Source organism: Oncorhynchus tshawytscha, linkage group LG07, assembly GCF_018296145.1.
Source record: "Oncorhynchus tshawytscha isolate Ot180627B linkage group LG07, Otsh_v2.0, whole genome shotgun sequence".
In the NCBI taxonomy this organism is placed as follows: Eukaryota; Metazoa; Chordata; class Actinopteri; order Salmoniformes; family Salmonidae; genus Oncorhynchus; species Oncorhynchus tshawytscha.
This window is the reverse complement of record NC_056435.1, coordinates 8009461-8081549: the sequence shown is the minus strand read 5'-3', so window position 1 is coordinate 8081549 and position 72089 is coordinate 8009461. Positions and strand designations below refer to the sequence as shown.

Genomic DNA, 72089 nt, shown 5'->3' with positions numbered 1-72089 from the left:
AGACCAGTGTCAGTATCTCTCTCTCCAGAAGAAACAGAGCTAGACCAGTGTCTATCTCTCTCTCCAGAAGAAACAGAGCTAGACCAGTGTGCTCTCTCTCTCTCCAGAAGAAACAGAGCTAGACCAGTGTCTCTCTCTCTCCAGAAGAAACAGAGCTAGACCAGTGTCTATCTCTCTCTCCAGAAGAAACAGAGCTAGACCAGTGTCTCTCTCTCTCCAGAAGAAACAGAGCTAGACCAGTGGCTCCCTCTCTCTCCAGAAGAAACAGAGCTAGACCAGTGTCTATCTCTCTCTCCAGAAGAAACAGAGCTAGACCAGTGTCTCTCTCTCTCTCCAGAAGAAACAAAGCTAGACCAGTGTCTCCCTCTCCTCTCCAGAAGAAACAAAGCTAGACCAGTGGCTCCCTCGCTCTCTCCAGAAGAAACAAAGCTAGACCAGTGGCTCCCTCTCTCTCCAGAAGAAACAAAGCTAGACCAGTGGCTCCCTCTCTCTCTCCAGAAGAAACAAAGCTAGACCAGTGGCTCCCTCTCTCTCACCAGAAGAAACAAAGCTAGACCAGTGTCTCTCTCTCTCTCTCCAGAAGAAACAGAGCTCGACCAGTGGCCTCCCGGGGGATGTACCCGCCATTCCACTTCACTCGGGAGAACCCTCAGCCAATGGAGAGCTGTCAGACAGGAGGTGCTAATTCACTTTGGTTGCATACCAAAAATCACCATGCCATTTGGAACTTACCTCTCTGCCTCTGTCAATGGCAGCTTTTCAAAGGCAGTGTTAACACACTTTCCCAAACTTCCTGCTTTCATTATTGCTGTCCTCTCAGTCACACAGTCCGACAGCAGGGTGAGCAAAGTTAGTTTAATAGAGAAGTGCTTTGTGTCAGGACGCACACTCTGGAATGGCTTGGGTGCCTTGGGAAAGACTTACTCCATTATAAGTACATGAGAACAATCATGAATTTAATAAATTATGTGTGTGTGACTGTGGTGTGAAGAAGTGTACTAGCAGTGGTGTAAAGTTCTTAAGTAAAAATACTTTAAAGTACTATTAAAGTAGGTTTTAGTGGGTATCTGTACTTAACTTTATTTATATTTTTGACTACTTTTACTTTTACTTCACTGCATCCCTAAAGAAAAGTATGTAATTTTCCCTGACACCCCAAAATACTTACATTTTGAATGCTTAGCAGGAAAGGAAATGGTCAAATCCACGCACTTATCAAGAAAAAAACATCACTTGTCATTCTTACTGCCTCTGGTCAGGCAGACTAACTAAACATCACATGCTTTGTTTGTAAATGATGTCCGGGTGTTGGAGTGTGCCCCTGGCTATCCGTAAATAAAAAAACAAGAAAATAGTGCCGTCTGGTTTGCTTAATATAAGGAATTTGAAATAATGTATACTTTTACACTTAAGTATATTTAAGCAATGAGATGTACTTTTGATACTTAAGTATATTTAAAACCAAATACTTTTAGACTTTTACTCAAGTAGTATTTTACTTGGTGACTTTTACTTGAGTCATTTTCTATGAAGGTATCTTTACTTTTACTCAAGTATGACAATTTGGCTCGTAGTTTCATATCCACACTGTATGTGCTGTCTTCTACCATTTCCATGTCTTCTAGCATTGCGGCCCCAAGTGGCAAGGAGAGGTAGTGCCACGAGTTACAGAGCGCAAGAGAGAGAGAGATAATAAACTTTGATTTATTATGTACTTAACTTGCTTTGGCAATGTTACATATGTTTCCCATGCCAATAAAGCCCTTACATTTAGAGAGAGAGAGCGAGAGAGCGAGAGAGAGAGAGAGAGAGAGAGAGATAATAAACTTTGATTTATTATGTACTTAACTTGCTTTGGCAATGTTACATATGTTTCCCATGCCAATAAAGCCCTTACATTTAGAGAGAGAGAGAGCGAGAGAGAGAGAAAGGGAGAGAGAAAGAGAGAGAGAGAGAGAGAGAGAGAGAGAGAGAAAGAAAGAGAGAGAGAGAAGAGAGAGAGAGAGAGAGAGAGAGAGAGAGAGAGAGAGAGAGAGAGAGAGAGAGAGAGAGAGAGAGAGAGAGAGAGAGAGAGAGAGAGAGAGAGAGATTGAAGGTCGGGAAGGAATATGTTTTGAGAGGGATCATGATGGCACTGGGAAACTTAAAGCTGGAATCAGTAATGGTAATACTGCTACGTCATTTTGACATATTACAACAACAAAGATATTACTTCAAACAGCGAACACTCCCCCCCCCCTTGGATATCATTGCACATAATTGCTTGCGCGATAGAACAGTATAGTAGCCTATGTATTGCGATAATTTTTTTTACCATTGATGCTATTCGGCTTCGTCTTATAAACGAAACACAAACAATAATACATGTGCAGGGCGAACAGTGTTTATATGCCCTTCACACCCTAGTTGAGGACTCCAGCCCATAGGACAGGCTTTGGCTAGATGGGATGCAGCTAGTGTCAGAAGTGACAGGTTAGGAGAATTTAGGGATTGAGTCAAAATGAAAAAAAATCTCCCTGACATGACTCAAACACGCAACTTTTGACATCACTTTGCCATTAGCTGCATCATTTCTAGACATGACCCAGAGGACAGTCGTTGAGGAGTGTTGCTAGTGTGGCATTTTCCATTGGTGGCCTGAAGATATTTTATTTCTGTGTCTCTCTCCTGCATTGCCCCAATTATGCAATCGGAACATCACCCAGGTCTATGCTCTGAGTCCAGACACACTTTGGCGAGTCACTGGATTGCTTTTGTCCTTTACCCTGCACAGATGACAGTGCTGAATCTGTGATTGTTACAATATGCGTGGGAATGTTCCATAGAGCTTTTGTTCCAAGTCCTCGCTTGGTTTGAATTGTCTGGTTGTGTGTTAGAGAGTGGCTGTCTGGCAGATAGGTCAAAGTGCAAAGGTCAAGGAGAGGTCAGAGATGCACATATCCATGGCAACCAGGAAGTGCATCACTGTGTGGCCAATAAGGCGCACCGATTGGCCCTCACCCTCTCTGGGCAGTTTGTCCAGGTGGCTGTTGCTTGGCATTTACATGCTCTTCAGAGAAAACTTCACAATAAAGAGGTCGTAAGTCAAACATAATTGTTTTCAGGTCATTTTGAAGTCAGTACAATTCTTCAACCAATGCGATTTTAGCTAGCTAGATAAGCTAGCAAATGTTGCCAATACAGTATTTTCCAATTGCTAACACACTAAAATGACATGCACAGCACAATTATTTAAACTGACACACAGAGAGCAAAACCTCTCCTCAAGTCTCCAAAAGTCTAAACACATTTTCTGCTTTACACACATTTTGCAATTCAAAATGGCACTTTTTAAATGCACTTCACACGGTTCTCTGCATAAGACACAATAATCTGACATAAAGTCACATGTTTGCCATTTCAAAACACAGCCATTCAAAATGACACTACATGAGCTAATTGGCCAATACATGTGCCACCTGGCCAAACACCAATGGTTAAATATTACCACTTCAATCAGGAAGTAAGCACTATGAAAAGACCACAGGTGAGCACCTTTTGTTTTACAACAACAAAGGAAGCCGTTGCAGAGAGAGGAAGAGGAAGAGGGAGGTTGAGAATAAGAGGGGGAGGAAGAGTGAGAGGTAGGGGTAGAGCTGGTAAAGGAGTTCATGGCCAAAGAAGACAACAACTTTCAAATGAAATCAGAGCAACCTTAGTTGATCATGTCATCAACCATGGGCTGACAATGCGAGAGGCTAGACAGAGAGTGCAGCCCAACTTGAGCCGTTTTACTGTCGCCTGTGTCATCCGGACATTTAGACTGGAGTACAGGTATGTAACCAACATTTCTTTCACACTATGTAGTACACCACATGTCATAGTGTATCAGTTGGGTGACACCTGTTTACTTCATGAATGGCTGATGTCATACACTAACTGCACACATTTCCTGTAGAATTTACTCTACTGTGGGGGAAATATCTTTAGGCTGCATTGCCCAAGCCCTATATTTGAGTTTTTTTGTTTTTCTAAAGGACTGAGAGACGCAACTATGGTGGAGGAAGGGGCCAAATGTTCACCGGGGTACAGGAAGCTAACATTGTAAACTTGGTTTTGGAAAATAATGAAATCAGATTACGAGAAATTCAAAGCCACATCATCCAAGACAACACCATATTCAACAACATTCAACGAGTCAGTCTGTCCACATTGGCTCGCATTCTCAAGCGAAACCAAATCAGAATGAAACAACTTTATAAGGTGCCGTTTGAGAGAAACTCTCAAAGAAACAAGGAGGTCAGACGAGCATATGTGGATGTAAGTACAATATTGACTGCAGTACACTACACGCAACATAGTTTCCCAGTATACTGGATAACACCATATTGACTGCTTTTGTTCTTTGTTTTCAGGGAGTACTGGAAATGGATGCTCATGCAATCCCACATGAGTTCATCTTTATAGATCAACCTAGCAAAGGTTGGGTTCAACCTAGCAAAGACCAGAAGAAGGGGGAGAAATGTCATTGGCCACAGAGCCATTAAAGATGTTCCTGGCCAACATGGTGGGAACATCACAATGTGCGCTGCCATCTCCAATACGCATGGTGTCCTCCACCGTCATGCCAACCTTGGACCATACAACACAGCCCATATTCTCACATTTCTGGACAGACTCCACAACATTCTCATACCACCAGAGCGTATGAATGATGCAGACCATCAAAGAACCCGGTACGTTGTAGTATGGGACAACGTGAGCTTTCATCGTGCAGCCCCAGTCCAAAACTGGTTTGCTGACCACCCACCATTTCTCGTGCAAAATTTTTGGGTTCAGTCCAATGTAAATATTTACCTTTATTTAACTAGGCAAGTCAGTTAAGAACAAAGTCTTATTTTCAATGACGGCCTAGGAACAGTGGGTCAACTGCCTGTTCAGGGGCAGAACGACAGATTTGTACCTTGTCAGCTCGGGGGTTTGAACTTGCAACCTTCCGGTTACTAGTCCAACGCTCTTAACCACTAGGCTACCCTGCCACTGTGCATATGTTGCACTGACTTGTTTGGTGAAAAAAAAAATGTTTCAACAGCATGTGTGTGTATCTGCAAATATTTCTGTGCATCTGAAGAATTTTCTACAATTTGAACTATTTTAGTATTACGGCAAAGCATACTAAAGATGAGAGTGCTTTTCATTATGTCCAACAGTGTGTAGTTGGTTAGACAAAAATCTGGTTATATGAATGAAGTGTGTGCCATTTCGTGCAAACGATTGATTTTGATAATGCTATATGTAGTTTTGGTTGCAGTGCTTCATTTTGCAGGATATATGAGGTATTTTGCAGTTTGGGGGTGTGGTTTTGTGAATTGTGTTGAGTATTTTGATAAAACCAGCCTAGTTTGCAAAATTGTGTTTTAGCAATTGGGAAAAACTGTTATAAAAGTGAGCTAGCTTGCTTAACATTGACAATATGGTCAAACTAGCTACATTATCCACATTGATAAATACGTTTGTGATTGTCCAAAACTGAGTTGTTGTCATCTTTAGGTTGAAAAGGTGAAAGGCCAGTGGCGAAACATCACCAACTCAGGTAACAACATTTTCTCAGAGTTTCACACTTGTAATTACGACTTGGAGGGTTGTTGAAGTGAAATTCCCCAGTCGGAACTCCAAACTCCCAATAACTCCGATTGCATGTGAATTCCCCGAAACAAAATGATCTATGCAAGACTCAGTTTTCAAAACGAACTATGCAATACATTTTGTTGTAGGCAGAACGCATCGGAGTAGGATTCTATTCCAACTCTACACAGACCGGTGAGCCATAACCAGCCAGAGCTGCAGTAGTCCTATATGCAAATAGACCATTACCATATATAGATCTGTGCCATTCACTTTGAACTGGACTGTGTTTACAGCATGAGCGGTTGTGAGTAGATGCTGTTGTTTTGAGATCAAAGTGAGAGCTACATGTAGCCACGTTTGCAGCCACTTTTCCCAGTTAGTGAGTTATTAGCCCAGTTATAGATCATTTGTAGTCAGTAATGGGGGAGTGATTGTTTCCTACAAGAGCACAAAACGTGTGCATTTCTAGCAATCTTTTAAAAGTGAGTCGGGTAAAGAGCTTTTTTTTGTCTTATAGGGGCAGTGTTACATTTTGAGACAGGCTTGAATAAGCTAAGTAGTCAACAGGCAGAGGGGCGCATCATTTTTCTGATTCTCTGTAATAATGGTATGGGAAAAATGATGCATTTTATTTTGTAAAGTGGTTTCTTGCATCAAACAACACAACAACATTTTAAGTCACCTCCTTGTCTGAAGGACAAGTGGAGAAACAGGTTAATGTCAAGCCCTGCATGTTTTTTTTCAATAGAATGTAGGCCTACATTGAACACCACACATTGTCTACTACCGTAACCTGAATGATAGAACAGCTATTTCCCATGTTAAAATGTTATGGGATGCATTTTCTCCATTGTTTTTGATGGTAGACCACTCTGGTAGGCCTACATTACAATCAAATAGCCACAGCAGCCTACTTGACCACTGTTAAAACTGTAACTTAAAGTGGATACAGCCTCAGTGTCCACGGTAAATGCTCAATTTTCACAAGGTTCAAGTTTGCACTCAGCAGACCTGAAATTTGCTCAGCACCGAAAGAATTTGGAGGGAACATTGGCTGCACTTCATGTGCGCAACTCAAAAATCAAGCGTTGCTTTTCAATGATCAATGAGGGAAGACAAATACACTCTAAAATGGCAGCGTAGCCTATACATTGTTAGATTATTTAATGGAGCAAGAATGTCTTTTATATAATAACGGAGCAATTTCTAAATTCAAACGTTCTACCTGCAACTAGCGATGGCAGTTTAGAAGACACTAATAAATGTCTTGTAAAACTTCCAAGTCGAGAATGAAGAAAGTTTTGCCATGTAAATGTTGGTTAAAAATCTGCTGCTTGCGGCTAAATAGCACCATGTTGTCAATGGCTAATGATGAGAGCCGTTTTATTCCATCAGCTAATGCACTTTACTAGTGCCGCCTCCGACAGACAGTTGCCGGCCCGCAGCTGGCAGGCGTTTGTGGTCCGTCTGCACTACAGCCCTTCAACTGCAGGCCACTGTTAATCAAGCGATCTCCCTCCTGATATTTGACTGGCATTTCCCTGGTCTGATCAGGGTTTGGTGTCTAATATTCTAACTCTTCAATCCATCCTGGTTTCATATAGCGAAATAAACAAAAAAAAGTCTCAAATCTAGCGAATATCTATCATGATTCTCATCACAAATCGAGTCAATATGAATCGTTTTAATTGTAAATAGAATAAACAGTTGAAATGATATACAACCTCTGAAGACAAAGTCGCTCACTTTACTACCTTTTCTTTTTTTAAATGGACCATTAGTGGTGTTTAGACCAGTATTGAGCTACGCCCCTTCCATTATTATCAGTCGAGTCAGATTGCGGCTGATGGTAAAATGATTGCTCTGTTTGGGTCAATAGACAACAGTACAGGTAAGATGCCAATTCCTGAACATATCCTATCCTAGACCCCATGAGCTTATGTCAGATAGTCCATCAACGTCTGTCTCATCGCCGTGTAAGTTCTAACTTACCCTTTCTCCTTCAGGTTTCCAGCAGTTCAATGTCTCTGAAGAGGGGCTTTCCCCTGAGCAGGAGCATTGTAAGCAGGAGTGGAGCCCCAGTCTGACGAGGCAAATGAGGATTCACTTAAGAAATCCTTTCATTGTCACTTTAGTGGCAGGTCTTTTAGCACGGAAGGTAATCACAGTAGTGATAAACTATATTTCTATATATCTGAATCATCTGGGGAGACGGAGGAGAGGAACCACCTTAATACCATGACAGGCAAATCTTTTACAACTGTCTTTCATTTGACACTGCGTATGAGACACTGACTAAGCTTGACTATCTGCTCTAAGGGTAGAAAATCCATGGATCTGAAACCACAAGGTACAAGGGAGTCACATATAAGAGAAACCATATCGCTGTCAATATTGTGGCAGACGTTTTCCTAAGACAATAAATCAGATTTTGCACGAGGAGAAATCATTTTGCTGTAATGATTGTGGTGAATGCTTCACTTAGATGGGAACACTGAGTTTTCATAGGATCATGATACACTCCTGAGAGAGTCTGCATCGCTGTGGGGAATGTGGCAAATGTTTTTTTCAAGTAGGATATCTTAACTATCACGTGTCCTTCGAGTTTGTTATCTGAATAGTCATAGCAAGATTCACACAGGGGAGAAATCATATCGCTGACAGGTCTGTGGCAAACGTTCTGCTCAGGTTAGTTCTCTGAAGTATCACAGTATGATTCACACAAGGGAAAAATGTTATGGCTGTCATTATTGTGGCTAATATTTGTGTCATAAAAGTAGTCTGACGAGGCATATGAAGATTCACATGAGATAAATCCTTTCATTGTCACTTTAGTGGCAGGTCTTTTAGCACGGGAGGTAATCACATTAGTGATCAACTGTATTTCTATATATCTTTCACTCCTTCCAATCTGAATCGTCTGGGGAGACAGAAGGGAGGAACCACATTAATACCATGACTGGCAAATCTTTCACACTGCCTTTCATTTGACACTGCGTATGAAACATTCACACAGGGGAGGAATCTTCCACGTTTTCTGTAGAAAATGCTTTAGTGCCAGAAGTGCATTGAATAGTCATCAGAGGACACACAGAGGAGGAACCATACAAGTCAAATGATTGCTTCAAAACAAAGCCAAAATCCTAAAGCCTACAGGCTCACCTGAGGACACACTTGACTGACCTTTACTTTGGGAGCTCTGAGGCCCGCTCTCCATTAAAGGCTATAATCAGGACATATTCTACATAACCTGTCATTTTCCATTCTGTGAAACAATCTTTACACTGAGATCAGAACTTGTATGGTTCATTGTGTAGCCCACCAGAAACATGACTGTGCCTTGTGTGTGAGAGGCACATTTTGTAACTTCCACCTGTGATTGGAGACCCGATTCTTGGGTGAATAATATACTGTATGCCTTTGGCTATTTGTAGTACTTCAAATGCAGTTACTATTGTTCATAGTTTTTAACTTGATTATGTTGTATGGTCATCTTCTATAACTGGCAGTTTCACTTCCCGATTGTGCTATTTTTCTGTTTGTATCAGCAGGTGGTGAGACCAGAAACGCACCGCGGGCTCATTGTAATGGCTGGAATGGAAAAATGGAACAGACTCAAAAATGTGGTTTCCATGTTTGTGTTTGATACCATTCCATTGATTCCATTCCAGCCATTACAATGAGACAGCTTCCTATAGCTCCTCCCATCAGCCTCCTCTGGTCCCCATGCACTATAAGGTATAGACCAGAGATAATGGAACTATATAACTAACTACACGTGGGAAACAGTTATAATAAGTAATAATCTGGAATGATCATTTCTTGCATGAACTTAATTTGAAAGACAACACATTGGGCGCATTCGAGTGGATCACCTTTGTCAAGCCTTTCAAAGTGCATCGCATTATGGGGACAAAAAGGATCCGACTTGAGCCTACATGAACTTTACAACAACCACGTGATCAAAGGTTGTGAAGTTTCGACTGCAGTCGACTTCAATTTTCTACAGTTGCTCCTCGCCAGCTGCAGTTTGCGGTCATTGCCTGCATTGTGGGAGGCACTACTTGTCAGGGGTTTTTGTTTGACCCGCACGAGTGGGACGAAAGCCATGACTGAAAGAGGAAGCAGCTTTGCTGCAATTCATATGTATACAGCAGATATGTACAAATTCATGTGATTTTTGTGGCTCTCTCTCCCCAATTGATGGTACAATGTACACACATTCAGTACATTTACAGTTTGTGAGTGTGATATATGGGGGTTGGAGACATGTTTATTTCAACTTTCATAAACAACGGCAGCACTGCCATGTTGCACTGAGCCTCGCTGTTGGAAACCACATCAGTGTCCAACTTTCGGCTGTAGCAGATGCACCTCCCCAACTTGACTCGACTTTCGTTTGCAGTCGGTTGCTTCAGCCTTTCCACTCAAACAAGTCCATTGTAAACACACGTGACTCCAGAAAAACTGGTTTGGGACTGAAGTGACAGTGTGTGCTAAACCAGAGAATGCAGATATAAATAGTTACAAAGAATGTTGTTGAATTGGGACTGGGAAAACGGTGTAACGCACTTGACACAGAGGGTTTTATTCATCTGTATCGCTGAAGCCTCACAGATTTAACAATATAAAATGTAAAAGGTTGAGCCGACATATAGTAATCGCAGTCTCCGCTAACATTGCCTTTACATTTCAATCACACTGTAACGCTGAACTTACGTGATACGGATTCAATAGAGCCCAGAGTTTGCACTTATATTAAATGCACTTAACAGGAGTCGACAGTAAATCATTACATAATAGTAATCCTTTGCATTTTAAGCGCTTTTCAAGACACCCAAAGTCACTTTAAATAAGGCTCTATTTGATCCGTATTACGGAAGTTCAGCTTTACAGCGTGATTACCTTTAAAATTTCAATGTCCCCACATTAGCGGAAACTGCATTCAGGGTAAACAATGCATATGTCGGCTAATCGGAAATTACCTTCAAAATGCCTGTCATGCAATCTGTAACGCTTCAGCGACAGGGACTAAATAGAGTCCATAGCAAGATAATCAGCACATGTAAAAAAAATAATAATAATAATTAAAAGCTATAAAATCACATTAAAATAAGCCAGTACATAAAAGTACACAAAACATCAGGACAGACTAACCATTTAAGTGAACTAGACAGAAGATAAAAGCTAAGACATGCCTGTGTGAAGGTGTCTCTTTAAGTGTGGACTTGAATGTGTGTATGGATTGTGAGGTTCTGAGATGGAGAGGGTGTTCCAGAATTGGGGGCTGCACTACTAAAAGCATGGTCGGTCTCCCATGGAGCGAAATCTGGTGCGAGGGTTGGTGGGGAGGCCAGTGACAGAGGAGCGCAGTGAACGGGTGGGAGTGTATGGGTGGGAGTGTATGGGTGGGAGTGTATGGGTGCAGGAGGTCAGTGAGGTATGTGTCCATCGAACGCTTCGTATGCAAGCAAGAGCAGTTTGAAGATGAACCTGTAGTGAACGGGGAGCCGGTGAAGTTTTACGAGAGTTGTGGTCAAGGTCTGGTGTGTGAGAGGACTTGTGCACCTGTGTTTTGAATGTGTTGAAGTCTGTCCAGTGTTTTGGTGGGGAGTCGGTAGAGAATAGTGTTGCAGTAGTCCAGGCGGGATACAGCAAGGGCGTGAATGAGGGTTTCAGCAGTGGGGTCAGTAAGAGAGGGTCTCAGTCATGAAATGTTTGTGAGGTGGAAGAAGGCTGACTTGGTGGTTTACTTCACAGAAGATCCAATCAATATCATGAACGAGCAGCATTGGGTCAAAATGAATGAGAAATACTCCTGACCAGAAGGAAGAGACTGCTTTCAGAATATGGAGATCAATGAAAGACAGGCATATTGATCTCAGTTTCAGAACCCAAGGGTAGATTTAAAACCACACTGATATTGCACATTATTTATGTTAAAGGGAAGTATTTATGAATCCTAGGCTACTAAAAAGGAAAAATATGGTTGCAGAGCCTTTACACAACAAAAAAAACAAATACAATGGTTCATTCTAAAAGTTGACACATTCAGTTCTTCAATGGTAATGTTTGAAGTATTGTACAATATAATTATAATAGGGGAAATAGTGTACATTATCTGCAATCCTGCAAGTTATAAGCATACAATTACAATTCTTCATAAAGACAGCATTCCTTACTTCACAGTGGGAAAAAGGGAAAAATACCATTCACGTTGATTTATATCGGAGTTTGCTTCACATGTGTTTTCCGCAGTAATAAAGTATATGCTCTTATCAATATCCCTTATCAGTTTATAAATAACCGTGCATGGAGAATGGTGCCATTTTCATTTTTTAAATGTAACCTTTATTTAACTAGGCCAAGTCAGTTAAGAACTAATTCTTATTTACAATGACGGCCTACGCCAGCCAAACCCTAACAACGCTGGGCCAATTGTGAGCCGCCCTATGGGACTCCCAATCACGGCCGGTTGTGATACAGCCTGAAATTGAACCAGGGTCTGTAGCGCCGCCTCGAGCACTGAGATGCCGTGACTTGGACGGCTGCGCCACTCGGGAGCCCTAAATACCTATGCCATACCTATGGGGGAAAAATGAAAGCAGCAATATTTAACTTTTTATTGACCTGACCAAATTCACATAGAAATGTAAGTTATAAATGTGTCATTCTCATTGAAAGCAAGTCTAAAAAGTGGTAGATCTGTTCTATGTGCACTATTTCTCTGCTTCCGTTCTTAAGTTTAGTTTATTGCGTCTTTTACTTTCGGTATTGTACACCAGCTTCAAAACAGCTGAAAATACAATATTTTTGGTTTTTGAAATTATATTTCACAGCTGTTTAGATGCTACAATGATTCTCTACACTATACATTGCTTGTTTTATCACATAGGGCTCTATATTGGGCTGGTGTTTAGGCGGCGCTAGTGTAAAACGCACTTTAGTTTGCAATTTCCTCATAAAAACAGGCCCAATGGCATTTTCCAGCCATAACGCCAATTCATGCATGTTTAGGAACTGCTTGCGATTTAAGCTTTTCCCACAGTCAGCACAACTAAATGATTTCTCCCCTGTGTGAGTCCATATATGTTGAGTTAGGTTCCCCCTGCGATTAAAGCTTTTCTCGCAGTCACCACAGCTAAATAATTTATCTCCTGTGTGAATCATCATGTGCTTGGACAGAACTCCTTCAAGTTTGAAGGTCTTGTCAAAAAAGGGGTAGGTGCTGGTTTTCCCACCATGACACAGTCTGACATGGGCCTTCAGTTTGCAGGTAGAGTTGATTTTTTTTTTGCAGAATTGGCATTCACTGGGTTTCTTCTTGGCGAGAGTCACATGCATCTGCAGGTCAGATTTTAGAGCAAAGGTTTCACCACAGACACAGCAGCTGAGAGTTTTTATAGCTGTGTTGCTGGGTTTGTATCTGTGTTTCTTAAATGATGGGTTGTGATCCAATGGTGGGCTGGGATCTAATGTTGGGTTGCTGTCGAGTCCTATTGGGTCACTGCTTTCGGCTGTGCTGTGGCTGGATGCATCGTTTTGATTATTTGGAGGGTCACAGGGAATATTGAGAGCCTTTAGCTGAGTCACAGTGCCAAAAGGTGTGAGATTGAATTGTTTAGGGTCACACTCTCTGTTCTCCACAGTCTGGATTTGAGGAGGAGTCAAGGGGTCCTCCTGACCACATTTACTTGTCACACAGGCAGGAGTGAATATTGTGTGTTTGGTATCAAAGAGCTCTTGAAGCTGTTCTTCCTCCTGACTGATTTGCCCCTCTTCCTCTTTAATCTGTGTGGCTTCAGTGTTCTCTTGCCCCAGACTGAAGCTCCACTCCTGCTCACAGTGCTGATGCTCAGGGAGAACCTCCTCTTCAGAGACAGCAAGAGAGAGCTGCAAGGAATCTGGAAGGAATGAGGGGGGCTAAGGTTATCCAGCCTTTAGACATCAGGGTTACAGTGAATTTGAATTGAAAGGAGCAATCTGCAGTTCAAACAATAACAAAGCGGGTACCCCGTCACTGTTTTGGTAAAGGGGTGAGGCTTGCTAAATGGAACCACTATCAAATTCATAGACAGCTCTATGGGTGAAAAGGACTGACCAGCTATGATATCAAAATGACAGTTTTAAACATGTTGAGGCTATAAAGTGTTTGTTTACAATTACATTGTTTAGAAACACTGTAGTAAAACAAGCTTATATTTGGGGTTCGAGGCATCCATAAATTATATTCTTCATGAATCCATGGGTATATTATTCATTTTAAGGTTAAAAAAAATGTATGTACCAATCGCAGATTGCAAATCTAGAATCTATTTCCAATTACCTCTCAATAAACTAAAGAGAAAAAGCGATTTATTTCAAAAAAATTGTCCATTTAAAAAAAATGATAAATTCAAATCACTTCCAGGTTTTTGTGATATAGAAGAGTTTTCTCCATACTAGTAAACCACCACCTCCAGAGGTAAACATGTTAAATGATTAAATAGTTACTGTTATGCATGTGTTTTATAAACTGCTATGTTTAACACTTTTTTATTTTCTTCATATATCTATAGCCCTTAAGCACCAGTTTCCACCTCCTTCAAAAACCCCTGTAGCTTCCTCTAGAGGAGGAGCATGACACATGCTCTGCCTAATGCGATAGGCAAAAATGAAAACATGAAGCAGGAAGTACTTCGGTCCTTTAAAAACCTGCTGTATGTAAAATATTGTGTGCTATAGCTTGGAAAATAAATACATGTGACTCTGGATGGAAATATAATGATGTTTGTTTCCACATGTTACATTAGGTCTGTTTTCCTGAAGAAGTTAAATCCGCTCCGTGTTTTGGTTCCTTGCCACGATACTAACGAGAAAAGAAAAGCTCCTACGGCCACCTCTGTCACACCACCCTCAGGTACTTCACAATCTTCTCTCAGTTGTATCAACTACTATTGTTGACGTAATACCTCCACGCTCATCAATTGTCAAATACAAGTAGCTGAAAATGCCATCTGCTGTGCCCGCTGCGGGAGCGTGGTCCATCTGCAAGCTCCCCTCAGGAGCCTGAGTCGGAGGTGCCAAGTGTGTGCTGCGACTTCTGCCAGCACTGCACCCACTGGTGTTGTGTGCTGCGGGACCCAGAGAGGGCAGTGGAGCTGGACTTTTAATGCGATATGTGTGACAATATAGGGATGGAGGTCGAGATTTAGTTGTCTTGTTTGCTTTGATGTATGTATTTATGAATCTAATATATGCAATTTAATATATATTTATTCAAACCATGTCTTGTTTTCATTCCAAGTGTATCACTGCAACACAGTGTTTTACTGTTCACGTCAATACATGTTTATTTAATGTCTATTATTCCTATTCCTTTATATTTTAGCATTAAACTAATTTTGTCTGTCATAGTTGAAGTGTACCTATGATGTAAATGACAGGCCTCTCTCATCTTTTTAAGTGGGAGAACTTGCACAATTGGTTGCTGACTAAATACTTTTTTTGCCCCACGGTAACTGTTGCTGGTTTGAGTTGAGGCTATCATGTTGAATGGTCTGGTGCCATTTTATTTTTGCAGTTTGAATCATGAAAGGATATTGCAGGATGAATGATATATGGATATTAAGATGAATGATGAATGGATGCTAGGATAAATGAATATGAGGATGGTTAACTGGGAAAAACAAGGAAAGAAAACAAATCCCTTACTAAAAAGTTCCACGGGAATTTTACAGGAATTTGGGCCTCTGTGAAGGAATTGTGTAGGTACCTGCAGGAATCCTGCAGGATTAATATATATATAATAATTAATATATATATAATATTATCAACAAAAGTTGATGACTGTCAGAAGTTTTGTATGTTTCTGCAAGACTTTTGCATTTTGCTTTGCACCAGATCTTGAGACTAATACAACCTCATAGTTTGTCTGAGGTTAAGATTACTCCAGTGATAGATCCTTTATTCAAGTTGATAACATGATAACCAATAACCATAATACAAGCCATGATTTACTCAATATTGAACAGCGATTCGGCAAACTATATGAATAATAATATAATATAATAATATAATATAATAATTCCTATCGTAAGATAATTCTACAAATACAACGTTAAGTACTCAAATATTTAGCTGAGTAATGCGCCTTCTAGTCTCCACGCGGTAGGTGGCGCTTTGTCTATCTTAACTCTAACCGGATGCGCTCGCAAGGAAGGTCACAGTTATCGAAGATGGCGAAGTGTTGACAATAAGCCATATATTCTTACCAATATTACTATTTATTGAACAAGCTGGGTAAAACATTTTTTTTTGTAAAGGTTTTTCATCTTCATAGTAGTTCTACAGTAGTTGTGACCGGTTTCACAAAACCAAGGGCTTAAAATGTCTGAGACGAGTGGTTTGCGTCAACGGATAAGCTCAGTCATGGACATTCTAGCCTCCGCTGCGGTGACAGAGATTTGCAAATTAGTAGAGGATTGCTGTGGAGCGTTAAGTGTAGAAATCTCTCAAAGCAAAGAGCAAATCAAAATGCTAGAGAAGCAACTCAGCCTGACCGAGTCAAGGTACATGTCGGTGAGTGGCGAAGAAGGTCAGACGCCTGTCAGCAGCGGCTCACCAATAAACAACAGTCCTTCGGGCAATTACCCCACGGCCAATGCCGATGATGCGGACGACACTCACGATGACAAAGGTGGGCTATCGATTTGTAACTGGCTGTTGTCAGCCTTTGCCCTAATCGTAAACTAAGAAATGGTCAAGTTGATCTCTCTCTCTCTCCCCGGTAGCGCTGTACTCCAAATAGAGAGCAATGGCAGTGGTGTAAAGTACTTAAGTAAAAATACGTTAAAGTACTACATAAGTAGTTTGTATGGGTATCTGTACTTTACTGTTTATATTTTTGACAACTTTTACTTCACTACATTCCTAATGAAAGTAATATACTTTTTACTTTTTCTCCATACATTAACACTCAAAAGTACTAGTTTCATTTTGAATGCCAGGACAGGATGATGGTCCAATTAACGCACTTATCAAGAGTCCTGGTCATCCCTACTGCCTCTGATCTGGCAGACTCTCTAAACACATACTTATTTTGTAAATAATGTTGGAGTGTGCTCCTGGCTATCTGTAAAAAAAGAACAACAAGAAAATTGTGCCGTTTGCTTAATATAAGGAATTTGAAATGATTTGTACTTTTACTTTTGATACTTAAGTATATTTTAGCAATTACATTAACTTTTGATACTTTAGTATATTTAAAACCAAATCGTTTTAGGAGGGGCTGGAGATGATGAATATGAAGAGAAAATAAAATAAAAAATATAAATGCCCCTTTAAGAGATTGTATACATTTTGTTTTGAGATAATCTTCATCAGGTAATGTAACATTTTGTTTTGAGATAATCTTCATCAGGTAATGTAACATTTTGTTTTGAGATAATCTTCATCAGGTAATGTAACATTTTGTGAATTTGAAGCATTTATTTAATAAAAACAAGCACACAGAATTCATAAGGGTAATGTTAACTGACTGATATTATCTCCTAGAACAAAATGTTTAAAATCTCCTAAGACATTTTTTTTGTTCCAAGACCAATGCAGTGTGATTGCAAAGATGTTGGACATGTTTCAAGTGTTTGCAAAAGGGAGAAGCCAAGACGTTCAAGTTGTGGAAAAGATCATATCATACGTTTTAAAAGTGATGAAAATGTAACCTGTTGCAATTGGGGTGGGAACCATGAATGCCCAACAAGGGTGAAAAAAGTATGAGCTGGCCAAACTCGGGCCTGTCCAGAGCATTTCATATGACGTGGCTGTTAAAAGGGTTGAGGGTTCGAATGGCGCTCCTGAAGAGTCTATGGTGTTGGATAGGCCTTCACTGCAGGCTGCAGGGTTTGCTGTTCAACAACAAGACCCAGATATGCTAAAGGTTAACAATGTGGCCTTTATAGCTATGGGGATTAATGGCACTGCCAAGGTGGAGAGGAAGTCCAGGAACATAGATGTCATTGTGGACGGGGCAGAGCGGTTCTTGGAAATGAAATACTTCTCGGCGAAGGAGTTGCATGGAGTATTGTCACAAGCCAAACCACCCTCTCAGGTCATAGAGTCTGAGAAGGGAGATATGGAGTTTTGAAGGAAGTGGGAGATTTGGGGTGTTGTCAATGTGGTGTTTTATTGTGGGTGGATTAAATACATTTTCTCTATCACGTATGGGTTTTATTTATACCTTGTTTTTTTTTCCAACCCCGTCTAGTTGGTGGCAGTAATACACCTTTTTGGGATCCAGAACTTAATTGAACAGCTGACCAATTATGCAAAAGTTTAGTTCTTTAAATTACTGAATACAGTTGCACGCTGCACTACCTTTGCTTTCTTTAAATGGACCATTAGTGGTGTTTAGACCAGTATTGAGCAATGCGCCTTCCATTATAATCATTAGAGTCATATTGCGGCTACTGGTAAAATGATTGCCCATTATACACACTTGAAAAACTGTTTGGGTCAATCGACAACAATACAGATGAGAGCGAAATCCTGAACTATCTTAAAAAAGGTTGTGCCATCCTATCCTAGACCCCGTTATGTCAGATGGCACATAAGCACCTATCTAATCGGTGTGTAAATGTTTTTAGCAGCGCTAGTATTTGCACAACAGCGTTGATGGGAATTAGCTTGCAAAAAAGCTGAATAGTGAAATAAAATGATATTTCTATTTACTCTGTCAATTGTCTGTAAGTTTGGTCCTTATGCAGGGGGGGAATCAAAAAATCCAAATCTAATGGAATGTATAATTAAACAGACTTTCCAAACATGGGTCTGTTGTAGACCCACTTCCTCTCTGCTTACCTCATGTAAAAAAATAAAAGTCCCCCACAACTTGTTGATTTTTTTTTTCTGTGCAGGTATGGTGCATGTGCAGGACTTTTATTTTGACATGAGGTAAGCGAAGAGGAAGTGGGTCTACAACAGACCCATGTTTGGAAAGTCTGTTTAATTTACGTTCTATTATGTTTTTTTTCCAAATTTAAGTCAGTTTAAATTTAATTTAACTTCTGTCCTCCGGCAGACTTCAGTTTTTAAATTTTTAAAAACCCAACTAATTCCTAGCATTGCTAGTGTGTAAATACTAGCATTGCTAAAACCAGCTAATTAGCATTTCAGTTCTAACTCATCCTTTCTCCTTCCCTTCAGATTTCCAGCAGTTCATTGTCTCTGAAGTGGAGTTTCTCCCTGAGCAGCAGCATTGTAAGCAGGAGTTGAGCCCCATCCTGGGGCAAGATGACTGGAACCCCATACAGATTAAAGTGGAACAGGAGGAATTCAGGATCATCCAGGAGGAGGAAGACTCTGTATTCACTCCTGCCTGGGTGAAAAGTGACTATGATCAGTACTCAACTCAGTCCTCACAAACCCAAAGTGAAGAATATGAAGACAGAATGGCCTCAACTGAACAGATCAAAACAGAACCTAAGGAAGATAATTCCTCAGAGCCAACAAGTGACTCTCATCCCCAGTGCAAATTGAAGAAGACATGGACAGAAATAGGACAAAGCTCGAAGGGTAGAAAAACCATGGATCTAAGGTCACCAGTGCAAATGAGTCACACAGAAGAGAAACCATTTTGCTGTAGTGATTGTGGTGAACGTTTCACTCAGATGGGAAAACTGGATGCTCATAGGAAGGCCCACAAAGGAAAGAAACCGCATCGCTGTGATGTATGTGGCAAATGTTTTACTCAAATTGGTTATCTAAACTATCACAGAAAGACTCACACAGGGGAGAAACCTCATCGCTGTCATGATTGTGGCAAATGTTTCTATCGAGTTGGTGATCTGACACTTCATATGAGGATTCACACAGGGGAAAAACCACTTTGCTGCCAGGTCTGTGGCAAATGTTTTGCTCGTCCTAGTAATCTGAGGTCTCACATTAGGATTCACACAGAGAAATGTTATTCCTGTCATTATTGTGGCAAATATTTTCGGCGTAAAGATAGTCTGACCGTGCACATGAGGATTCACACAAGGGAAATCATATAATTGTTGCTATAGTAGCACATCTTTCAGCACTGGCGGTAGTCACATGAGTTCATGTGAGGATAAATCACATGAGCTATAAACTATATCGCTGTCGGGATTGTTGTAAATGTTTCAATAATTGTAAGAATATGAGGAGACCAAGAGCAGGAACCACATGCTACCATGACTTGCAAATATTTCATAACTGCCTTTCTTTAACATTAGCTAGGTTTCCATTCAATTGGCGACAGATATTAATGTGAATATTCTAAATTCTGCATAAAGAAAATATGCGCATTTTCCCACCAGTTTCCACCAAGCAGACTTGTTGTGGATAAAAATCAGTGTGCGATGACGTGGTGCACACAATGTACATTTTCGCTTAAGTTTTCATGTACCAAATAAAAATCTAACTATGTGAATAGTTTTGTCACAAACTGTTGCTTTAAATAGCAAATGTGCCTACTCTGGTCTTGGCTCGTGCTCTCTAACCAACAGGTCGCAGAGACAGGGTAGGCTGTGCGGGAAGGCTAGCCTTCATGATGAGATTTATTATGGATAAGAGTGAGAATATTTGTATTCATCGATCTTCATGTCAATAAGACCCTCAATATTTTTGAGAAAGGAGCATCAAGCTCATACCATGCACTTTCACCACCCTGTGAAGTTCATCATAACATGACACGTTCTACTCTGATTTAGCCATCGTCTCCTGTGTTCCTGACCCTGAGTTGGCTCTAGAAAATGTATTCTCCATATTTATTCCTCTGGCAGATACACACACCGTTTTTAAACAATTCAGAGTCAAAGATTGATCTAACCCTTGGCTTGAATCTGAGCTCATTCAGATGAGAAATCAGGCCTGGGCCAATTCAAGGAAACTGACTTTGTAGTGGACTGACAATCTTTCAGACAATTGAGAAACAGATGTCCTATCTCGATTTCAGAAGCTTAATCAAGCAATCTCTGACTCTGCTGGTGATCCTTCTAAGTTTTGGAAAACAGTCAATGTGCTGAAAATAACACATTCCTCTTCTTCCCTGCCAAGCCAGGCCTCTGGCATCATAACTGAGAAGAATGGGATAAGTGATGCTTTTAATCATCTTTTTTTATCTCGGCAAGCTTTTTACTTGAGAAAAACTGGTTTAATTGATCCTGGTAAGTCAATCAACTGCTCTTCCCTCTGCCAGCCTCCAGCTGACATGACGGTTAACCCGTCAACTTATAGTGAATCTTTGTTTATTTAAACAATTTACTATCTGTGATGTACTAGATGCCTTGCTTAAGATTGATGTGTAATATTTTAAATATTTTTTTAATAATAAAAAATCCCCTGCGGCTAATATGCTTTATCCATTTTTGCTGCAGTTCTCTGCCCCCCTGATTGCTGAATTATTAACCCATATTTATCCTGACCATTATACAGTGGGACAAAAAAGTATTTAGTCAGCCACCAATTGTGCAAGTTCTCCCACTTAAAAAGATGAGAGAGGCCTGTAATTTTCATCATAGGTACACTTCAACTATGACAGACAAAATGAGAAAAAAAATTCTCCAGAAAATCACATTGTAGGATTTTATTTATTTATTTGCAAATTATGGTGGAAAATAAGTATTTGGTCAATAACAAAAGTTTCTCAATACTTTGTTATATACCCTTTGTTGGCAATGACAGAGGTCAAATGTTTTCTGTAAGTCTTCACAAGTTTTCCACACACTGTTGCAGGTATTTTGGCCCATTCCTCCATGCAGATCTCCTCTAGAGCAGTGATGTTTTGGGGCTTTTGCTGGGCAACACGGACTTTCAACTCCCTCCAAAGATGTTCTATGGGGTTGAGATCTGGAGACTGGCTAGGCCACTCCAGGACCTTGAAACGCTTCTTACGAAGCCACTCCTTCGTTGCCCGGGCGGTGTGTTTGGGATCATTGTCATGCTGAAAGACCCAGCCACGTTTCATCTTCAATGCCCTTGCTGATGGAAGGAGGTTTTCACTCAAAATCTCACGATACATGGCCCCATTCATTCTTTCCTTTACACGGATCAGTCGTCCTGGTCCCTTTGCAGAAAAACAGCCCCAAAGCATGATGTTTCCACCCCCATGCTTCACAGTAGGTATGGTGTTCTTTGGATGCAACTCAGCATTCTTTGTCCTCCAAACACTACGAGTTGAGTTTTTACCAAAAAGTTCAATTTTGGTTTAATCTGACCATATGACATTCTCCCAATCTTCTTCTGGATCATCCAAATGCTCTCTAGCAAACTTCAGACGGGCCTGGACATGTACTGGCTTAAGCAAGGGACACGTCTGGCACTGCAGGATTTGAGTCCCTGGCGGCGTAGTGTGTTACTGATGGTAGGCTTTGTTACTTTGGTCCCAACTCTCTGCAGGTCATTCACTAGGTCCCCCCGTGAAGTTCTGGGATTTTTGCTCACCGTTCTTGTGATCATTTTGACCCCACGGGGTGAGATCTTGCGTGGAGCCCCAGATCGAGGGAGATTATCAGTGGTCTTGTATGTCTTCCATTTCCTAATAATTGCTGCCACAGTTGATTTCTTCGAACCAAGCTGCTTACCTATTGCAGATTCAGTCTTCCCAGCCTGGTGCAGGTCTACAATTTTGTTTCTGGTGTCCTTTGACAGCTCTTTGGTCTTGGCCATAGTGGAGTTTGGAGTGTGACTTTTTGAGGTTGTGGACAGGTGTCTTTTATACTGATAACAAGTTCAAACAGGTGCCATTAATACAGGTAACGAGTGGAGGACAGAGGAGCCTCTTAAAGAAGAAGTTACAGGTCTGTGAGAGCCAGAAATCTTGCTTGTTTGTAGGTGACCAAATACTTATTTTCCACCATAATTTGCAAATAAATTCATTAAAAGTCCTACAATGTGATTTTCTGGATTTTTTTTCTCATTTTGTCTGTCATAGTTGAAGAGTACCTATGGTGAAAATTACAGGCCTCATCTTTTTAAGTGGGAGAACTTGCACAATTGGTGGCTGACTAAATACTTTTTTTGCCCCACTGTACATAGACTTGAAATGGCCACTTTAATAATGGAACACTAGTCACTTTACTCATGTTTAATGTTTACATACTGTTTTACTCATCTCATGTGTATATACTGTATTCTATTCTACTGTATTTTAGTCTATGCCACTCTGACTTTGCACATCTTAATATTGATATATTCCTTAATTCCATTATTTTCCTTTTGGGTTGTGTGCATTGTTGTGAATTGTTAGATATTACTGCATGGTTGGAGCTAAAAACACAAGCATCACCACACCTGCAATAACATCTGCTAAACATGTGTATGTGACATAACATTTGATTTGATTTAACTCGCATAAAAACTGTGGATGGAAATGTGGCTACTGTGTATGAGACATTCACACAGGAGGAATCTTACAAGTGTCTGTCAAATGCTTAAGTGCCAAAAGTGCATTGAATAGTCTTTAGAGAATAAAAACTAAGAAGAAACTATATAGGCTAAGTGATGATTTAACAAAGGCTTAAGCAGACACATGGAGAGAATGCACGGGACATGACTGTGCCCTGTGTAGGGAAGGGCATCGGACAGACAAGTTACTATTGTTCATAGTTTTTAACTTGATTATATTAGTCTCATTTTATAACTTTCCATGTGAACCCTGCCAGGCAATCACTGCACAATATCTGTCAAATAATTGGTCCAACGATAGTGATACAATTATCTTGATCTGATGAAATCCACGTTGATGCAAGCTGTAACCGAATCTAGCTCAAACGGTCACTTAAACTGGTCCTATTGAATCCAGTAGAGACCATTAGATTCCAGTTCAGCCCACGACACCAGTAGCCATTCTCTACCTGAACAAACTGGATTTTCATCTAGGGAATTGATACATTGTTTATCTACACATACATGTATGATACCTACTTCGGTGTGTAGTTATCATGTGTTTAACCCTCTATTATTATTTATTTTTGATATATATAAAAATAAAAAATATATTTAAAAATATATATTAAAAAAATAATTATATATATATATATTCTTTAAAAAAATAAATAATAATCACAGCCCCCATCTCCGCGGGAGGTCTTTTGCCTTTTGGTAGGCCTAGTTGTAAATAAAAATTTGTTCTTAACTGACTTGCCTAGTTAAATAAAGGTTACATTTGAAAAAATTAGTATTTTCATCCTTGTAAGTCATAAAACATTTTATGGAAAGGTTATGGAATGATTTCTTGAAGAGTGGGAATCCTCTTTTTTTTAAACTAAACAATTACCACATTACTTCAAGAGATCCGTGTGTTTTATAACTAGTATAAAATGTTAATTCCATGTTTGCTTTTATTGTTAATTTTACAGTTTCACATAATATTCTTACTTTGAAGGATTAAAATAACTTGCCCCGGAAGTTCTTCATTACTCTTGTAGGCTTCACGGGTGACGGAACGCAATACGAGCTAGCCATTGGCATTATCTGAAAAAATGTCTAAATTGGAGTTGTTGAGAGTGATTTTTAACCAACGATGTACAGGGCCTGCGGAGGAGATATTCAGAGCCGTTGCAAAAACGATATCAGAGTACCAGGACAACGTTTATCTATCGAAAGAGGACAACCGACGTCTACAGGGGCTGCTTGACATCATCCTGAAACCTGAGATAAAGATGTATAGAGCAGGTTTGTTACTTTCTCAGTATTCAACATTCATTTTAAAAACATTTGCATTGTTGAGGATTTAATTCAGTGCTGCGGGAAAGCTAGCTTAAGTAACGTGGCTAGAAAACCTGTGTGGCTATGGCTAGCAAACTAGGCAGCAATGTTGAAGGGGTGATCAGGGGTTGTCACTAGTTGCCACAGCCACAATCAATCGGCTCTGTCGTAAACATTTATAAAAACAAAGTCGATTTTTGGTATTAATTTAAGGTTAGGTATAAAGTTAGCATTGGGTTAGGGTTAAAAACAGGTTTTAAGAAGAAATTGTAGAATAGGCGGGGTGTTTGACTTTGAAACAGAGACCGTGGAGCATGTATTGCAACAGTGTGGGCAGTATCAGAGGGAGAGGTTGCGATCTAGAATGAGGGAGAAGGGGCTACAGGAAATCAGTTTAACGAGTATATTGAGTAGAATGCAGCCTGCCTCTGCATCATTTCTAGCCTGAACTGTCGTTAGTAGTCGCTGTTTCTGTCTTTTGATGTTCCCACTATCGTTTGAACAGACGTTGTACATTGGCTAGCACACTAATTTCCCTGCTATACATTAAACATCCTCCATTCAGGTTGCGAAAGATGCCGGTGTCCTCCTTACTAACTTAAATGGATAGAGGCAAACAAACAAAAAAGGGGAGAATATGCCTCCTGTCTTAATGAAACACTTTTCCAGTTAATAGCCAAATCAACTGAAATCAACACAATTATTTGATTTAGGGCTGTCCCTGACAACAACAAAAAAATCTTGGTTGACCGAAAGTCTTCTGTTCTTTTCACAAATCTATTGCTCAATTTTTCAACATATATTTTTTTCTATATATAGAGACACTCTGTTTTAATAAAATCAACTATATGCATTGAGCTTGTCTGATGCTTTAAGCTTACGATTTGATGCCTCAACAGGGCGACAGAGATCTAGATAACCAGAAGAGAAAAAAAATTAACCTGACCCACCTATTCTGCCCCAGCTCCTGCTGGCTTTTGCTGATTCTGCCATTACTCTCTCGAAGTTACTGGTAATAGGCTACATGGGGAGTCGGCAACCTTTCTCATGTGGAATGCCAATTTATCTTACCATTTCTGAGGATCTGTGTGCCAGTTAGGGTTTTCATATGCACATTTTCACGAAACCGTTTAATTTAATTTATAACGTCTTCATATCTTAATCATTGTCATATAGTTAATCAAAATTCTATCCAAATGAAAATGATACAAACCTAAAAAGTTACTTCTATTGCCATTGTCAACTATGTAAAAAATAGCCTACATAAAGGCAACAAATAAAAATATTGCAGCCGCAGGTAGAAAATATCCTGATAAAAATAAATATCCTATAAATCACATTGGCTACATTTGGCCTGTCTGCAACAAACTTGAAACATTGTATTAACTTGGGTCCAGCTGGAAGCTTGCTACTTGCAACATTGTATAAAATACAGTGAGCTTGGGACAGACACAGCTGTAGGCCATTAGCGCAAGGGATAAGAAGCAGTGCTTGACTTGGGCAGGAGCTCACCAGAACACCAGTACCGACACCCTCAAAAAACCGCTTGAGCTCCTGTTCCTCTTATAGAACATAAGCTCAGAAGTATTGTGGAGCTCCTGCACCTAAATATTAACAGTACCACGACCCAAAATGAGTACCAGAACCTATTTCAGTCCAAGTCAAGCACTAATAAAGAAGCCTATTTTTATGACTTTTCCACTGGATCAGAGCATGACATTTTCCCCTTTCACGCCGAGTGGTTATCGAAAGAGAGAAAGAGCTGGAAAGATTTTATTGTAATTGTAAAAGACTTAGTTTTCTTGCTGTTTTTGAGGTGAAGAAAACATTACTTTGAGAAGCTCCACAGGTCATTAGTGGTGTGGTGCGTTAAGCCAGTCAGAAATACTATCAGATCCCCAAATGGGCACCTTTTCTATGCCTACATTTGCACGCAGGCCAGGTAGCCTATAGAACTACTTCTCTGCGTGCACATCCTTACACAACATTGACAGCAGCGCTCCAAACAAAACACACTGACTAAATTGACAGAACTCAAATTGAATTAAATAAACCAAAACTTGTTTCTCACAAGTGTAGTATAGGTTGTGCAAACAATTGTCCACTCTGACAAAGATAACAGGAATAATAATATTGAATGCATTAAAATAAATGACTGGAACCAAAGTAAAACATTGAAGATTAGTAATTATAAGAATTAACGGTAAATGTACAACTGGTGATCTACACCTTACCAGTCAAAAGTTTTAGAACACCTACTCATTCAAGAATTTTTCTTTTTGTACTATTTTATACATTGTAGAATAATAGTGAAGACACAAAACTATGAAATAACACATGGAATCATGTAGTAACCAAAAAAGTGTAAAACAATTCAAAATATATTTTATGAGATTCTTCAAAGTAGCCACCCTTTGCCTTGATGACAGCTTTGCACACTCTTGGCATTCTCTCAACCAGCTTCGTGAGGTAGTCACCTGGAATGCATTTCAATTAACAGGTGTGCCTTGTTAAAAGTTCATTTGTGGAATGTCTTTCCTTAATGTGTGAGCCAATCAGTTGTGTTGTGACATGGTAGGGATGGTATACAGAAGATGGCCCTATTTGGTAAAAGACCAAGTCCATATTATGGCAAGAACAGCTCAAATAAGCAAAGGGAAACGACAGTCCATCATTACTTTAAGACATGCAGGTCAGTCAATACGGAAAATGTAGTTTCTTCAAGTGCAGTCGCAAAAACCATCAAGTGCTATGATGAAACTGGCTCTCAGGACCGCCACAGGAATGGAAGACTCATAGTTACCTCTGCTGCAGAGGATATGTTCATTAGAGTTACCAGACTCAGAAATTGCAGCCCAAATAAATGCTTCAAAGTTCAAGTAACAGAAACAGACACATCTCAGCACCAACTGTTCAGCGGAGACTGTGTGAATCAGGCCTTGTTGAATTAATGCAAAGAAACCACTACTAAAGGACACCAATAAGAAGAAGAGACTTGCTTGAGCCAAGAAACATGATCAATGGACATTTGACCGGTGGAAAAGTGTTGTTTGGTCTGGAGTCCAAATTGGAGATTTTGGGTTTCAACCACCGTGTCTTTGTGAGACAGAACGGATTATCTCTGCATGTGTATTTCCCACCGTGGAGCATGGGGGGAGGAGGTGTGATGGTGGGGGGTGCTTTGCTGGTGACACTGTCTGTGATTTATTTAGAATTCAAGGCACACTTAACCAGCATGGCTACCATAGCATTCTTCAGCGATACACCATATGGTTTGCACTTAGTGGAACTACCATTTGTTTTTCAACAGGACAATGACCCAACACACCTCCAGGCTGTGTAAGGGCTATTTGACAAAGAAGGAGAGTGGTGGAGTGCTGCATCAGATGACCTGGCCTCCACAATCACCCGACCTCAACCCAATTGAGATGGTTTGAGATGAGTCGGACCGCAGAGTGAAGGAAAAGCAGCCAACAAGTGCTCAGCATATGTGGGAACCCCTTCAAGACTGTTGGAAAAGCATTCCAGATGAAGCTGGTTGAGAGAATGCCAAGAGTGTGCAAAGCTGTCAAGGCAAAGGGTGGCTACTTTGAAGAGTCTAAAATATATTTTTATTGAACACTTTTTTGGTTACTATATGTGGTTTCATAGTTTTGATGTCATCATTATTCTACAATGTAGAAAATAGTACAAATAAAGAAACCCTTGAACGAGTAGGTGTTATAAAACTTTTGACCGGTAGTGTATGTAATAAGAATTAATATACACTAACAATCAAAAGCAAATATTTCACACAATGAAGTTATGAAACAATGGATGTGCACAAATTGCCGGGAGAGAGCGCATTCTGGAGAGTGAAGTGCATTGTTCATCTGGGCGCATGTTCAATCTGACGTTTGCATTTACCATGCAGCATTTATGATGATATGACCTCCGCAGAAGTCAGGGCATTCATACTTCTTGCGCTTCACAGAGCAGTGCAGAGATGTTGTCAAGAAAGTGAGTTTGTGTTTATACAGAGTGTACCCCCACCTACTGTCAACCAATCATGTCAATGCGGAGCTATACAGAGCCCTCTGCATTGTTGCAAAATTTGGGAGGCGCATGACGATGCAGTACAGAGCTCGATTTGGCCTCTACATGCCTCTGCGTCACACCCTCCATATGGAGTCTCCGACCACATTTTCAAATCAAGCATAGATTGGCTTTAGTCTAGGCCTCCGCAATGGATTAGTTCACAGAGATGGGCGCAGATATATATATATATATATATTATATTTAAGCACTGGCGGTCACAGCCCGATTTGTTACTGCTCGACTAAAACAATCTCGGTTGACCAACAGCCTAACGACCAAACAATCGACCAGTCGATTAATTGGGGTCAGCCCTAATTTGATTTGACATTGCACAGTTGCAATTCCATAGATGTTTTCCTAGTTGTGGCTTAAGTTAGCCAATGTTTGTCGTGGCTGTTTAAAGATTCATAGGCTACTTTCAAGGTGAAGAACCAACTAGAATTACATCGTAAAAGGCTGAACTTATCCTTCAACAGGGACCCCGATTCTTTTTGTCGGGATTTGTCTACACTGTCAGTTGAGGATGAAGTACTGCCTGACATAAGACAATGCAAAGACCACCTGTCTCATCAGCTTATCAATTCTAACTCCTCTTTTCTCCATCCCTTCAGATGTTGAGCAGTTCATTGTCTCTGAGGTGGAGTTTCCCCCTGAGCAGCAGCGCTTTGAACAAGAGTGGAGCCCTGATTTGGGGCAAGATGACTGGAACCCCATACAGATTAACAAGAAGCAGGAGGAATTCCGGATCATCCAGGAGGAGGAAGACTCTGTAATCACTCCTGCCTGGGTGAAAAGTGACTATGATCAGTACTCAACTCAGTCCTCACAAACCCAAAGTGAAGAATACAAAGACAGACCAAAACCTAAGGAAGTGGATTATTCAAAGCCAACCAGTGGCTCTCGGCCCAAATGGAGGAGGACACAGACAGAAAAGAGAAAGTTTTATCAGCTCCAAGGGTAGAACATCAATGGATCTGAAATCACCAGTGCAAAGGAGGTGTCAGACAGCAGATAAATCATTTTGCTGTAGTGATTGTGGGGAATGTTTCACTCAGATGGGAAAACTGAATTCTCATAGGATCATGATACACTCCAGAGGTAATCAGTTTCGCTGTGATGAATGTGGCAAATGTTTTGCTCAGTGGGGATATCTGGATTCTCATATGAAGATTCACACAAGGGTGAATTGTGGCAAAGTATTCACTCAGTCTGACCGCTTCGAACCCTCCTTGACCACTTTGAAGGATCACCCAGGAGAGAAATTGTATTGCTGTGGGGAATGTGGCAAATATTTTTCTAATGCTGGGTCCCTGAATTATCATAGGAGGTCGCACACAGAGGAGAAATTGCATCGCTGCCATGATTGTCGCAAATGTTTTTTTGAATTTAGGGATCTGAATATTCACAGGAGGATTCACACAGGGGAGAAACGTTTTTGCTGCCAGTTCTGTGGAAAATGTTATAATCAGCACACTTCTCTAAGTTATCACATAAAGAATCACACTGTCATTATTGTGGCAAATATTTTCATCATAAAGGTCATCTGACAACGCATATGAGGATTCACACGAGGGAAATCAGATAATCGTTGCTATAGTAGCAGATCTTTAAGCACTGGCGGTCACAAGTGCATATGAGGATAATCAGATGAGCAGTAAACTATTTTGCTGTCAGGATTGTTGTAAATGGTTCACTCCTTCCAATCTGAATCGTCTGGGGAGACAGAGGGGAGGAACCACATTAATACCATGACTGGCAAATCTTTTCTGTAGAAAATGCTTTAGTGCCAGAAATGCGTTGACTAGTCATCGGAGAACACACAGCTAAGAACAACCTTCAAAGCCTAAAAGGGTCACCTGAGGACATTGCTTGAATGACCTTTACTCTGGTAGTCCTGAAGCCTGAATGTTATTTTATTGGTCACATACACATATTTAGCAGATGTTATTGCGGGTGTAGTGAAATGCTTGTGTTCCTAGCTCCAACAGTGCAATAGTATCTAACAGTTTTAAAAAATGCCCTGGGGGGTAAAAAACAAAGGATCCAATTTGGGAAAGTTGTAATGCTGGGGAGTTACCGCCACTCTGATATCCAAAAGTACTTTCCGGCTGTATGTAATAACAAAACGTTCTGGGCCAGTAATGTAAGAAATAACACAAAAAAACAAAATACTGCAAAGTTACATAGCTAGAGGCAAAGCTGCCATGTCTGTCAGCACCATCTATGCATAACTATTAAAAAGCCATAATCGGGACATATTCTGCTTAACCTGTCATTTTCCATTCTGCATTGGCTGTAACTTTCATTAAGTGTAAAGCTGTAGAGAATAGTGTTGCAGTAGTCCAGGCCGGATACAACAAGGGCGTGAATGAGGGTTTCAGCAGTGGGGTCAGTAAGAGAGGGTCTCAGTCATGAAATGTTTGTGAGGTGGAAGAAGGCTGACTTAGTGGTTTACTTCCCAGAAGATCCAATCAATATCATGAACGAGCAGTATTAGGTCAACATGAATGAGAAATACTCTTGGACATAAAGAAGGCAATATTATCCGGAAAGTATGCATTTTGAATGTATCAATAACATCATTCTGATACTCTCCTCATACAGAGACATTCAAAATATAACGGAATCCCTGTTTTTAATAATGTGAAAACAGACTTTGAACCAGAGCTGTGAGTTTCCTACAGTACTCTGTAATAATAGTTACATAATTCAAATCAAACTTGATTCACTTAGGGACCTATTTACTCAGGACATTTACGCCATTCCTAGGCATGCCTTTACGCACTTCTCAGTAGTTGGTATTCGGACTAACTTTATGTAGGTGCGAAACGAGATTTGTGGGAGTGGCTCCCTTGCGCGCACTGAATACATTTTGTTTTACCCCAGAAAACACCCACTGAGCGACAGACTGAATCAATCAGGTAATTTATTCAATTATTTTTTTTTCTGCTCATGTATCTAAAGCAATCCCTTTAAATACGGTGTACCTTTTCATTTGAATCTGATCCGCACAAGACAAATCTGGCCTACGGAGAATGCGTTCAGAATATGGAGATCAATGAAAGATAGCCATCAAAACATGAATATTTGTCTCCGTTTCAGAATCCATGGGTAGATTTAAAAACCCTCTGATATTACACATTTATCGTAAGGTAAGTATTCATGAATCCTAGGTTACTTCCAGGAAAAATAGGGTTGTAGGGCTTTTATGCATAAAAGAAAACTAAGCAGTGTACATTATTAGTAGGATATAAATTAACCCTGATTGCCCGCACTGATCATGGTGTGTGACAATAAGGTCCAAGTCTTGCGCTGCAATTTGAGTTCAAACTATAATGATTTGGTCTGCGCTCCATTATTGTTTTATAAACTTAGATGCCCGGATGGATACTACAATTTGTACGAGGCCTTCAATTAAATAATATCCACTATTACTAGCGACCCTCCGTAACAACCACAAGAACGTGACAGCGTTTACAGAATAAACAAATTAAGGTAGTCTAAACCAAACAATGCAATGGAATTATACGAAATGTAGGGTACCAACTGAGGGGAACTAACACTAAATGTATTAAATAAGAGTGGTTAATACTGAGGGTCACTACCTATATAGCGGCGAATAACATTTGACATAAAGCAAATGATAGGAAACAGGAAATGTCGTAGCATATAATTAAAGCATTTTAGAGCGACTCACTGTGCCCGGCTTTGCTTTGTCATCCCATTTGGCTTGCGTCTCCAAGTTTAGTCCTGCAACTTATAAGAGCATAGAATTGCAATTATTTACAACGGCACAGCATTCCATACTTCACAGTGGGAAAAGGGCAGAAATACCATTCGTGTTGATTTGCTTATGAGTTTTCTTCACATTTGTCTTCAGCAATCATAAAGGTAAATGCTCTTATCAGTTTATAAATTACAGTGCATGGAGAATGGTGTCAAACCTATGGGGGGAAAATGAAGTATATGTTTTTCCACTTGAAACCGACAGGTTGCTTAACCTTATTTTTGGGATTTTCACGGTAAAGTGGTGACATTATGAGGGAATGAAGTCGTGGTCAGAATATGGCTTATGTAGACACACCTCCATTTATTTGATCTCCTCCCCAAACACGTGCCTGACTGGCACTAGCGTTTCCCATGCTTCAGTTTAACGTCAGAATACCATAGAGAGGGCAGTGCAAAAAAAAAGGGAATTAAGTTCCATTTACATTTGCAACTCGGTCTGAATTACCCCAATATAACTGTTTACAAAAGTAAATCTATCACACTAGAGCACGTATTATCCAGAGTTTACATAACTTTTTTTTCAGTTGTCCAAACTCTGCCTTTTAACTTCCATCTTCTGATGCAGGTCAGCGTTTTATTTTCCGTTATGAGTCTTGTTCTGGAGGCAGCTCTGCAGAGTGGTCACTAGGTCGCACAGCCACAAATTCATAAAATCTGATTTGACCTTAAATTAAGACCACAAAAAAACATGTTTTTTTTAATAATTGTTTCAATATAGCTAATTTTGACTTTGCAGCTGACCCATCTAGCAGAAATCACTCAATTTCTCCTCAAGGACAAGACTCAACCCAATAAACGTCAACCGGCTCTTCTGACAGATCTTTGTCTAAATATTTTTTTTTCTTCTGTTTTAGTCTTGTTCTCTTTTGTGAACTTTATTCATATGTTTTAACAGCTGAGCTGTACGACTGAATCTTTTCCCACAGACAGAGCAGCCATATTCCTCTCATGTGTGTCAGTTTGTGTATGGTTAGGTTCCCCTTGACACTAAAGCTTTTCCCACAGTCACCACAGCCAAATGGTTTCTCTCCTGTGTTAGTCAGTTTATGCTTCTTTAGCGAGTCCTTAAATTTAACCTTTTCCCAGTCACCACAGCTAAATGGTTTTACTCCCATGTAAGTCAGATTATACATGTTTAGGGGCTGCTTGCGATTGAAGCTCTTCTCACAGTCACCACAGCTAAATGGTTTCTCTCTTGTGTGAGTCAGTTTATGCATGGTTAGGTGTCCCTTCTGTTTGAAGCTCTTCCCACAGTCACTACAGCTAAATGGTTTCTCTCCTGTGTGAGTCTGAACATGTTCGGTTAGGTTACTCTTGAGACTGAAGCTCTTCCCGCAGTCACCACAGCTTAATGTTTTCTCTTCTGTGTGAATCATCATGTGCTTGGAAATATCTACTTGGAAAGTCTTGCCACAAAAGGGGCAGGGGCAGGTTTTCCCATTGTGACACAGTCTGACATGGGCCTTCAGTTTACAGGTAGACTTGTAGCATTCACTGGGTTTCTTCTTGGCGAGAGTCACATGCATCTGCAGGTCAGATTTTAGAGCAAAGGTTTCACCACAGTCATGGCAGCGGAGAGCTTTTATAGCTGTGGTGCTGGGTTTGGATCTTTGTTTCTTATATGGTCGGTTGTGATCCAATGGTGGGCTGGGATCTAATGTTGGGCTGCTATCAAGTCCTATTGGGTCGCTGCTTTCGGCTGTGCTGTGGCTGGATGCATCGGTTTGATTATTTGGAGGGTCACCGGGAATGCTGAGAGCCTTTAGCTGAGTCACAGTGCCAAAAGGTGTGAGATTCACTTGTTTAGGGTTCTGTTCTCCACAGTCTGGATTTGAGGAATGAATGAAGTGGGTCCTCCTGATCACATTGTCTTGTCACACAGAGAGGAGCGAATATGGATTCTTTGGTATCAAATAGTTATTGAAGCGGTTCTTCCTCCTGACTGGTCCTGACTTCCTCCTCTTTAATCTGTGTGGGCTCAGTGTTCTCCTGCCCCAGACTAAGGCTCCGCTCCTGCTCACAGTGCTCAGGGAGAACCTCCTCTTCAGAGACAGCGAGAGAGAGCTGCAGGGAGTCTGGAAGGAAGGAGATGGGGAGTAGAGGTTATACAGTCTTTACACATCAGGGTTGGGGTGAATTTGAATTAAAAGTGGAAATCTGCAGTTTAAACAATAACAAAGTGGCCACACTGCCATTGTTTTGGTAAAGAGCTGAGCGATTGGGCTGGAGAAATGTAAGCGCTCTCAAATTCAGACAGAGTTTTGGGGAAGGTGCTCAAGGAATGACCAGCTAATTATATCAAAATTATAGTTTTAACCATGTTTAAAGGCTATACTGTTTTTGATAAGTCACATTGTGTAGAAACACTGTGGTAAAACAAGCTTATATTTGGGGTTCTGATGGGGTACGACAGTTGAAGTAAGCTAATGAAGCATTGTCTTAGGGTTAGTTGTATTCTTCAATAGTCAATGGGTATATACACTGTACAAAACATTAGGAATACTTTCGTAATATTGAGTTGCAGAACAGCCTCAATTTGTGAGGGCATGAACTCTACAAGGTGTTGAAAGCGTTCCACAGGAATGCTGGCCCATGTTGACTCCAATGCTTCCAACAGCTGTGTCAAGTTGGCTGGATGTCCACACGGAAAACTGTTGAGCGTGAAAAGCTCAGCAACGTTGCAGTTTGACACAAACCGGTGCACCTGGCACCTACTACCCCGTCCAAAGGCACTTAAAACGGTTGTCTTGCCCATTCACCATCAATGGCACACATACTCAATCCATGTCTCAAACATCCTTCTTGAACCGGTCTCCTCCCCTTCATCTACACTATATGAAGTGGATTTAACAAGTGACATCAATAAGGGATCATAACTTTCACCTGGATTCATCTGGTCAATCTATGTCATGGAAAGGTGTATAATTTAGGTGTTCCTAATGTTTTGTACACTCGGTGTATAATTAATTTAAAAGAAGAAAAAAATTCCAATCGCAGATTGCCCCTTTAAGACAACAGATTTGATTAGTCAACTGAAATTCCAATTCAATAATTTGAAAACCATAAGCTATTTTTGATATCTAATCAAAAATCTATTTCAAAAGTTTTGACTGTCAAGACATGATTCACCTGTAAAACTAATGAGACAATATTTGGTTGCGACACACAAAAAGTGGACGAGGAAGCATGTTTGAATTAAGCAATAAGGCACAAGAGGCAGTGCTATGTAATGAATACAGTCATAGGTAAATGGCGTTGTTCGGCCCGACGCGAAGCAGTCATTATATAGCATTATATATATTATGTAGTCATTATATATCACTGACTCGCATACCTTATTGCTTTAATAAAACGATTACCAACATATTCGTCAGGTTGTCCATGTTACAGACGTGTGCGTGTGTCAGTCGCATTTTCATTTGTTTTAGCGTTTTTCTATTGGCATTTACTTGGATATGTCCATAATAACGAAGAAAAACATTTGGCACGCTTCACTTTTTTGGGTGAAATCACAGTTCAAGAGTGAAACATCTTTCCGATGTCAGACAGCAACGCAAATGCCGTGTTCACGTGCTATCAGAAACCCGGAACCTCCGAGTTCAAACGGACATTTTTTTTTTGCATAGAGCTTCCTATTAGTTGAATCTTACTTCTTATCTTAAGAAACGTATCTTTCTACAATGATTTAGTAAATCAGACATTTCAGAGTTTCCTAGTTCCGACTAGCACGTGAACGTGACATTATACACTGCTCAAAAAAATAAAGGGAACACTAAAATAATACATCCTAGATCTGAATAAATGAAATATTCTTATTAAATACTTTTTTCTTTACATAGTTGAATGTGCTGACAACAAAATCACACAAATTATCAATGGAACTCAAATTTATCAACCCACGGAGGTCTGGATTTGGAGTCACACTCAAAATTAAAGTGGAAAACCACACTACAGGCTGATCCAACTTTGATGTAATGTCCTTAAAACAAGTCAATGAGGCTCAGTAGTGTGTGTGGCCCCCATGTGCCTGTATGACCTCCCTACAATGCCTGGGCATGCTCCTGATGAGGTGGCGGATGGTCTCCTGAGGGATCTCCTCCCAGACCTGGATTAAAGCATTCGCCAACTCCTGGACAGTCTGTGGTGCCACGTTGGTGGATGGAGCGACATGATGTCCCAGATGTGCTCAATTGGATTCAGGTCTGGGGAACGGGCGGGCCAGTCCATAGCATCAATGCCTTCCTCTTGCAGGAACTGCTGACACACTCCAGCCACATGAGGTCTGGCATTGTCTTGCATTAGGAGGAACCCAGGGCCAACCACACCAGCATATGGTCTCGCAAGGGGTCTGAGGATCTCATCTTGGTACCTAATGGCAGTCATGCTACCTCTGGCGAGCACATGGAGGGCTGTGCGGCCCCCCAAAGAAATGCCACCCCACACCATGACTGACCCACCGCCAAACCGGTCATTCTGGAGGATGTTGCAGGCAGCAGAACGTTCTCCACGGCGTCTCTAGACTGTCACGTCTGTCACATGTGCTCAGTGTGAACCTCCTTTCATCTGTGAAGCCAGTGGCGAATTTGCCAATCTTGGTGTTCTCTGGCAAATGCCAAACATCCTGCACGGTGTTGGGCTGTAAGCACAACCCCCACCTGTGGACGTCGGGCCCTCATACCACCCTCATGGAGTCTGTTTCTGACCGTTTGAGCAGACACATGCACATTTGTGGCCTGCTTGAGGTCATTTTGCAGGGCTCTGGCAGTGCTCCTCCTCCTCCTCCTTGCACAAAGGCGGAGGTAGCGGTCCTGCTGCTGGGTTGTTGCCCTCCTACGGCCTCCTCCACGTCTCCTGATGTACTGGCCTGTCTCCTGGTAGCGCCTCCATGCTCTGGACACTACGCTGACAGATACAGCAAACCTTCTTGCCACATCTCGCATTGATGTGCCATCCTGGATGAGCTGCACTACCTGAGCCACTTGTGTGGGTTGTAGACTCCGTCTCATGCTACCACTAGAGTGAAAGCACCGCCAGCATTCAAAAGTGACCAAAACATCAGCCAGGAAGCATAGGAACTGAGAAGTGATCTGTGGTCCCCACCTGCAGAACCACTCCTTTATTGGGGGTGTCTTGCTAAATGCCTATAATTTCCACCTGTTGTCTATTCCAATTGCACAACAGCATGTGAAATGTATGTCAATCAGTGTTGCTTCCTAAGTGGACAGTTTGATTTCACAGAAGTGTGATTGACTTGGAGTTACATTGTGTTGTTTAAGTGTTCCCTTTATTTCTTTGAGCAGTGTAGTAATCCCCACTGTTACAAACCAAATAGTAGCTTAGAAGCAAGGAGAAATAATGGACAGGTTGAGATACATTCAAGAGATGATTCGGACAGCAAAATGATCTCATGAAGTGAAAGCGCAGGGATTCAGATGGAACTGTTAGCAGGCAAAAGTGTGCCTGTGTCTGCGAATATAGCGCTGCTTGGACCGCTGCTCGTCCAATCAGTATCCAGGATCCATACAAACCATTTTACAAGTCCACATGAATGACGCAGCTGGGTATGCAATGAAATGAAAAGTTGACGGGTTGGTAATTGTTTTTACCGGAAAACTAACCAACTAGTCAGATATCTAGGAAACACGTCAAAGAGGTTCATGTCTCTTTTTTTTAACAAAATTAAACGGATATATCTCGTTATTTAAAAAAAATAGTAAGGTGGCCACTAACTGGGGACAATATGCCGATGGAAATAGGCTAATGTCAAACATGCTAATTACAAACCGTTAGCTAAGATTTTAAGCCGTTAGCTAAGACACCATAATCACAAAACATGAGGCAGGTTTTTATTGACCCAAGTTTATAGAACAAACTCAATGTCGCAAAAAAATACACAGCTGTAGGATACTTTTTTTTTTTTAAAGATCAATAAAAATAGTATTTGTTCGACGGGTGGATTTTTTTTGTCTAACTTTATTGTGACAAATGATGATGGAAATGGCGTTTTTTCAAATAAACGATTGCCTAATAATAAGGTCAAGTGATGTCACCACATATCTAACTATAAATTAGTAAATTATTGCGTTCTATACATGCTCGCTTTTGTAGCTACCGGAGACATGGAGCAGATACACTACATGGCCAAAAGTATTTGGACACATGTTTGTCGAACATCTTATTCCAAAATCATGGGCATTAATGGAGTTTGTCCCCCCTTTTTATGCTATAACAGCCTCTACTCTTCTGGAAAGGCTTTCCACTACATGTTGGAACATTGCTGCGGGGACTTGCTTCCATTCAGCCACAAGAGCATTAGTGAGGTCTGGAACTGATGTTGGACGATTAGGCCTGGCTCACAGTTGGCGTTCCAATTCATCCCAAAGGTGTTTGATGGGGTTAAAGTCAGGGCTCTGTGCAGGCCAGTCAAGTTATTCCACTTCGATCTCGACAAACCATTTCTGTATGGACCTCGCTTTGTGCCCGGAGGCATTGTCTTGCTGAAACAGGAAAGGGCCTTCCCCAAACTGTTTCCATAAAGTTGGAAGCACATAATCGTCTAGAATGTCATTGTACGCTGTACCGTTAAGATTTCCCTTCACTAGAGCTTAGCTCAAACCATGAAAAACAGTCCCAGACCATTATTCCTCCTCCACCAAACTTTACACTGGAGTTGCTAGTGTTCTCCTGGTATTCGCCAAACCCAGATTTGTCCGTTGGACTGCCAGATGGTGAAGCGTGATTCATCACTCCAGAGAACGCGTTTCTACTGCTCTAGAGTCCAATGGCAGTGAGCTTTACACCACTCCTACCGATGCTTGGCATTGCACATGGTGATCTTAGGCTTGTGTGTGGTTGTTCAACTATGGAAACCTATTTCATGAAGCTCCCGATGAATAGTTATTGTGCTGACGTTGCTTCCAGGGGCAGTTTGGAACTCGGTTAGTGAGTGTTGCAACCAAGGACATAATTGTTACGGGTTATGCGCTTCAGCAGTTCCATTCTGTGAACTTGTGTGGCCTACCACTTTGTGGCTTAGCTGTTGTTGCTCCTAGACGTTTCCACTTCACAATAACAGCACTTACAGTTGACAGTACACCTGTCAGCAATTTGAAGGGGTGTCCACATACTTTTGTATACATTGTGTAGGTGGGAGGACCTACAGGCTGTAGCAAATGTAAGCTACTAATGCGCAAATAAAGCTCAACTGCACATTTCATTCTAAATGCCTATTGCTTGCTAAATATATTTTTTCAACTATAAAATGTATATGTTTCTTTGCCTGACAAGGCATATCCTGACTTTCAAGAATGCCTGAATTGTTCTGCCTTGCTTTTCGGGTTAGCTGGATGGAAGTTTCACCACCGCATGTATGGACCGTGGTGATACGATGCAACATGCAAATGATTACATCATGGTAGATATTAGTTCATTATGTCCATACATCATGGTAGATATTAGTTCATTATGTCCATGCTGGCTATTGCGGGTTACCGGAGACCCTATGAGACAGTTTATGCTTGATCTGAAAATGTGGTCGAAGGCGCCGTTTGGATGGTGTGAAGCAAACGCAGAGGCCAAATTGAGCTCTGTACCAAGTCTCCGTGCGCCTCGTGAAGAAGGTGATGTACGGGGTTGCAATCGTGGTGGAAATCACGTTGCCGAAATCCCGGAGCGCCCTGCTAGGGTGAAGGAGTTTGAAGTAGCACGGATCCGGGTTGCACGGCAAGTTTCCCACACAGAGGCGCAGGAAAGTGTTGAAGGAGCGAGTGGAGTTTAGGAAGCTATGGCGGTGGATGCCTATCAGCCAGTTGAGATTCAGAATCTCGTTCATCAGTTGAAGGATACAGATACATTGATTTGTTGCGCAAGTGATTTAATTGTACTGCCCAAACGAGCAAGAAGTCGGACATAATTGTATCTGCAAGGTTTTTGGATATTCAGGAATTACAGCTGAAACATTGCTGGGAATACTGACTGAACATGATTTACCCTCCCAGGCCCCTGATCCCGTGTAGGGGTGTGATTTGGATTGGACAATGCCTGAAGGGCTGGGATGTTTTTATTTATCTATTTGTATTTTGTATGCTTTTTATTTGTCCTTTGAGAAATGGATTAAAACATTTTTTTCCAGTTCACTACAGTTAGAGGCGGCATGCACATTAAGTTAGCATGAACACCATTATATCCGAAAAGAAGTCTTACTCAGTGGGTTTACTACATTTATTTTTTAATTCACAGTTCCTATCTGCTTACGCCTTTTAAGGGGTGACTTATTCTGTGTCTGGTCTGCTTAGATCACAGACAGTATATGGACCAGAAAAAAAAGGAGGGAGTGGAATCGCTCGCTTCCTCTTCCATCTCTGAAATAACCTTTGGAGCGGGTTTGTTTTGTTTGTGACGACCATTATTTCCTCGAAGTAGCCATAGTCGCTGATTACCCAACTCTCAGTCCAATGAAAATGTCTCCACTACAGTTGCTGCGTGTGTTTTTAAATGGGCTACTGCTGTCGAGATTTTCGAGGCAGTTGAGAAAACGGCTACAGAGACTGCTACGGATCACACCTGAGAAAATATTCGTATAGAAAAGAACCCCGTATGGTCGCCACATTCAACACTAGCTATTTCCATTAGGATTTTTTTGTGTCGACATTTAACAAGTTTGCATTGAAAGTAGACGCGGCAATTGCCTACTACGCTGCGTTTTCATTGAACTGTCTTGCAGATAAAAACGTCTGTGCGTCACACACACACAACTTTCGCCAAACCTGGGTCTTTTCTCAATTAGATTTTATCAACTCATCCGTCCTCCTTCAGAAAATAGTCAAAGGTAATCCAAGAGAGGGAAAATGGGCAAAAATGACTGTAGAAGTCAGGGGATTCATGCTTATTGCGCTTCGTGGAGCAGTGCAGAGCTGTTGTGAAGGAAGTGAGTGTGTGTTCATACTCGACCTCCCGCCACCCAATCATGTCAATGCGGAGCTACACGAACATTGTTACGGGAATTCGGCAACGTGATTTCCACCACGATTGCAACCCCGTACATCACCTTCTTCACTACATGTAGCTTCTGTCCGCTCACACTTGATACATTACCATCACTTTTGCAATTAAGACACTGCAAACGTTTATTCACAACCGCTCTCACTGCATATCTTATGAGTAGGCAGATACTTTACTTCAAACATCAGTAGCACTAATTGACTTTCCGACTTCTTTCCATCTACTACCAGTGGTGGAAAAGGTACCCACCCAATTGTCATACTTAAGTAAAAGTAAATATAATTTAATAGCAAATGACTCAAATAATAGTGAAAGTCTAAAAGTATTTCGTTTTAAATATACTTAAGTATCAAAAGTAAATGTAATTGCTAAAATAATACTTAAGTAGAAAAAGTTAAAGTATAAATCATGTCAAATTCATTTAATAAAAGAACTAGACAGCGCTATTTTCTTGTTTTTGTCATTTATGGATAGCCAGGGGCACACTCCAACACTCAGACATAATTTACAAATGAAACGTGTGTTTAGTGAGTCTGCCAGATCGGAGGCAGTGGGGATGACCAGGGATGTTCTCTTAAGTGCGCGAATGGAATATTTTCATCTCTTTCTAAGCATTCAAATGTAATGAGTACTTTTGGTTGTCAGGGAAAATGTATGGAGTAAAAAGTACATTATTCTATTTAGGAATATAGTGAAGTAAAAGTTGTCATAAATATAAATAGTACAGTATAAGTATAAATACCCTCCAAAACTACTTAAGTAATACTTTAAGTATGTTTACACTACTGTCTACTACAAGGTTTAGACGACCTGCTCCAATCACTCCTGAAATCTGCTTCTTCAGATAACTAGTCACAATGTCAAACGAGACTCCAGATAACAGCTTTTATGGTGCTTTGCTCCGAAAATCAAAACTCTCCACTTCCTGATAATGTACACAGACAGCCACAATGCCTTCCTTCTGCTCTTTCGCGAAACAGGAAATAGAAACATAACCACTCCTGGTCACTCTGACTAACTCCACCTTTCCTAATGCCTCGTTAATTTCGAACCCTTTTCCTTGATTTATTTTTTGCCTAAAATGACATACCCAAATCTAACTGCCTGTAGCTCAGGCTATGGATAGGCTCAGGCTACGCAAGGATATGCATATTCTTGATACCGTTTGAAAGGAAACACTTTGACGTTTGTGGAAATGTGAAAGGCATGTAGGAGATTATAACACATTAGATCTGGTAAAAGATAATACGAAGTAAAAACCAAACGTTTCTTTGTATTTCTTTTTGTACCATCTTAGAAATGCAAGAGAAAGGACTTTTTCTACCCCAGGCGCAATTTAGACTCTGTCCACTAGATGGCAGCACTGTATGTGCAAAGTTTTGGAGTGATTCAGTGGATTCAAATGGACCTCCCAAAAACAGATAATTGTTGATACAAGACAAACAACTGATGTAGAAGCCTACACGATAAATAACTTGCAATATTGGTAGTACACTGGGGCACCCAGGGGCAGACTTAGTGATTTGGAGGTTAGTGATTTGGAGGCCAGTTTGAGCCCCCCCGCCCTGCCCCTCCTATATACTATAATGGGTTTTATAGTAAGACGTAATTTAACTAAAAATGTATTACCTTTTAATGTGCCATGAACACAACCTGTCATGATGTTTTCATCTGATTGTCAAGCAAATCACTTCAAAAAAGTAGGTTACCTTCGTATGTTAATGCAAAATAATTACAGAATCCGCCAACTTTCCTTCAATTCGCGTGTGGCTGAAACTATATCACTGGAGAAAGTATCCAAGCGGGCACAACAGTGCCCCTGTGTCTTACTATATGTAACCCATGTATCTGATGCTGTCTGGCCCAAAAAAAGAGTACGACATGCCATACTTTTTGACCAGACAGCATCAGATACATTGGCTACACACACTGACGACGATGGCAGAATTATCAAAAGCACTTGTCTTTTTCCAAATTCATTATATGTTACAATTTCAAATCAAATTGAGTTAAACTTTAAAAATAATAAACAATTCAAAAATAAATAATCAATCAATCACCAATTACCAAAAAACGAATGCATTCATTCAAATACCATGTAACAATCATCAGTCTGTCAGTCAGTCAGTCATGGTTGGTCTGGTGGAGTGGTTGACGGTGTGTTTGTGTCTTTGTGTGAGGGGAGGGGTGGGGTGGGGTCTGAGCTGGAAGTTGCTGGATGAAGGTGGTAGTTGTAGGACGGTGCAGTGTCCGGGGTTTGTGCTAGTGTTGGGGCTGGTACCAGGAAACTTGGGTTGGTGTTGGGGCCAGGTTGGAGATCGTGCTGGTACATGGGCTGGAAAACCATGGGTTGGTGCTGGGTCTGGTGCTGGGGGAGAACAGGAACCGGGAGCTGGGTCAGGATCTGTAGATGGGAGGAAAGACAACCTGATGAGCAAGCAGACACACAAGGGTGTCCTAGACCCAGAGGTGGTGCTTCCTTGTGTCCTGCTTGCTCCGGGTGAAGGTGTGATGTTTGGTACCTCCTCCGAACCTCATCAGGTGGTCTAGTGCTGGGACTGGTGCTGGAAACTGGGATCTGGATTGGTTCTGGGACTGGTGCTGGGCCTGCAAAGGGGAGGAAAGACAACCTGAGGACCAAGCAGCCACGCAAGGGAGCCCTAGACCTGGAGGTCAATTGTGGCACTCCCCTGTGGTCCGCTTGCTCCGGGTGAAGGTTTGGTGTTTGGTCCCTCCTTCGCATCTCGTCTGGTGCTGGGACTGGCCAATAGGATCTGGATTGGTGCTGGGAATGGTGATGGGGATCTGCAGTGGGGACGAAGGACAACTTGAGGAGCAAGCAGGCAAACAATGTTTGTTCCATGGTGTGTTGTTGTTAGACTCTGATGTTCCTTGTCTCCCACAGGGCATGCTTGATGGTGCTGATGATCCTCCACTGCTGGCGGAGCTAGGTGTCGTTACATCCACCGGGAGGACCGTTCAGGATGTTCTCCGCCGTCAAGCGAGGTAGGGGTAGCAAACTGTTGGGGGAGAGAGAGGGAACAAACAGGGCCCATACCCGCCTGGCCACGGTGCACTCCACAAACAAGTGGTAGATGTTTTCAGTGTCAGTACATCCGTGGGGGCAGTTCTCTGTATGTGGTATGTACCGACTATACATTAATTCCCTAGTGGGTAGGTAACCATGAACTGCCATCCATGAGATGTCTTTCTGTTTGTTTGTGATGCCGAGGTGTTGGCGTTTAACCATACCTGTTGTGGATCTACGGCTGAGCTGGCTCTCAAGTGGGCGATGGTGTTCTTGGTGCGGCTGTGGGCCATGATGTCCTTCTACTTCCAGGATGCCAGCCCAGACATGGGGGTGTGTGCCTTTCCAAAACAAAGTATTCAGACTTCTTGACTTTTTTCCACATTTTGTTACATTGCAGTCTTATTCTAAAATTGGTTAAATCGTTTTATTCCCTCAATCTACACACAATACCCCATAATGACAAAGAAAAACAGGTTTTTAGACATTTCTGCTAATTCATTAAAAATGAAAAATAGAAATATCATATTTACTTAAGTATTCAGACCCTTTACTCAGTACTTTGTTGAGGCACTTTTGGCAGTGATTACAGTCTCAAGTCTTCTTGGGTATGATGCTACAAGCTTGGCACACCTGTATTTGGGGAGTTTTTCCCATTCTTCTCTGCAAATCCTCTCAAGCTCTGTCAGTTTGGATGGGGAATGTTGCTGCACAGTTTTCAGGTCTCTCCAGAGATGTTAGATCAGGTTCAAGTCCGGACTCTGGCTGGGCCACTCAAGGACGGACATTCAGAGACTTGTCCCAAGCCACTCCTGTGTTGTCTTGGCTGTGTGCTTAGGGCCGTTGTCCTGTTGGAGCGCTCAGGACCTCAAACTGGACCTTCACCCCAGTCTGAGGTCCTGAGTGCTCTAGAGCAGGTTTTCATTAAGGATCTCTCTGTACTTTGCTCTGTTCATCTTTGCCTCGATCCTGACGAGTCTCCCAGTCCCTGCCTCTGAAAAACATCCCCACAGCATGATGCTGCCTCCACCATGCTTCACCGTAGGGATGGTGCCAGGTTTCTTTCAGACGTCACTCTTGGCATACAGGCCAACGAGTTCAATCTTGGGTTTCATCAGACCAGAAAATCTTGTTTCTCATGGTCTGGGAGTCTTTAGGTGCCTTTTGGCAAACTCCAAGCGGGCTGTCATGTGCCTTTAACTGAGGAGTGGCTTCCGTCTGGCCACTCTACCATAAAGGCCTGATTGGTTGAGTGCTGCAGAGATGGTTGTCCTTCTGGAAGGTTCTCCCATCCTTGCAGAGGAACTCTAGTGCTCTGTCAGAGGAACCTTGGGGACCTTCAATGCTGCAGACATCTTTTGGTACCCTTCCTCAGATTTGTGCCTCGACACAATCCTGTCTCGGAGCTCGACGGACAATTCCTTCGACCTCATGACTTTGTTTTTGCTCTGACATGCAGGTGTGTGCATTTCCAAAACATGTCCAATCAATTGAATTTTCCACAGGTTGACTACAATCAATGGAAACATGATGCACCTGAGCACATTTTCGAGTCTCATAGCAAAGGGTCTGAATACTTATGATGTTAAGGATGTCCGTGACCCCCTTCCCCCCCATTCTCACCTGCTTTGTACAGGGTGCTGCGCTTGAGTCTCTCAATCTGGCTCCCCCAGACAAAGATGAACATTATGCCTTCTATCTTCTTGCTGTTTGCTCTCTCTGGGGGAAACACCCTGCCTAGGTACAGGAGAATGGGGAGATCGATTGCCTTCAAGAGCAGGATCTTACCCATCATTGTGAGGGACCGAGCTCTCTATTCTCAGACTTTCTGTTGGACATGGCGGATGGTCTCCTCCCATCTGACGGAGCCACCTCCATCCCTCTGGAAAGTGACCCCAAGCGCTTGATGTTCTCTGTTTTGACTGGGAAAGAGGTGGTGAGAGTCTCATGCCAGTCCTATGACCGGTATTGTTCACTCTTAACCCTGTTGATGAGGGCGCAAGTGGCTGCACAGTAGTCGTCCACCACTTTTGTTTCTGTGGCGATGGAGCGACTATCTGTGCCGACCGACGATGGTGATGTCATCCATGTATGCCGCCACTTTAAGCCTCCCCCCATGGGTCCCTGGCATCTGGTAGACAGGGATTCCTATTGTTGACCGGATCTTCTGGAGGAAAGGCTCTAGGTAGATGACGTACAGCAGTGGGGCTAAGGGGCAGCCTTGGTGTACTCCGGATTTGATGGGGAATGGGTCTATGAGGGTGTTGTTTACCAGAACTCTGCTTGTGATGTTTTGGTAGCATAGTTCCGTCCAGTGGATGAGGTGTTGGGGGAAGTTAATCTTGGTTAGCACCTTCTGCAGGAAGCCATGGATAACCCTGTCAAATGAGTCGCTAAGGGCCAGGGGGGAGGAGTCAGTGGCAGTATGAGGTATGGTAGGGAGGTCAGGGGCAGTTGGTTGTTTTCATGTAGATGGTTTCTGAGACATCTTGGGTGGTCGGTTGAGCAGTGCCTGTGGAAAGGTCTGGTTTTCCGTTGTTGTCTGGTGGAGGGGTTGGGATTTGGGTTCGAGGGGTTGGTGTCGTTAACCCTTTTCCTGCTGGCATAGGAACTGGGGCAGGTTCTGAAGAAATGGCCACCTTTCTCGCACAGGTTGCAGGGGTATGTGGAGGTACAGTCTGAGGTGGGATGGTTGTCTTTACAGATCTTGCAGATGATGGTGGCCGCAGTTCCTGCACAGTTTGGGCATGCCGTAGTAGTGGATGGAGCATCTGTTGTTTCCCAGCGTGATGGTGCTGGGGACTCCGCCCACTCCGGTTGGGTCCGGTCTTAACATTACTAGCCATTTTCATGCCCCATTCCAGACATTTTTTTCATCCAGGACCCTCCTATCCACTGACTTGAGGGTGGTGAACCTGCTTAATCAAACGTGTATGTCATAGCCCTGGATGCATTCATTGTGAAACTGTACAGTAACTACCTTGGATTCTGTGTCGGATAGGCTCTGAGTTAGTTAAACGGTTCTGAATCTTTTTACTTTCTGAATTTTGACCAAAACTGTTCTAGTAACTACGGGGTCTTGAAACTGGCTTCAAATTATTCCTGTGGCCCTGGAGGTTTTGTCAGGCAGTTCAGGTAAGACGGCACAAAGGTCATACCTTTCTAGAGAACTGCCTTGCTGAATACCATGGTTTCTGGTCTGGTGGTTGTTGTTGCTGCTCCCCAGCGATTGATGGCTCCGTACTCTGCAGTCTTCTCGTTGGGGATTAGCATTAGCCTCACCATGTTGTAGCGTCGCATCACTCCTGGGGTCATCCCGGTCATCTTGTTCAGGTGGGTGGTGGTGTTGTTTTGGGGGTTCTGTGGTCCTGCAGGGGGTGGAACGACAAACCTCAGAGCAGGCAGACACACCTGGAAGCCCGTGACCCATAGGTCAATGAGGGGACTCTCCTGTGGTCTGCTCGCTCCAGGCGTAGGTTGGTGTCTTTGGTCCTTCCTCCTCACCTCTGGTTCTGGAGGTGATACTGTCTGGTCTGCTCTGGGTGGTTGGTGATCTGCTGGTCCTGGTCTGGTCGGTTCTGGAGGCCTGAGGAGGGCAGATGGGTAAAAATAAGAAGGGCAGGGGAGGAGGGCTGCAGTTAAAGGGTAGAGGGAGTAAGGCTTGAACTCGGCAGCACTCTACTCACCTCAAGGCCTGCAGTCCACCGTCTCCTCCTCAGGCAGCTGGTCCGTTGCTGGTTTTGGATGCTGGGGGGTTCCGGGTGGTCCGTGAACTGGAGAGTCAGGTTGGCCATGGTCAAGCCACTGTTACCCTTCTGCTTCCCCAGTCCTTCAGGTGTTCTCTGCCTTTTCTACTTGACCAGAAAGGTAGTGCCAGCTGAGGTCAAGCCACTGTTACTGCCTCCTGGTCAGTCCAAAGAAAAGGATAGAATAGAGAGAGTAGAGAAAGGGACAGAACCCTAGAAAATCTCCACCTCACAGGGTTGTGCATAATGAAGAGTACCAGAGTTTTCTTTTTACTAAAGAAATGGGTATTGTATCCCCATCATCACACTTAATATTTGGGTTGAAATGGCATGGAAACAACGTTGATTCAACCAGTTTTTGCCAGTGGGGTTATGACTGAATCTTTTGATGCATTCAGAAGATAGCCACACCATACCAGTAGATGCATATTAGCACATACGCTAATATGCTAAATATACATAGCTTCTCTCAAACTAAGTTAAGACAAGGGATTGGTCAAAAGATGTCGGAGTCAGATTTTATGTGTCCATTTAAACCGCTGTAACTCCACTCCACAGTCATCTATGAACTTGAAACTTGTCATCACTGTCATGGACATACACAGAATTTGTAACTGATATATATAAAAAACAAGGAAACTAGTAACAACTCATTATTTGCATGTAACGCTAATGCTCAAAATCATTTCCTCATGAACCATACTTCAGATTCACTCCAAATGTTCTACTGAGACTCATTATATCCACCTTTAATGGGTTTGAAAAACAATTGTTGCTACATTCAAGTAGTCAGATTTACTCCAGATTTGATTTTATAAAGACTCAATTAATTCACATCTTATGACTTTGAGAATGATTCCTTGTTGCATTCAAAGTCAGCCACACTACACCACTAGATGGGACCATATCACACCAGGGCTATAAGAACCGATGGACATGGGGCCATGAAATTTGGTATATAAACCTTATGTATATTTCATTAGAACCAACCTTAGGTGGCACCAGACCAGTTGGTGGCACTATAGATGTCATTTGCATCAGTGGCACCATAGGATACTAGAGCAATAACTATTGATGAAATTGACTTTGTCTCATGCAAATTAATGTTAGATTGAAATTATGCAGATGAATAGTGTGACATATCTTGATTAGTATATCCGTATAATCACATATTGTTGCCATAGTTTTGACTTAAATCACTTAGAACATCTAACTTTGCAACTGCACCCACTGTACCGTCAGTTCAATGTCTAGTTTGATTTACATTTGGTTGAGTTGTCAACTAATGTAAAATCAACAAATAATGTCACCATGTCATTGGATTTAGGTTAAAGGTTATGTAAAACAAATTTGCTAATATAATCAGTTTTCTGTTTTGATTCAACATCATCACATTTCATCATTTTTGATGTTGAAACAAAATTGATTCAACCAGTTTTTGCCCAGTGGGCAGTGTAGATTTTGCCTTGTGTTGTAAGTCAGGAGTTCCCAAACCTTTTCACTCAGGCCCCTCTTCCAGGATTGGGAAACATACCCATACCATGATGCAGCCACCAACATGCTTGAAAATAAGGAGGCAGTTACTCAGTGATGTGTTTTGATGGATTTTCCCCAAACATAAGGCTTTGTATTTAGGCCAAAAAGTTGATTCCTTTGCTGTGTTTTCTTGCAGTATAACTTTAGTGCCTTGTTGCATAGAGGATGCATGTTTTTAAACATATATTTGTATTCTTCTTTTCACTGTCATTTAGGTCATTATTGTGGAATAAGTATAATGTTGTTGATCCATTCTCAGTTTCTCCCATCATAGCCATTGAACTCTGCAGCTGTTTTAAAACGACCAATGGCCTCATGGTGACATCCCTGAGCAGTTTCCTTCCTCTCCTGCAGCTCAGTTCAGAAGGACGACTGCATCTTTGTTTTGTTTGGATGGTTTAATGCGTCATCCACAGCATAATTATTAACTTGACCATGCTTAATGAGATATTCAATGTCTAATTTGGTAATGCTACCCATCTACCAATCATTGCCCTTCTTTTAGGGTTTATGAGCTCCCTGGTCTTTGTAGTTGAATCTGTTCTCGAAATTCAATACTTGACTGAGGTACCTTACAGATGTTATATGTATGGGTGACAGAGGAAGGGGTAGCCATTCAAAAATCATGTCAATCCCTATTATTTCACACAGAATGAGTCCATGTCACTTAATATGTGACCAAATTGTACACCTGAGCTAATTGCCTAAACAAAGGTGAATACTTATGCAATTACCTTATTTTAGTTATTTAGTTTTTATTAATTTGGAAACATTTGTAGAATTTTCTTTTCACTTTGACATTATGGACTATGTTGTGTAGATCAATGACCAAATAAATCACTATTAAATCCATTTAAATCCCACTTTGTAACACAACAGAATGTGAAAAAAATCCAAGGGGGTGAATCTTAATATACTTACTGTATATTGCTGTAAAACCAGGGTCCAGTCTACTGACTAGAGTTCCTAAAATACAAAAGGGTTGAGGCTCCTGCACCAGAGAGAAGCTGAGTGAAATCCCAGGTCAGTTCTTCTCTATGGGCTATCATCAAGCAGGAGCATCACTGTCTATTATGTACCCTTTTCCTGATAAATGATAATTTAGGGATTCCCTTTTGTGAGACTTCACATTGGTATAAAACAAATGCATTCAACTACATATCATCTATAAAATACTAAAGGTACGAAAACAAACATATTTATCTGGTGTCTATAACTCCCTGTCATAGTGATTTGCTGTTGGCAAAATAATGATATGCGTCTCTGATTTGGTGGATTATTTGTGCTTTTCCAGAGGAGGAAGTAGAGGCTGAGGCTGTTGAAGAGGTGGCGGCAGAACCTAAAGCTATAGGTATATTGACGCTTCACGGTGAATGATGTAAAGTCACAACTATCACCGATACTGGTTCTACTATTTCTGATTTGTGGTACATGCTGCAATACATGGCCACACAATGAAAGGCACGTGTATGTTGGATCTGTCAACAGGTAGGGGGAAAAAACACCAAAGACTAAATAAACATTCATATTTTACATTATCAGATCAAACGTTGTACTTCAGCAAGGTCATACTCCTGCCTATATCAACACCTTGGTATTAAGATATCAACACATTTTTTTGTATTTGATCTTGGTCTTTACAGAACCACACAGGTTCTGCCCTGACGGATGGTTCAGCTACTAGTCCAAGTGTTTCATGTTTGTGAAAACTCAACTCAATGGTGAAGGAGGTTTCTGATGAACTCCATCAACGGAGTTGAACTGAGAACAGGCTTTGTGGAATTCAGCTGTGACTACATTGATTCTCCCAAGGTCAAAACTTTAAAAAATGAATAGCAGGAAGATCGGAATGCTGTGAACCAAGAGGTTGTGAGTTCAAATTATAGGTCAGGATATAATGAATAATATTTACTGTATAAATGAATATCCACACGGTAATCATGTGTGTCAAATTTGTAAGTTGAAAACATTGTATGTTAAAAGCACTGTGTGTGTGGGTGTCCCTAACCTTGCCACAGACAAAGAGCTGTAAAATAGATCAGTGGTACACCAATTAGGGCCTTGATGGGCTCGGCTACAGTAACAAGGGGTGGTGTGTAAAGAAAATGTTTTTTTTTTGTTTTTTTGGAAGAGACAACATTTCTTTTGTCTCAGGAACATGCTGGAAACTAAACAAAAACCTTCAGGCGACCATGACAGAACATCCTATGTTTTAAACGTCATCAGACACAGGAATGTTTTCACAAAGTTCCCATGGAAACATGTCTAGAACATTCATATCTTATATTCTGAGAAGATGGCAACCATGTTCTGTGTGATGTTGATAGAATATTCTCCTAAACCTCAACTGGATATATGAATGTTCTTTCACCGTTCCCAGGAAACGTGTCTAGAACATTACTATTGAATATTCTGAGAACATGGTAACCACGTTCTGGGTAAGGTCGGTTTGAATGGTCTCTGAGAAACAGTCCTTGCACATCACTGGATCATTCCTATGAAAACAGAATCTTAAAGAAATGTAGTCTAAAGTTGTGGGAACGTTTGTTGTTAGCTGGGTATTTCCTTGAGATTCAATTGGCACATGCATTTGTGCTGAGTTGCCATCTTCGAGCACCAGCATTGAGCAAACAGTTGGTGGTTGTATTTGATTAACGTTTTTTGAAAAAGTATGGATTCCAGGAAACAAAGAACTACAGAGGACAAATATAGGTACAAGGCAAGCTTTTCATAATTGACATTTTTTAAATGTTTTGACCTTAGGCTAATCAATGTAGTCAGAGCGGAATTCCACAAAGCCTGGTCTCTGCTCATTTCCATTGTTGGAGTTCATCAGAAACTTCATTCAACATGGAGGGGACAATTTAAGCTTCCCAATTTAATTAGTGTCTGAGTTTGATGTGAATTTTTTAATATGATAGTACATTGTAGACTTAAAAAATATATATATAAATATATTTTTAACGTATTTACTGATAGTTACTATGAGGGTGCTCAACCTTTTGTGTGTGTGTGTGTGTGCGCGTCTCATCTCCCCTTCTCCTTTCAGTAACACTGCAACGAACTGGGCGCCAGCCTGGCCTCCGCCAGCTCCTCTTCTAAGGATTGTTACCTGCAACAGATAACAAGAACAGCCAACAGAGCCACCGCCTGGATCGCTGGATTCAACCTCCTGCTGAGAGAAAGGGTCCCCCGACAACGTGACGTGAGCAGAACCTTTTTGGTCCCAGAATTTTTCACTCGGGTCACATGGTCCGGAAAAACACTTGGGCCTAAGGTCCGGAAAAACACTTGGGCCTAAGCAAAAATTGTTCTGATACTTTACTCATGCAGCTAGGCATGATATCCGATCTGTTAGTGGAAAGGGACAGCAGTGCAGCTGTATGTAGCATAGTGGTTAAGAACGGACTGTTAAGAGCGTTTGGCCAGTAACGGCAACTGAAAGGTCGCTGGCTCGAAACCCCGAGCTGACTAAGTGTGGAAAAAACTGCCATTGTGCATTTGAGCAAGGCACTTAACTTACAGGAGAAATTAGGGTTATCTGCTAAATTACTTTTTTTTTTACTATAACAGCTGGTATAGCCAGAGCACTGCAACCAGCAACTACTTTAATTATTTAACCTTTACTTGTGTTACCCATTAAAATGAATGGCAGGTAGCCTGGTCTCAGAACTGTATGACAGATTCAGATATGGCAGATAAAACTACTAAAATGGCACATTTTCGTTTTTCCTTTTGTAGTGGGCCAGGGCTGGAGGAACCTCACACATGGCACACAATACCCATTCATTTGCGCATGTTAGACCATAAAATGCTTCACAACGTTGACTATCTTGTTAGCCACACACAATTCAGTGCATGAAGATTTCTCACTGCTTTGAACATTGGTATTATTTTACTGCAAACAGTTACTTTAAATAAGTGTTCGCCAACAGGTTAAATGTGTTGTAATTTCTCTAAAAATGTATTTCTATGTACTTAAACTGGTATTGTTGTTTTCAAGTAAAACATGTTTTTTTAAGTGTGTGTGTGTGTGTGTGTGTGTGTGTGTATATATAAAAAAACACTGGATATGTTGCTTTTGGTTGACAGCATAAAATGGAATGAGAAAAGATTTAAGATGAGAACAGAAAGTCTGTAGAATCCTATATTTATTTATTGAGCCTCAATTGACCGGTTTACTGAGACCTGTCTTAGGCTAGGCTAAGGCTCTGTTAAATACAGCAAAGGGTGTAGACTGGATATGGGGGTGTGTTTCGATGAGACATTTTGCATGGAATGTTTTTACAGCCTTATTTGGATAAGAGAGTTTCCATTTCCAGTAAGAGATGGTGTACAAAAAAAGACTGACCATATTCTATATCTATGGTAAAAACAATAAGCATATGTACTAGAAATGAACAATATTAATAACGTTTTTCTTAAGCTCTTGAGACTAATACAACTTCATAGTTTGTCTGAGGTTAAGATTACTCCAGTGCTAGATCCTTTATTCAAGTTGATAACCAGTAACCATAATACAAAATATTTTACTCAATTATTAAACAATGATTCTGCAAACCAATAGGATCAATTCCTACTGTCAGAGAATACACCAAATTCAATTAGTGCTCAAAGATTTGACTGAGTAATGCGCCTTCTAGTCCCCACGCGGTAGGTGGCGCTTTCTAACTATTTGTTTATCTAAAATCTGACCGGATGTGCTCCCAAGAAAGAACAGTTATCAAAGATGGCGAAACATTGATAACAAGAAGCCATATGTTCTTTAAAAATATGACTATTTCGTGAATTAGCTGCTGCAAAAAAAAAACGTTTAGAATCCAAATAGATTAAGTAATTGTGACCGGTAAAAAAAAACAGGGGCTTAAAATGTCTGAGACGAGTGTTTTGCATCAACGGATAAGCTCCGTCATGGACATTCTAGCCTCCGCTGCCGTGACAGAGATTTGCAAATTAGTAGAGGATTGTTGTGGAGCGTTAAGTATAGAAGTCTCTCAAAGCAAAGAGCAAATCAAAATGCTAGAGAAGCAACTCAGCATGACCGAGTCGAGGTATATGTCGGTGAGTGGCAAAGGACAGACGCTTGTTACCAGTGGTTCATCGAGAACCAACAGTCCTTCCGGCAATTCCCCCGCGGCTGATGATGAAGGTGGGCTATCGATTTGTAACTGTCTTTAGGGTTGCCAGGTTGTTAAACGGGTGGGCCTAATCCTGAATACTGATTGGTTAAAACCGCATTCCAGCCGTTGTCTATTTAAGCAATAAGGCCTGAGGGGTGTGGTATATGGCTAATATACCACGTGTAAGGGCTGTTCTTGAACGACTCAACCCTGAGTGCCTGGATACAGCCCATAGCCATGGTATATTGGCCATATACCACAAACCCCTGTGGTGCCATATTGCTATTATAAACTGGTTACCAAGGCAATTAGAGCAGTAACAATACATATTTTGTCATACATCAGACCTATACCACAGGTATCACGGCTGTCAGCCAATCAGCATTCAGGGCTCAAATCACCCAGTTTATAATCCACAAATTGCCACAGGCATTTTAACGTCATAGATTTAGCCGATTTACTCTGTTCCATCTGACTGTGATCCACTGTCTCATCAGCACAGCCAGGCAATTTATAAACTTGGATCTCCACTATAAAAAGCATCTAGACATTCTCACATTTCTTTTAGACTAACATTTTGTTTTCAACAGCGGAGATTTGTATATACCTTGCTGTCTGTCTCAGACATTTGCAAAATAGTTTCAATATTTAAATTCGATCTCCTGCTGTCCCATAGTAATGAACGTGTCAGGACGAGACAGACAGGCAGGCCGTGTTTCTCAGCCAATCGAAATCGTGAACCAACTGGCATCATTTTTATGGATATATATAAAATGAAAAAATATAAAACGAAACGAAGTGCAGCTAGTTTGCAGTCTTTTAAGCTTCAGTTTGAAGTGATTGTGTTTTCTGTGTTGTTGGCTAGCTTCTCTGATCAAGTGTCCTGACAAGTGAGCACATTTTCTATGCCAGGTAAATTGCGCCTCATTAGCTCGTTATGGATGTATCCAAATAAATGTCACTAGAAAACAGCTTAAACAAATGCAAATGCGGCTACGTTGCTGTTAATCTGGATGCACTTTTTGACGTGACTGTAAATTAGCCTTAGTTGGCTAGCTAGAAAGTAAGGGATAAGAACATACACAATGAAACATTTAGAACAAACAACTGGGTCACGTCCATAGATACAGAACAAAAAGACTGATTGACTGGGTCGTGTCTCCAGCAACCGAACCAATAGAACGAACAACCGCCCCCGGCTTGGGAAGCAACCCTAGATTTGTGTCGTCGGGACTATATCTTGTGGAAAGATGAAATAGTATGAATACATTTATTTTCATTAAAATGTTATTTTGATATGTCAATAACCCGTTGTATAAAAGTGATAATGCCCTCGAAGCTGGTGTTTGGAGGATATATTGGCACGGTTTGCAACACCCCGTGCCGATATATTCTCCAAACACCGGCTTCGAGGGCATTATCACTTAAATGACTACTTAAAATCTGCCAAAACGGCCTGAAAACTAGCTCCAGCAGCAAGAGAGGAGTTACCACCTTAATCCAATAGGTGGCTCCATAATGACAATCTAACATGCTGACCAGACCGGACACGTCGCAAATTAAATTTAGAAATCAATGTTATTCAATTATTGCACCCACACTGCTCACGAGCGTCTGCGACACCAAGGGCTAAAATAGAACTCATTCCTATTTCTGAAGCAGATCGCGCTGAAAGTCCTGCCTCTCCCATCTCCTCATTGGTTTATAGTAGCAGGTACCCACATGCCATCTCCTCATTGGTTATACCCACGTGGGTGACTGAAAGATGAACTGTTTTGCCGGTAGTTGTGGTAATACAATGACAGTTTAGATGCGATCACCATATAAGTTAAACTATGAAAAAGCCTGGAAGGAGGAGAGATGACTAGAACCGATTCGGTTGGTCGTTTTTTGTCGGAGTAGAGGTCCTTGTGCATTTCAGGTAAAATAACAACTCAATGTTTATATCCCAGGACAAATTAGCTAGCAACAGCAAGCTAGCTAAATAGGACAAATTAACGTTATCTAGCAAGTTCCAGCTAACTAGCTAAATTGCCATACATGTTTAATGATTTCCGACCTGTCCCGAAATTAATGTCATTGGTTCAGAGTTTGTTTTGATATTTTAACCTGCGTGCCGTAATTGCGTTTGGTGTGAGGGGGCAAAATAAATTTATGCACGATGGCGCACCCGCGCAACCATTTTGGGTTCCGTGTTAATCCAACTGCTTTACCTTGTTCTCTCCATTTCTCCCTTTGTTATTGGTTCATGATAGTGAATGGTTAAAACGTATGTTGTTTTTTCTGAACATTCTTGTAAAATGGTATTGCTCTAAAATAATCATATTTTCAACTGGAGTATAGAAATCCAAATGCGCCAACAGTTTACTTTTTGTCTTGTTTTATGAAAAGAAAAAAGAAAAAATATAATTCATGTGTGGCTGCAGACTTCCATCCCTCTGAACAGCCAGTAATGGAGTTAATAGGAACCTCTGTCCTCCCGTCTGCTCCATTGTGCACAGCTCTCTCTCTCTCCTCTGACTTTCTGGCCAATGCTAGCTAGGTTGCGACATCGAGATTAACTTTTTTTTCATCACCATTCCAGAAACGTCCCAAACTGAAGATGAACTGTCCCAAATTTAAAATAAGTTTTTTTTCTTTTTTTTCCCCATATGCCGACATGGGTGTACTCTAGGACCAAGGTCATTCACAATGATTTAATAGGCTGTCATGACTTTCATTAATCTGATGACTTCTATTAATCAACTATGTTTAATTGTTACCCGATTTAAATTCATCATGTAACAATTAACTCATTAGGATTTGGGGCACCACGAGAGCGGTTGTTTAAAGACCATCGCCTGAATTAAACTCTAAAGGTCTTTACCTATCACATCCATAAAACAGTCAACGTATTAATCATAACCTCATATCATAATTCTGAACAGTCGTAACCTACATCTGAAAAAAAAAAAACCTTACTTATGATTCAGTACGACACAAATTGGTTTATTTATTTACTAACTAACTAAATGGTAACACAGGATAAACATACACACTTAATACATTAAAACAGGTCCCTAGCAGTCTGACGTAATATGGCGGCTTGTTACAAAGGAGATGGGGAGGGTGAGAGAGAGGGACAGAGACATAATACTTTGGAACATTTAGAAACTACTCTCAGTTATCATATGCACATATGCACACGAACCGCTGCCCATTTGAAGTAAGAAATCACAAATGATAATTCACATATCCCAACTTCACCTAGGTAGAGAGGGACTTGAATCTGTTAATCTCACTCTGGGTGCATTGGACTGCATGATTGCATAGGGGACATACACTGTACTAGTGCCTCCTCTGTCATACAGAGGTGTTGCAGGTGCAGGCCCGTATGAGCTGTTACAGGTGCAGGCCTGTACGAGCTGCTGCCCTTCAGCTGCAGACCACTGATGGCAAGCTACCTCCATATAGCCTGAATACTAGTAATGGGGGGGATGATACAATTACACAAGTACATTATTTTTGACATAGTTTTGTCTATTGCAATATTGTTTTTGTTTTTTTGAATTTTACCCCAATTTCGTGGTATCCAATTGTTAGTAGCTACTATCTTGTCTCATCACTACAACTCCCGTACGGGCTCGGGAGAGACGAAGGTTGAAAGTCATGCGTCCTCTGATACACAACCCTACCAGGCCGCACTGCTTCTTAACACAGTGCGCATCCAACCCGGAAGCCAGCCGCACCAATGTGTCGGAGGAAAAACCTTGCACCTGGCAACCTTGGTTAGCGTGCACTGCGCCCGGCCCGCCACAGGAGTCAAGGATATCCCTACCGGCCAAACCCTCCCTAACCTGGACGACGCTAGGCCAATTGTGCGTCGCCGGTTACGACAGAGCCTGGGTGCGAACCCAGAGTCTCTGGTGGCACAGCTGGCGCTGCGGTACAGCGCCCTTAACCACTGCGCCACCCGGGGGGGCCTCTATTGCAATATTGTTGCGCCAGTTGGCTCTACCAGGTCCAGTATTTTTCCTTCATAGCTTGTTCTCCATCTTTTTTCAGCACATTTCCTTGACTGATCCAAACTTGTTTTCTCATGGCTGTCTCATCCCTCTGCAGCAGACATATGATGAGCAATATGTTTGGACGGTAATAGTCACAGTATTGAATCGCAATACATATAGAATCGTGAGAATTACATATCGTATCGGCACCTGAGTATCGTGATCATATTGCGAGGTCCCTGGCAATTCCCAGCCCTACTAACTTACCTAGCCAAATGCCACACCCACTGGTATTTCTTCTCCACGATGAGTCAGGATTTGCTTTGGTCCCAGAAAACCAATGGGTTGGGCCAGATGGGGCCTACAAAAATGATGAATCACAACATTGGCTTTGATTCTCTGATTGGTTGGAGACGATCCAGTCACTGATGAATGAGTTTTATACAACGGCCCCTCGTTTTAACGTTAGCACAAACAAATTCTAGAATGTCTGTTTTAGAGGTCGACCGATTTAATTAGGGCCGATTTTCAAGTTTTCATAACAATCGGAAATTGTGTTTTTTGGACACTGATTTGTCCGATTTTTTTTTTACACTTTTATTTAATCTGTATTTAACTAGGCAAGTCAGTTAAAACCTCTCTGGGATATGTGGGACGGTAGAGTCCCACCGGGCCAAAAGCCAGTGAAAATGCAGAGCGCCAAATTCAAATAAATTACTATAAAATCAAACTTTCATGAAATCACACATGCAAGATACCAAATTAAAGCTACACTTGTTGTGAATCCAGCCAACATGTCAGATATCAAAAAGGCTTTTCGGAAACCGTGGATTGATGGCAGCATTCGTGTGAAACTGAAAGCGCAAACCACTGCTTTTAATCAGGGCAAGGTGACCGGAAACATGACCGAATACAAACAGTGTAGCTATTCCCTCCGCAAGGCAATCAAACAAGCTAAGCGTCAGTATAGAGACAAAGTAGAATCACAATTCAACGGCTCAGACACGAGGTATGTGGCAGGGTCTACAGTCAATCACGGATTACAAAAAGAAAACCAGCCCACTCAAGGACCAGGATGCCTTGCTCCCAGGCAGACTAAATAACTTTTTTGCCCACTTTGAGGACAATACAGTGCCACTGACACAGCCCGCAACCAAAACACTCTCCTTCACTGCAGCCGAGGTGAGTAAAACATTTTAACGTGTTAACCCTCGCAAGGCTGCAGGCCCAGACGGCATCCCCAGCCGCGCCCTCAGAGCATGCGCAGAACAGCTGGCTGGTGTGTTTACGGACATATTCAATCAATCCCTATCCCAGTCTGCTGTTCCCACATGCTTCAAGAGGGCCACCATTGTTCCTGTTCCCAAGAAAGCTAAGGTAACTGAGCTAAACGACTACCGCCCCGTAGCACTCACTTCCGTCATCATGAAGTGCTTTGAGAGACTAGTCAAGGACCATATCACCTCCACCCTACCTGACACCCTAGACCCACTCCAATTTGCTTACCGCCCAAATAGGTCCACAGATGATGCAATCTCAACCACACTGCACACTGCCCGAACCCATCTGGACAAGAGGAATACCTATGTGAGAATGCTGTTCATCGACTACAGCTTAGCATTTAACACCATAGTACCCTCCAAACTCGTCATCAAGCTCGAGACCCTGGGTGTCGACCCCGCCCTTTGCAACTGGGTACTGGACTTCCTGACGGGCCGCCCCCAGGTGGTGAGGGTAGGTAACAACATCTCCACCCCGCTGATCCTCAACACTGGGGCCCCACAAGGGTGCGTTCTGAGCCCTCTCCTGTACTCCCTGTTCACCCACGACTGCGTGGCCACGCACGCCTCCAACTCAATCATCAAGTTTGCGGACGACACAACAGTGGTAGGCTTGATTACCAACAACGACGAGACGGCCTACAGGGAGGAGGTGAGGGCCCTCGGAGTGTGGTGTCAGGAAAATAACCTCACACTCAACGTCAACAAAACTAAGGAGATGATTGTGGACTTAAGGAAACAGCAGAGGGAACACCCCCCTATCCACATCGATGGAACAGTAGTGGAGAGGGTAGTAAGTTTTAAGTTCCTCGGCGTACACATCACAGACAAACTGAATTGGTCCACCCACACAGACAGCATCGTGAAGAAGGCGCAGCAGCGCCTCTTCAATCTCAGGAGGCTGAAGAAATTCGGCTTGTCACCAAAAGCACTCACAAACTTCTACAGATGCACAATCGAGAGCATCTTGTCGGGCTGTATCACCGCCTGGTACGGCCACTGCTCCGCCCACAACCGTAAGGCTCTCCAGAGGGTAGTGAGGTCTGCACAACGCATCACCGGGGGCAAACTACATGCCCTCCGGGACACCTACACCACCCGATGTCACAGGAAGGCCATAAAGATCATCAAGGACAACAACCACCCGAGCCACTGCCTGTTCACTCCGCTATCGTCCAGAAGGCGAGGTCAGTACAGGTGCATCAAAGCTGGGACCGAGAGACTGAAAAACAGCTTCTATCTCAAGGCCATCAGACTGTTAAACAGCCACCACTAACATTGAGTGGCTGCTGCCAACACACTGACTCAACTCCAGCCACTTTAATAATGGGAATTGATGGGATTGATGTAAAATATATCACTAGCCACTTTAAACAATGCTACTTAATATGTTTACATACCCTACATTATTTCTCATATGTATACGTATATACTGTACTCTATATAATCTACTGCATCTTTATGTAATACATGTATCACTAGCCACTTTAAACTATGCCACTTTGTTTACATACCCATCTCATATGTATATACTGTACTCGATACCATCTACTGCATCTTGCCTATGCCGCTCTGTACCATCACTCATTCATATATCTTTATGTACATATTATTTATCCCTTTACACTTATGTGTATAAGGTAGTAGTTTTGGAATTGTTAGCTAGATTACTCGTTGGTTATTACTGCATTGTCGGAACTAGAAGCACAAGCATTTCGCTACACTCGCATTAACATCTGCTAACCATGTGTATGTGACAAATAAAATTTGATTTGATTAAACAAAGAGAAGCATATTTCAACCCTGCAGGCGCGACACAAAACGCAGAAATAAAAATATAATTAATGTCTTACCTTTGACTAGCTTCTTTTGTTGGCACTCCAATATGTCCCATAAACATCACAAATGGTCCTTTTGTTCGATTAATTCCGTCGATATATATCCGGAATGTCAATTTATTTGGCGTGTTTGATCCAGAAAAACACCGTTTTTTCTCCACGAAACGTGACCGCAACGTGACTACAAAATATCTCAAATGTTACGTGTTACATGTTATGTGAACTTTGCCAAAACATTTCAAACTACTTTTGTAATACAACTTTAGGTATTTTTTTTAACGTAAATAATCAATAAAATTGAAGACTGGATGATCTGTGTTCAATACAGGAGGAAAACAAACTGTAGCTAGCTTTCTGGTCACGTGCCTCTATCTAACAGTACAGTTCAAGTTACCCTCGTTCTGGATGGCCGTACTACTTCATTACACAAAGGAAAAACCTCAACCACTTTCTAAAGACTGTTGACATCCAGTGGAAGAGGTAGGAACTGCAAGAAGGTCCCTTAGAAATCTGGATTCCCAATGAAAACTCATTGAAGAGTGAAAAAAAAAAATCTGAATGGTTTGTTTGTCCTCTGGGTTTCGCCTGCTAAATAAGTTCTGTTATACTCACAGACATGATTCAAACAGTTTTAGAAAATTCAGTGTTTTCTATCCAAATCTACTAATAATATGCACATCTTATCTTCTGGGGATGAGTAGCAAGCAGTTGAATTTGGGCATGCTTTTCATCCAAAATTCCAAATGCTGCCCCCTATCCTAGAGAAGTTAAGAACACATTCTTATTTTCAATGACAGCCTAGGAACGGTGGGTTAACGGTGAACGGTGCCTCGTTCAGGGGCAGAACAACAGATTTTTACCTTGTCAGTTCGGGGGATTCAATCTTGTAACCTTACAGTTAACTAGTCCAACGCTCTAACCACCTGCCTCTCATTGCACTCCACGAGGAGACTGCATGTTACTCGAATGCAGTAAGACAAGGTAAGTTGCTAGCTAGCATTAAACTTATCTTATAAAAAAACAATCAATCATAATCACTAGTTAACTACACATGGTTGATATTACTCATTTATCTAGCGTGTCCTGCGTTGCATATAATCGGTGCGTATCGTTGCTCCAATGTGTACCTAACCATGAACATCAATGCCTTTCTTAAAAAAACCTGCGTATTTAGCTAAAAGAAATCCAGGTTAGCAGGCAATATTAACCAGGTGAAATTGTGTCACTTCTCTTGCGTTCATTGCACGCAGTCAGTGTATATGCAACAGTTTGGGCCGCCTAATTTGCCAGAATTTTACGTAATTATAACATTGAAGGTTGTGCAATGTAACAGGAATATTTATACTTATGGATGCCACCCCTTAGATAAAATATGGAACGGTTCTGTATTTCACTGAAAGAATAAACATCTTGTTTTCGAGATGATAGTTTCCGGATTCGACCATATTAATGACCTACGGCTCCTATTTCTGTGTGTTATTATGTTATAACTAAGTCTATGATTTGATAGAGCAGTCTGACTGAGCGGTGGTAGGCAGCAGCAGGCTCGTAAGCATTCATTCAAACAGCACTTTTGTGCGTTTTGCCAGCAGCTCTTCGTTGTGCGTCAAGCATTGCACTGTTTATGACTTTAAGCCTATCAACTCCCGAGATTAGGCTCGTGTAACTGATGTGAAATGGCTAGCTAGTTAGCGGGGTGTGCGCTAATAGCGTTTCAAACGTCACTCGCTCTGAGACTTGGAGTAGTTGTTCTCCTTGCTCTGCATGGGTAACGCTGCTTCGAGGGTGGCTGTTGTCTTTGTGTTCCTGGTTCGAGCCCAGGTAGGAGCGAGGAGCGGTACGGAAGCTATACTGTTACACTGGCAATACTAAAGTGCCTATAAGAACATCCAATAGTAAAAGGTTAATGAAATAGAGCGAAATAACTACAACCTAAAACTTCTTACCTGAGAATATTGAAGACTCATGTTAAACGGAACCACCAGCTTTCATATGTTCTCATGTTCTGAGCAAGGAACTTAAACGTTAGCTTTCTTACATGGCACATATTGCACTTTTACTTTCTTCTCCAACTCTTTGTTTTTGCATTATTTAAACCAAATTGAACATGTTTCATTATTGGAGGCTACATTGATTTTATTGATGTATTATAGTAAGTTAAAAATAAGTGTTCATTCAGTATTGTTATTGTCATTATTACAAATAAGTAAAAAATAAATAAATAAAACCGGCCGATTTATCGGTATCGGCTTTTTTTGGTCATCCAACAATCGGTATCGGCGTTGAAAAATCATAATCGGTCGACCTCTAGTCTGTTTCAGAATGTGTGGAGCTGTCAATAAATCAGTGGAATTAAATTCAGGTTTGAGACGTCAGGCAAACCTCCCTCCACAGACATTTCCAGTCGAATATCAGGTTTGATCGGGGGTTTGGGCTTTGTCCACTCTAGGATTCTAACTCTACAATCAATAGTGCATGTTTCATATAGCGAGCAAAATTAAGTAATTTGCAGTCAATATTAATCATTTTAAATGTGAATATAATAAACAATATAAAATCCATGTTTATTAAGTACATTCTCTGTAGACTTTCTCTCGTGGACAGACTATGTAAACATAAATGAGCAGGAATAGTTCCGGTGCTTGGATGTTTCCTGTTTTTTTTTTGTTGACAAATCACGATTTCACAGTTGGATAGCATCTTTAAAATTTCGGGAGGGGACTTTTGGCACATAACTTGCAAAGAGAGATGGTGGAGCTCCTCGTTCTTGTTCTAGTGTCTCTTCTCTTAACACGTATGGACCCAGAACTTAATCGAGCAGCTGACCAATTACGCAAGACTTGAGGTCTGTGTGAACAGAGATTACTGAAGACAGTCGCTCGCTGTACTACCCTTGTTTTTTTATGGATCATTATTGTTGTTTAGACCAGTAATGAGCTATGCTCCCTCCATTATAATCATTAGAGCCAGATTGCGGCTGTTGGTGAAAATGATTGGCCCAAACAGTTTGCGTACATAAGTTAATCAACAACAGCACAGATGAGTGCGAAATCCTGAACATAGCATAGGATATCTTAGACCCCATTTATCTTATGTCAGATCATCAGTACTTATCTCCTCAGCTCATAAATTCTAACTCCTCTTTTCTCCATCCCTTCAGATTTCCAGCAATTCATAGTCTCTGAAGTGGAGTTTCCCCCTGAGCAGCAGCATTATAAGCAGGATTGGAGCCCCAGTCTGGGGCAATATAATTGGAACCCCATACAGATTAAAGAGGAAGAGGAGGAATTCAGCGTCATTCAGGAGGCTGAAGACTCTGTATTCACTCCTGCCTGGGTGAAAAGTGACTATGATCAGTACCCAACTCAGTCCTCACAAACCCAAAGTGAAGAATACGAAGACACAATGGCCTCTACTGAAGAGATCAAAACAGAACCGAAGGAAGACTATTCCTCAGAGCCAACCAGTGACTCTCATCTCAAGTGCAAATTGAAGAAGACATGGACAGAAAAAGGACAAAGCTCGAATGGTGGAAAATCCATGGATCTGAAATCTCCAGTGCAAAGAAGTCGCACAGAAGAGAAATCATTTTGCTGTAGTGATTGTGGTGAATGTTTCACTCAGATGGGAACACTGGATTCTCATATGAGGACCCACACACGGGAGAAGTTGTATCACTGTCAAGATTGTGACAAAGTATTCACTCGGCTTGACCGCTTCAAATTGCATAGGAAGGCCCACACAGGAGAGAAACCGCATCGCTGTGGTGAATGTGGCAAATGTTTTTCTCAAGTTGGATATCTGAACTATCACATAAAGACTCACACAGGAGAGAAACCGCATCGCTGTCATGATTGTGGCAAATGTTTTTTTCGAGTTGGTGAGCTGACACTTCATAAGAGGATTCACACAGGTGAGAAACCACATCGCTGCCTGGTCTGTGGCAAATGTTTTGCTCGTCCTAGTAATTTGAGTAGTCACATTAGGGTTCACACAGGGGAGAAATCTTATAGCTGTCATCATTGTGGCAAATATTTTCGTCATAAAGGTAATCTGACAACGCATATGAGGATTCACACGAGGGAAATCACATCATTGTCGCTATAGTAGCAGATCTTTCAGAACTGGCGTTAGTCACATGAGTTCATATGAGGATAATCACATGAGCGATAAACTATATTGCTGTCAGGATTGTTGTAAATATTTCACTAATTGTTTGAATTGGCTGGGACATCGGAAAGAAGAGACCACATTACTGCCACGACTAGAAAATATTTCACAACTGCCTTTTTTTGACATTGTGTATGTGACATTCACACGGGAGGAATCTTACAAGCGTCTGTCCAATGCTTAAGTGCCAAAAGTGCATTGAATTGTCTTCAGAATACACACTGAGAAGAAACTATATAGGCTAAGTGATGATTGCTTCAAAACAAAGGCTTAAGCAGACACATGGAGAGAATGCACGGGAACATGACTGTGCCCTGTGTAGGGAAGGGCATCAGACAGACAAGTTACTATTGTTCATAGTTTAACTTGATTATATTAGTCTCATTTTATAACTTTCCATGTGAACCCTGTCAGGCAATCACTGCACAATATCTGTCAAATAATTGGTCCAACGATAGTGATACAATTATCTTGATCTGATGAAATCCACGTTGATGCAAGCTGTAACCGAATCTAGCTCAAACGGCCACTTAAACTGGTCCTATTGAATCCAGTAGAGACCATTAGATTCCAGTTCAGACCACTAGACACCAGTAGCCATTCTCTACCTGAACAAACCTAGAGAATTGATACATTGTTTATGTACGCATGTATAATACCTACTTCGGTGTGTAGTTGTTTGTTTAGCCCCCTATTGAGTACTGTCTTCCTTGTAAATCATGATAAAACATTATGGAAAAGTTATGTAATGATTTATTGAAAAGAGTGGGAGCCCTGTTTAAATGTTTTTTTAAAATCAGAATTACTTCAAGGTCCATGTGTTTTATAACTAGTGTAAGATATGTTGATAATACAATCATTCTAGCCTTTATTATTAATTTGACAGTTTCACGTGACTAACTTTGAAATATTTACACTGGACCCGAAAGTGCTTCATTACTCCTGTTGGCTTCACGGGTGACAGAACATAACACAAGCTAGCCATTGGCATTATCTGAAAAATGTCTAAATTGGAGTTGAGAGTGATTTTTAACCAGGTGCTGTGGATGAGATTCAGAGCATTTGCAAAAACAATATCAGAGTAACAGTTACCAGGACAACGTTTATCTATCGAAAGAGGACAACGGACGTCTACAGGGGCTGCTTGAAGTCATCCTGAAATCTGAGATAAAGGTTTATAGTGCAGGTTTAACTTTTTTTTTCTGTTATTCAACATTCATTTTAGGAACATTGACAATGTTGACGGTTTAATTCAGTTAGCAGGAAGATAGGCTACATCTAGCAAGCTCACGTTGGGTCACTAGCAGCCGGCCTCTGCATCATTTATAGCTTGAACAACCGCTAGTGATCGCTGCAAGGTTATTATAGTTTTGTGATTTAATATTCATGTTTTATTTTGATTAGAAATAGTTCGTTTTTAGACTTGATTTGCTAGTTTTTATTTTGTTTGTTTTGATAGAAATGTTTATTTCGTTTTTATATTAAGTAGCCTATGTGTGGGAGGCCAGGAGACATTTGTTGTTTTAGGATGTCACTTCTGGGCACTGTAATATATAAGTTGATGGGCCTGGACCATAGACATAACATCTCTGTGTCACGATGGCATCTGTGAGAGAATGGGCAGTGCCGTTGAGGCCATCTCATCTAAAAAGTCAATTTTCTTCTTCATGAGTAAAATTCATAGGGTGATTATTCCTAATGATCTGGCACCAGGACTCCAACTGGGTCATCAGGAAGGAACAGACAATGAATTGGGACGTTAATGAAATCAAAATGGTGAAAGTCCTCAAAAACACTGCCCACGCTTTTAGCCAGTAGAGACGACTCCATGCAACTTGATGGCTGGGACATTGTTTTATAATTGAAACCAAACCTATCTGAATGTGACTTGGATTTAAAGGATAAGCCCCTGGTGAAAGAGAACTCTTTCCCAAGTTTACACCAATCAATGCCTTTTTAACTTAAGTAGTAGTTTGTTAGAATAATTAAGTTCCTTAATCTGACAGAGAGGAAAAAACAAATGAAGGTCATGGCACATTTGACATGCTATGTTTATGTAATATTAAACATGTACAGTGCATTCGGAAAGTATTTAGACCCCTTGATTTTTTTTCCACATTTCATTACATTACAGCCTTATTCTAAAATGGATGAAATCCCCCCCCCCCCATCAATCTACACACAATACCCTATAATGACAAAGCAAAAACAGGTTAACATTTTTGCGAATTATTAAAAGTAAAAAAAACTCACATTTACATAAGTATTCAGATCCTTCACTCAGTACTTTGTTGAAGCACCTTTTGGCAGTGATTACAGCCTTGTGTGGTATGAAGCTACAAGCTTGGCACACCTGTTGTTGGGGAGTTTCTCCCATTCTTCTCTGCAGATCCTCTCAAGCTCTGTCAGGTTGGATGGGGTGCGTTGCTGCACAGCTATTTTATATATAAAATATAATATTTCACGTTCGTTGCAGACAGGCCATGCATAGACAATGTGATTTATAGGATATTTATTTTTAGCAGCACATTTTTTGTGGGGGCTTTCTAGTCTATTTTTACATAGTTGGCAATGGAAATAGAAGTTATTTTTTAGGTTTGTATAATTTATTTAGATACATTTGACTGACCACATGACAATGATTGAGATATGAAGATATTATAAATGTGCATATGAAAATCATAACTTGCACGCAGATCAATAAGATACATTGGCATTCCACATGAAAAAGGTTGCAGACTCCTCGTGTAGCCTATTACCGGCAACTTCAGGAGAGTAATGGCAGAATCTGCGAGAGCCAGCAGGAGCGAGAATAGTTGGGTCAGGTTAAGTTTTATTTTTTCTGGTAATATTGGTCTTTGGCTCCCTCTTGAGTCATTAGTGTCTTATTTAATCAAACCGGGAGCTTAAAGCATCAGACAAGCTCAATGCATATATCGTTGATTCTATTAAAACACACAGGGTGTGTATATGCACAAATACGTTTGAAAATTTCGACCAATCGATTGATATTTTTGGGGGGGTCGGAGATAGCCCTATTTAGGTAAATCGTTTTCCTCATTGTAATGCTCAAAAGAACAGCAACTGGATACCTGACTGTCTGCTTTATACAGCAAGCCACAACCACGTGACTCACGGTCTGTAGGAGCGGACCATTTTCCTGAACAGGGTGGTGTACCTAATAAACTGGCCACTGAGTGTATATCATCACGTGTCAACAAATTAAGATCTGATCCGCAAGATGCCGCTTCCACCAACACCACAGAGGAGACCGACACCAGAGGATACCGAAGACGATACCTCAACAAAGGAAATCAGGTCATTGAAATGGGTGTGTGCCTCATTCATTGTCACAGATCTTATCTGCACTGGGCCGGCAGGAAATGCAAAAAAAAAAAAAAATGTACTCCCACTTTTCTGCATCAAAGTGGACACGCTAGGGGGGTCATTGTTACACCTGACACAAAGAATCACATCACGGCATCCTTGTGATTCCCATCTGTCCCATAATTTGGTAGCGGTACTCATGTGATTTGAGAGCGTAGGTATCATTAGCTTTTTGACAGAGGTAATGACAACCTGTAAACCTTTCTTGGTCTGGGGACTTTATCTTGGGCACTCCAAAGGTCCAGAGTATGGATTAGCCCGGACATATAAGAGAAGTAACCAGTGGAGCTACCATAAAACGGTATGTTTGTTAAAGTCAAATTGGTTAACGTTACAGCTGATGTTGTACACAATATAGTATGCGCTTGCTTTTTAAATTATGGTGAGACATACCCTGCAGCACAGGAACATTGCTGCTCCATTTCATTCCCCTTTGCCTCGATTGTCAGCTGGTGGGCTTTTTCTCTTACTGGGACCAGTAGGCGTTGGACTCTTAGTCATTTTATTAAATTCAGACAAAGCCTTTTCATCGTTAAAATATAACTGCATCACCAGCGGTTATGGATGAAGACAAATGTGCATTTTGAGTAAGTTTCTTAACTTTTTGTTGCTCCTTGCTGAAACAAGCAAGGAGTTGTGGAAAACAAGTCTACAGTTGCCTAGGCAACACCCCCCTCCATGCAGCACACATAGAAATATACTGCTCAAAAAATAAAAGGAACACTAAAACAACACATCCTAGATCTGAATGAATGAAATATTCTTATACTTTTTTCTTTATATAGTTGAATGTGCTGACAACAAAATCACACATTATCAATGGAAATCAAATTTATCAACCCATGGAGGTCTGGATTTGGAGTCACACTCAAAATTAAAGTGGAAAACCACACTACAGGCTGATCCAACTTTGATGTAATGTCCTTAAAACAAGTCAAAATGAGGCTCAGTAGTGTGTGTGTGGCCTCCACGTGCCTGTATGACCTCCCTACAACGCCTGGGCATGCTCCTGATGAGGTGGCGGATGGTCTCCTGAGGGATCTCCTCCCAGACCTGGACTAAAGCATCCACCAACTCCTGGACAGTCTGTGGTGCAATGTGGCGTTGGTGGATAGAGTGAGACATGATGTGCTCAATTGGATTCAGGTCTGGGGAACGGGTGGGCCAGTCCATAGCATCAATGCCTTCCTCTTGCAGGACTTGCTGACACTCCAGCCACAAGAGGTCTAGCATTGTCTTGCATTAGGAGGAACCCAGGGCCAACTGCACCAGCATATGGTCTCACAAGGGGTCTGAGGATCTCATCTCGGTACCTAATGGAAGTCAGGCTACCTCTGGCGAGCACATGGAGGGCTGTGCGGCCCCCCAAAGAAATGCCACCCCACACCATGACTGACCCACCACCAAACCGGTCATGCTGGAGGATGTTGCAGGCAGCAGAACGTTCTCAATGGCTTCTCCAGACTCTGTCACATGTGCTCAGTGTGAACCTGCTTTCATCTGTGAAGAGCACAGGGCGCCAGTGGCGAATTTGCCAATCTTGGTGTTCTCTGGCAAATGCCAAACGTTCTGCATGGTTTTAGGCTGTAAGCACAACCCCCACCTGTGGATGTTGGGCCCTCATATACCACCCTCATGGAGTCTGTTTCTGACCGTTTGAGCAGACACATGCACATTTGTGGCCTGCTGGAGGTCATTTTGCAGGGCTCTGGCAGTGCTCCTCCTGCTCCTCCTTGCACAAAGGCGGAGGTAGCGGTCCTGCTGCTGGGTTGTTGCCCTCCTACACGTCTCCTGATGTACTGGCCTGTCTCCTGGTAGCGCCTCCATGCTCTGGACACTACGCTGACAGACACAGCAAACCTTCTTGCCACAGCTCGCATTGACGTGCCATCCTGGATGAGCTGCACTACCTGAGCCACTTGTGTGGGTTGTAGGCTCCGTCTCATGCTACCACTAGAGTGAAAGCACTGCCAGCATTCAAGTGACCAAAACATCAGACAGGAAGCATAGGAACTTAGAAGTGGTCTGTGGTCACCACCTGCAGAACCACTCCTTTATTGGGGGTGCTAATTGCCTATAATTTCCACCTGTTGTCTATTCCATTTGCACTACAGCATGTGAAATGTATTGTCAATCAGTGTTGCTTCCTAAGTGGACAGTTTGATTTCACAGAAGTGTGATTGACTTGGAGTTACATTGTGTTGTTTAAGTGTTCCCTTTATTTTTTTGAACAGTGTAGAATTAATAGAATGGGCTTGGAATCTAACAAGCTGACCAGACCAGAAACGTCGAGTGTGTGAGCGTCGCAAAATAAATGTAGATATCCAAGTTATTAAATTATTGCACCCACACTGCTCACGTGCCAACGAGTGTCTGGAATGCCAAGGGCTAAAATAGAACTCCTATTTCTGATGCAGATCACACTGAAAGTCCTGCCTCTCCCATCTCCTCATTGGTTTATAAAAGCAGGTATTGGTTATGCCCATGTGGGTGATTGAAAGAGAACAGTTTTTTCGGTGGTGGTGGTAATACTATGAATGTGTAGATGCGATCACCATACAAATTCAAAGATGAAAAAGCCTGGAAGGAGAGATGACTAGAAACGATTCGGTTGGCCGTTTTATGTGTGGATTAATTGTCGGAATAGAGTTCCTTGTGCATTTCAGGTAAAATAACTTGATGTTTATATCCCAGGACAAATTAGCTAGCAACAGCAAGCTAGCTAAATAGGACAAATTAGCTAGCAAGTGTAAGCTAACTAGCTAAATTGCCATACATGTTTAATGCTTTTCGACCTGTCCCAAAATTAATGACATT

General features: G+C 41.5%; 2 protein-coding genes and 1 long non-coding RNA gene across 9 annotated transcripts; 2 read left to right on the top strand and 1 right to left on the bottom strand.

Annotated features, from left to right (window-relative positions):
• Nucleotides 1–15795: 15795 nt before the first annotated feature.
• Nucleotides 15796–20038, top strand: LOC121846765 (zinc finger and SCAN domain-containing protein 22-like). 2 transcript variants are annotated; one of them, XM_042323994.1, is made up of 3 exons: nucleotides 15796–16285; nucleotides 18501–18537; nucleotides 18790–20038. In XM_042323994.1, the coding sequence occupies exons 1-3, from the start codon at nucleotides 15976–15978 to the stop codon at nucleotides 18812–18814; spliced, it is 372 nt and encodes a 123-aa protein (XP_042179928.1). In that variant the 5' UTR covers nucleotides 15796–15975; the 3' UTR covers nucleotides 18815–20038. The 2 variants fall into 2 exon arrangements, with proteins under 2 accessions (XP_042179928.1, XP_042179927.1); XM_042323993.1 differs by lacking the exon at nucleotides 18501–18537.
• Nucleotides 20039–24028: 3990 nt separating this feature from the next.
• LOC112253841 (zinc finger protein 184-like) lies at nucleotides 24029–67992 on the top strand. 6 transcript variants are annotated; one of them, XR_006083686.1, is made up of 7 exons: nucleotides 24029–24282; nucleotides 29004–29490; nucleotides 44087–44187; nucleotides 44414–44542; nucleotides 50786–50842; nucleotides 52541–52696; nucleotides 64876–67992. XR_006083686.1 is itself a non-coding variant. In XM_024425873.2 (2 exons), the coding sequence occupies exons 1-2, from the start codon at nucleotides 54361–54363 to the stop codon at nucleotides 65820–65822; spliced, it is 1227 nt and encodes a 408-aa protein (XP_024281641.2). In that variant the 5' UTR covers nucleotides 54185–54360; the 3' UTR covers nucleotides 65823–67991. The 6 variants fall into 6 exon arrangements, 1 of the variants encoding a protein (XP_024281641.2); XR_002954078.2 differs by lacking the exon at nucleotides 64876–67992 and adding an exon at nucleotides 53233–53840; XR_006083689.1 differs by lacking the exon at nucleotides 29004–29490.
• On the bottom strand, nucleotides 43245–44538 carry LOC121846764. The gene is made up of 3 exons (XR_006083690.1): nucleotides 44434–44538; nucleotides 43704–43986; nucleotides 43245–43585 (listed from the first exon to the last, which is right to left on the bottom strand). It is a non-coding gene; the product is annotated as an uncharacterized LOC121846764 (long non-coding RNA).
• Nucleotides 67993–72089: the final 4097 nt, after the last annotated feature.

Coding starts and splice junctions, on each gene's coding strand:
- LOC121846765 (XM_042323993.1), top strand. CDS start 15,976: ATGTCTGAGACGAGTGGTTTGCGTCAACGGATAAGCTCAGTCATGGAC. Junction 16,286..18,789: donor CGACACTCACGATGACAAAG/GTGGGCTATCGA, acceptor CCTTCCCTTCAG/ATTTCCAGCAGTTCATTGTC.
- LOC112253841 (XM_024425873.2), top strand. CDS start 54,361: ATGTCTGAGACGAGTGTTTTGCATCAACGGATAAGCTCCGTCATGGAC. Junction 54,641..64,875: donor CCCCGCGGCTGATGATGAAG/GTGGGCTATCGA, acceptor CCATCCCTTCAG/ATTTCCAGCAATTCATAGTC.